This window comes from Solea solea, chromosome 6 (assembly GCF_958295425.1).
Source record: "Solea solea chromosome 6, fSolSol10.1, whole genome shotgun sequence".
In the NCBI taxonomy this organism is placed as follows: domain Eukaryota; kingdom Metazoa; phylum Chordata; class Actinopteri; order Pleuronectiformes; family Soleidae; genus Solea; species Solea solea.
The window spans coordinates 20,582,816-20,653,219 of record NC_081139.1 but is presented as its reverse complement, the minus strand read 5'-3'; the positions used below and the strand labels follow the sequence as shown (position 1 = coordinate 20,653,219).

The 70,404-nt window shown below is 39.8% G+C and overlaps 6 protein-coding genes across 12 annotated transcripts in view; 5 read left to right on the top strand and 1 right to left on the bottom strand.

The window, feature by feature from the left end:
* LOC131461255 (FYVE, RhoGEF and PH domain-containing protein 5-like) overlaps positions 1-4,619 on the top strand; it is a 24,264-nt gene extending 19,645 nt beyond the window's left edge. For 3 of the 4 annotated variants that reach the window (XM_058632363.1, XM_058632360.1, XM_058632359.1), the window contains exons 13-21: positions 1-19; positions 229-308; positions 406-502; positions 596-733; positions 937-1,039; positions 2,008-2,135; positions 2,237-2,362; positions 2,653-2,807; positions 3,612-4,619. The exon at positions 1-19 is cut by the window's left edge and continues 65 nt beyond it. In XM_058632363.1, coding sequence (XP_058488346.1) covers positions 1-19; positions 229-308; positions 406-502; positions 596-733; positions 937-1,039; positions 2,008-2,135; positions 2,237-2,362; positions 2,653-2,807; positions 3,612-3,648 — 883 coding nt within the window. In that variant the 3' untranslated portion in view covers positions 3,649-4,619. The remainder of the gene's footprint in view (positions 20-228; positions 309-405; positions 503-595; positions 734-936; positions 1,040-2,007; positions 2,136-2,236; positions 2,363-2,652; positions 2,808-3,611) is intronic. The other variant, XM_058632362.1, reaches the window with a different exon arrangement.
* A 5,436-nt stretch (positions 4,620-10,055) lies between these two features.
* On the top strand, positions 10,056-27,147 carry prkcda (protein kinase C, delta a). Of its 2 annotated transcripts, none has more exons than XM_058632383.1 (18): positions 10,056-10,342; positions 13,927-14,056; positions 14,629-14,828; positions 14,918-14,984; positions 15,892-16,048; positions 16,406-16,437; positions 16,617-16,702; positions 17,184-17,313; positions 17,403-17,503; positions 19,402-19,498; positions 19,641-19,771; positions 20,780-20,953; positions 21,047-21,138; positions 23,298-23,360; positions 24,777-24,915; positions 25,030-25,218; positions 25,907-26,035; positions 26,165-27,147. In XM_058632383.1, exons 2-18 carry the CDS (start codon positions 13,948-13,950, stop codon positions 26,321-26,323), a joined length of 2,055 nt encoding a protein of 684 aa, XP_058488366.1. In that variant the 5' UTR covers positions 10,056-10,342; positions 13,927-13,947; the 3' UTR covers positions 26,324-27,147. The 2 variants fall into 2 exon arrangements, with proteins under 2 accessions (XP_058488366.1, XP_058488365.1); XM_058632382.1 differs by having other exon boundaries at positions 10,058-10,342; positions 13,924-14,056.
* A 521-nt stretch (positions 27,148-27,668) lies between these two features.
* Positions 27,669-33,197, top strand: rft1 (RFT1 homolog). Its single transcript, XM_058632399.1, has 10 exons — positions 27,669-27,915; positions 28,024-28,109; positions 29,158-29,280; positions 29,691-29,982; positions 30,068-30,202; positions 30,309-30,569; positions 30,668-30,812; positions 30,900-31,005; positions 31,093-31,342; positions 32,738-33,197. Exons 1-10 carry the CDS (start codon positions 27,853-27,855, stop codon positions 32,900-32,902), a joined length of 1,626 nt encoding a protein of 541 aa, XP_058488382.1. The 5' UTR covers positions 27,669-27,852; the 3' UTR covers positions 32,903-33,197.
* A 142-nt stretch (positions 33,198-33,339) lies between these two features.
* On the top strand, positions 33,340-36,755 carry mustn1a (musculoskeletal, embryonic nuclear protein 1a). Its single transcript, XM_058632480.1, has 3 exons — positions 33,340-34,477; positions 34,589-34,718; positions 35,014-36,755. The coding sequence occupies exons 1-3, from the start codon at positions 34,469-34,471 to the stop codon at positions 35,109-35,111; spliced, it is 237 nt and encodes a 78-aa protein (XP_058488463.1). The 5' UTR covers positions 33,340-34,468; the 3' UTR covers positions 35,112-36,755.
* A 91-nt stretch (positions 36,756-36,846) lies between these two features.
* On the bottom strand, positions 36,847-43,024 carry ruvbl1 (RuvB-like AAA ATPase 1). The gene is made up of 11 exons (XM_058632436.1): positions 42,536-43,024; positions 41,506-41,592; positions 41,283-41,415; positions 39,731-39,882; positions 39,273-39,362; positions 38,449-38,598; positions 38,293-38,356; positions 37,767-37,965; positions 37,541-37,643; positions 37,364-37,455; positions 36,847-37,205 (listed from the first exon to the last, which is right to left on the bottom strand). Exons 1-11 carry the CDS (start codon positions 42,674-42,676, stop codon positions 37,046-37,048), a joined length of 1,371 nt encoding a protein of 456 aa, XP_058488419.1. The 5' UTR covers positions 42,677-43,024; the 3' UTR covers positions 36,847-37,045.
* A 90-nt stretch (positions 43,025-43,114) lies between these two features.
* Positions 43,115-69,500, top strand: eefsec (eukaryotic elongation factor, selenocysteine-tRNA-specific). 3 transcript variants are annotated; one of them, XM_058632394.1, is made up of 8 exons: positions 43,115-43,878; positions 46,615-46,822; positions 47,215-47,311; positions 47,827-47,991; positions 48,905-49,549; positions 51,357-51,513; positions 62,218-62,319; positions 69,263-69,500. In XM_058632394.1, exons 1-8 carry the CDS (start codon positions 43,578-43,580, stop codon positions 69,325-69,327), a joined length of 1,740 nt encoding a protein of 579 aa, XP_058488377.1. In that variant the 5' UTR covers positions 43,115-43,577; the 3' UTR covers positions 69,328-69,500. The 3 variants fall into 3 exon arrangements, 2 of the variants coding, with proteins under 2 accessions (XP_058488377.1, XP_058488376.1); XR_009240461.1 differs by lacking the exons at positions 62,218-62,319; positions 69,263-69,500 and adding exons at positions 53,531-53,809; positions 55,741-55,954 and having other exon boundaries at positions 43,118-43,878; XM_058632393.1 differs by lacking the exons at positions 62,218-62,319; positions 69,263-69,500 and adding an exon at positions 55,741-56,597 and having other exon boundaries at positions 43,122-43,878.
* The last annotated feature ends 904 nt before the right edge of the window (positions 69,501-70,404 follow it).

Below are 70,404 nucleotides of genomic sequence, written 5' to 3'. Positions count from 1 at the left end.
GCCTCTCACTGGATTAAAGGTCAGAGGTCAATAGAACGTAGAGAGAAAGTGTAGCCATGGAAGTAATAGTTTTTTTAATATAGGCTTTGTTTAATGTTATATGTTATATTGTTGATATGGTGAAATGGTTCCACCAACCCAGTTAACAGACTGTGACAAAAGAAAAAATATATTCTCTTCCTGAAATTTGATTTGTGACAATATTATTGAAAATGCTTAATTACGCAGGTCAGCAAACCCGTCATAGAGAATGTTCTGAATGCACTAAAGATCGAAGGAACCGATATCTCCATCACTTTGACTGCGAGGTGGGTCACACTGCGTGAGAAATGTCATATTTGTTGTAAAATCCATTAATCAATGTGTGATTGTTCTGATTTGTGTACGTATGTGTATAATTTACAGCTCCTTCCTTGAAAGAGAGGACTGGTTTTACACACTAAGTCGCACCGTGGCTGAACACACCCGAGGATCTGCAGCGTTCAACAGCTGCTCAGCAGAGGTGAGTTAACTCCTCCTCTTTTCATCATTGTATCCTCAACAACCACAAAGAAACTGACACTCATGTGTGTGATTGTGTTTTTGTTTCTTTCAGGCCAGAGACGGTCTACATCTCTCTCTGGGAGAGAAAGCTCCCACACTTGTCCCCATCTCACAGGTGATGATGTGTATGAACTGCACAGCAGATTTCAGCCTCACACTTCGTAGACACCACTGTCACGGCTGCGGGAGAGTGAGTCACACGCACATAAAACTCTGTTGATACTGAGATATGAGACTGTGATATCCAACCGAGACGATTAATGAAGCTGTGAAACTGTGGCTTTGACCAGAGCTCAAAGTGTGTTTTAATTGGTGCCTGTGCTTTTTTTATATATATATATATATATATATATATATATATATATATATATATATATATATATATAAATTCAGATTGTTTGTCGAAGCTGCTCCAGGAACAGATATCCACTGAAATACATGAAAGACCACATGGCCAAAGTGTGTGACCACTGTTACAATGAACTAAAGAAGAGAGGTGAGTGTGCCTTTAAATGCTAGTGTTGCTGTTGTTCTTTTAACCAGTAGAGGCAGTGTGGTGACCTCTCACAGTTAACTGCTGCATCACTTTCTTTAACCTTTATCAGTATGAAACCCAGTGATGGAAGTGAAACACAGCTCAACTTGCAATTGACTGAATTCAAGTAGAATATTCAAAAAACACAGGAAGTTCATTCATTTACAGTAGAACAAACAGTAGAAGGTCACTGGCTACTGTCATAGTGTACAACAAGCACATTGGTACCATTACTGTACTGTTTGTAGTTCAAACCAGATTGTTCGCAGGATAAAGATAATGTTTATGGTATTTTGTGTCCACACATAAATATACAGTACTGTGCTAAAGCTGCTTTGTTGTTGTTTTATGTCTGCCAAATTCTGTGATCATTGGCATTATGATTAGAACGGTGTGACTGAAAGTTGGTCAGTTGGTAACAAACTGTCAGTGAGTTTAACTCATACATGTAATGCTCAAGCTTGTCTTGAATGAACCCGGTGTAACAAACCTTTTCCACGGCAGATATTTTTCAACATGTAATAGAAGAAACAAACACTGGTTTTACCAGTAACATTAATTACGGTTCCACCCCAGTTTTAACAGAGCCAAGGTTGTAAGGGTAGGTCACACTAAATACTTGGCACTTTAACCTGTAGAAGCTGTGTTCTGTTCAAATTGCGTACATGCTTCTCATATTTTCTGGAAGTTTCAATGAAGTGAATATGAAATAATTATACTGTATGGTCCTTTTAGCATTGCTACAACACACAAATGTAATGGTGGCCCAAATCTTTTGCACAGCACTGTAATAAACCATAAAGAAAGTAAAATATGTGATGCAAAGTTGCAGTTTAGTTTCCAGCTGCTCATTTAACCTGCCATGTTCTGCAGTTGTTGCCATTGTGGGTTCTCTGCTGTGGTTGATATGAAGTTGTATGTCTCTGCAGGAGACATGTCTGCAGGTAAAAACAGCCCTGGTCCAAACCGCTCCACCCGCCCTCTCTCTGCTGTGTTCCAAAACATTCATCCGCCTAACATCTGGAGACATCGTAAAGGCACTTTGTCCTTCAACCAGGTACACCACTCCTTCTGCCCGTGGTCTGAGGCCATGTTCACCGCACAGTTCAGATTACTGATGATGTGTTATGATTGACAGCACTGTTTTTTTGTGTGCAGGTAACGGTGTCAGAGGAAGGCTCCGTTAGTGGCAGTCTGCAGCGCAGCAAGAAGAGCAAGAGGAACTGGAAGAGACTGTGGTTCCTTCTAAAAGACAAGGTGCTTTACACCTACCGAGCTAAAGAGGTGAGGGGACACATGCGCTCCCCTTCAACCTGCGCAGCTCTGATTCAAGCACTCAGACAGCACAGTGCCAATACACTATCAACACACTTTAAAAAACCTACATCCAAATCTGGATCAACACCAAAATCTATCGTTTTTGAATGCCGACCTACATTCCTAGAAAATTCTACCCAAATGTAATTTACTTTTTGAGTTATGCTGCTGACAAACAAACAGACAGACGAGCATGGTTAAAAACATAGCCTCATTACTATATATCACTTTTTTTCTGATGGAGTTTCTGTTCACAGGAGAAAGTAGCGTCAGAGAGTTTGCCTCTGCTGGGGTTCACAGTGAAGTTGCCTGACAGACAGGACGGACAGGAGGAGGCCAACGTCTTCAAGCTCTACCACAAAAACACTTTGTATTATGCCTTTAAAGCTGAGGACAACTACACAGCCCAGAGGTGAGAGACAGGGTTTTCTGATAGATAAAGAAATATACAGATATCTAATCTAAATACATTATTTAAAAAAACTTTATGGCCTCATTCAGACCGGGTGATGCCATTAAAAATGCATCCTGGATGTGTCTGCTGTGATCACATAGGATCAGATCTGGTGTCTCCATATTTTATTTAAATACACATTGATGTGATGTCTGTTTGAAAGAACAAAATATTGTTGCTAAAGAGTCTGACCATAGATGTGTGTGTCTGTGACATGAAATACAATAAGTTTTAAGTGTTGCGTTTAGTGTGAAATAAACTGATCTCTAATGTGTCCTCAATTCAAATGTGGTTTCTATGATCAGATCTGAGGATGCATTACTGTGTCAGAACGGGGGCCACTACTTTAAGAGTAGTACAGGTGGCTCTTCTCTTAATGTACGTTTTTTAAAATAGATAGTATGTAATAGAGTAGACTAGACTTAGACATAGAATTGCCATTGCACATTAGGGTACAATGAAATTGTGGACTGTGGGACATAAGGCACGTGACCAAATGTGAAAGTAAAAAGGTAAAATATATATAAAAATACAAACGTTACAACTGTACAAAATAGAAACCAAAATTTAAAAAAAATATATAAATAAACCTGCAAGATTTGTGCAATAAAACAAGCCAGGACTGGTAAAATGATAAGATGAAGTTAGTATGAACAGTAGTGTGGGTACATGTCCTGATGAGAGACATAGGACTGTCAGTTTTAGCACCATTGCAGTTGATGCTGTTTCTTTCTCCTAATGAAGACTGTGCTCCTCATACAGGTGGGCAAATGCTATGGAGGAAGCCACAGTTTTATAGGTACACTGACGCTGCCTCTCTGTGAAACCACTAAGGCTGCATAGTGAAAAGGGGGAAAAAAAAATACAATTTGATCATGTCTGAAAGTTGTCTCTCATCTGACTGGACTGAAGAAATGAAGACATTTTGTCCTTTGAGAGAGGACACATTCACCTACTTTGTCACCTGCTATAGCAGCAGGTGTGATGCTCACAGCCACGAGTGGTGATGGCCCAGATTCCGGCCAGTGTAGAACAGTACGTTCATGTTACCTGCATTTTCCCCAGAGACGGATCATCATCCTCATCATCATCATCACCCCCTCCCCAATCACTTGGAAGATCGTGGATCTTTGGAAAAAGGACATATATGTAATTCAGGACATTATGAAAAATCTGCTCAATGACATTCGCCCTCATTTTAGGGACGTGGAGAAATGACAAACAAATTCAACCTCACACAGAAAGGACTGAATCAGGAACGTTTAAAATATGTATATACAAGGCACAGGCTGAATCAAAGAATTTTATATATAGAAGTGTCATGTACTGTATTGTTGGAGTAGTTCCTGCCAGTGAATAGTTATTATGCCTTTTATTTGCACTGATATTAGGGATGAGGGCAAAACTTACTTACTTAATTTACTACACTTACTCTTTTTTTTATTGGTAAATGTGGACGTATATATATATATCTTTACTGATTTAAATACCTGTAACAAATATAAAGTCACATTTGTGTAAAAACTCCCACGTTCAGCCAAGTCTTGAACTTTGTACTGTCGTTAATGATTTATTGACTTTATTTCTAACTCTGTTATTTTACAATCAAGTAAAGGAGGTGGTTCATTATGGAAGCCGCCTGTGTCTGCGTCATCTCTCTATCCCCCTCGTGTCCTCTGGGTGACAAGTGGACTAAACATTAACACACAGCAGGCCGTCATTGACTTTCTGTCACTAGTGTGTTCATTAAAACAGTACGTTAAAAACAGAGACACCTGCATCCATGTTGCCTCTCCTGTGTGAGCGTGTGTGTGATGTCTGTGCTGGCATGTTGCACGTGTGGGGCCTGTTCTGATCAAACGCCCGGCTGACGAGTGTGTTTGAGATCACACTCTGAGCAGCTCCAGCACACACGGGATGGGGCGATACAGAGACCAACGAGCTCTGTGGCCAGAGAAAGGCCAGAACTGTTCTGCTTCTCGTCTCCCCCCCCCCGAGGCTTCCTGACCCAGAATAATATCAGGCACAAAGTTTTCTTTCTGGGGCTGCTGAAAAGTTGCAGACACGTCGTCCTATATAGAGGACAGATCATTCATCACTCTCTTCTCCATCTCTAGCCCCAGTTCTGTTTTCACCTTCTCTCTGTTGTTTTAATTAAATACCCCAGTTGTCTTTTCTTAGCTTCTGCTGCTGCTGAAGACACAGTTATGCATCAGTATATGTATATATACAGTATATTGCTCCACACTTACTCTGCCTGCTCCATCCCACTTTATCCTTTCACTGGGTTTTAACTTTGTTTTGTAGTTCACAGTAAAGGTTTCATGTTGAATTATACTCACTTAAATTAAGCGTTTTCATCGTCTGTATTTTTAGCCTTACCTTTTGTGTGTGTGTGTGTTGTGTCTGGTTTCACCTCAGCAGCACAGCACAGGAAACTGTTGACTTATGGCAACAGACAGGGCTCAAACTGCAAAGTCAAGCAACACTATAAAAGACTGTCTGTGTTTTAAATAATGAATATGAGAAAATGACAAGTACTGCAATGTAATGACAGCTGGCTGTGGGACTGATGGTGGAGCCCTTTCCTTTCTTTCTTTCTTTTTTTTACAGTGGGGCACCAACAGCGTCATAATCCAAGCCTACTTCCATTCTGCCACGGGCTGTAGCAAAGCAGAAAGCAAATAATCAATCATACACACACACACACGTGTTTGCACAGTAGTGGTAGTGAGGACACTCATAGACTTAATGCATTCCCTAGCCCCTTACCTTAACCTTAGCCATCACAACTAAATGCCTAACTCCAACCCTTACCCTAACCTTAACCTAAACCCAATTCCTCAAAAAGCCCCTTTAAGGGGTCACAGAATGTGAGGTCCTCACTTCCTGTGGTTTATAAGCATTTTGGTCCTCACAAAGATACCCATACAAGAACACACACACTCAACGTGGACACATTCAGTTCTGTGACACGTCCTCAGAAGTCATTAACAGCTGATGCCACAAAGGTGAAGCTCTACCTGAGCTGAGCATCTTTCTTTATACTTTTTCTTTTTTTACAGAGTTGTGAGATCAAATTTACTGAGCGTTTTCAGGTTTATGAAGAAAAGGAAATGCACTGATTTTGTTGATGTCATGAGCCTGGTGACGAACAAAGCCTCTGCAGTAATGTGTGGGCTGCAGATTCTCAAGAAAAGGGAAGGATTATGTTGTATTTTATTATATGGTAGCTAAAAATTTACATAGAAATAGTTTGTCCGCTTGACATTGGCTTGACAGTTCTGGGTTTGCATCTTGTTCCCCTCTGAGTCTGGGAGGGAGAAGGAGAGAAAAAAATGGACGTGGAGAGGCTGGAAGAAAAGAGGGACGGACTCTCGTGTCCCACTTTGCAAACTCTTTGCAGCCTACACTGCCAAGTCAATGTAGCACCTATTCCTCCTCCCCTAACGCTTTAAATAGCCCATTCTCCCTCAACAGGACAAAAACAGAAAAACACACAGCCTGCAGCACACGCTGCACCTCTGACTGAACATTTATTATCCCTGTTGCCTTCTGCAATGTGCTTTCCATTCTTTCTGTGCATCTAAGTATAACTCGTTCACTACCTAGAAAAGGCAAATTCTGTAAGTAAGTTGTAGAAATCGTTGCGTCTGACGCATGTTTCAGTTCATTTGTGTGATAAACTTTCTTTAAAACTTGGAAAGTATCAAATTAGTACTGAAAACTTCTGAATGGAAGTTTGAATGAAGTTTCTATGTGGGACTAGTTAATGGCCGAAAAAGTAAAAGAAGAAGAACATGTCGTGGGATTGTTCCCACTGAAAAGATTAAAAAGGCAATTATTGGTTTTAATAGTGTTTCCAGTTTTAACTGCAGGCTCCAGCTTTTGTTTTCACACAGACATGAGTATCAATTTGCTCATCTCATCTAATAAAGCAAGCAAAAATACTGTCCCACTTCTCCCCTCCTGCGTCCTTAAAGATGCCACTGTTTCTCCATCTGCCTGATGATATAGAGTTACATTGATACTTAGTTTGAATATGTTTTAATTGTGAAAAAGAGAGAAAATTGAACTGTAAAAGTTCTCATCTCTCTCCTGCCCATCCTTCTTGGCGTGTAACCCACTAATCTATGTCTTTCTAATTTTTGTTGACATTATTGGAATCAAATTCTACCAATTTTTTTTTTACATTAATTCATTTTTAAGGGGCTCAGCGTACGTCTTAAGTCAAAATACAAGAAGCTACACTCACTGGTCATTCCCTTGGGTATTTCTGTATGTGTACCCAATCAAGTGTCCTGTGTTCATCTGATAATGCTGAGGTGAAAAGCAGGAGAGTGACATGGTGTCCATGCTGAATAATGAGGGAAAACAGGAACAACAGCATGATCTTAGCGTGTTTGTGAGCTCAGAGACAAGCTTGTGATAAGCAGCTTCTTCACATGGAGCCTGTGTCATATGCCACACAAGATTGTAATTCCACCATCATATAGTTGAGGATGGTCTTACATAATTTATATTATACTGTATACACACGCACACTCACTGGCCACTTTATTGTCTTCTTTATACGTTGGTTGTAACAAGTGGTTATCTGAGTTACCGTTGCCATATACAAACATGGACTCTGCATTCTGCATGCATTCTGCGTGGCTCTTCACCATGCAGGCTCTCTTTAAGCTCTGCATGCTAAATTTACCCTCCGCCTGTTTGACGACCTATACATCCCACTGTTGGATCATGACAGTGGGTATGTGTGGATGTGTGTGTGTGTTTGCAAAGAGGGAAAGCAGAAGGAGACGTTTGCTTAAATGTGCATCTGTCGGAGTCACAGAGGAGTCGGTGAGCTTTAAAGTCTTTACTGCACAAACTCACACCTAAACTTCCGGTGTCTGCCGTGAGTCAACAATCTGCCTGTTACATAAATCCTCAGAGGAGAGAGGGAGAACACGGGCACACCTGTGCCCCGTCTGTGTCTCCTCCCTGGCAGGTTTCACTTAACTAACTAAAGCACATACAGTTGTATAAACATTTAAATCACACCTAATCATGGAATTATGACTCACCCTGTATAGGAATCTATCTGCTGCCTTTCCTATTTAGAGCTTCTTCATTTCGGCCAATATTTTACTTGTGTCATCAGGATGAGAATAGCTCAGTTGGCATAAATGAGGTTTTACCTTTGCTCATTTGTGTGCGGGCGGGTGGGGGATGAACACAAACATGCAACGCGAGGTTGTGGATAATTTGAAAGCGCTTGTGCTCAGTTTAGAAAAGAACAGATCTTCTTGGCTGCAGGAGACAAAGCTGCCACCTCTTCAGCAAAACCAAGCTCAAACCTCAAAAACGGCCCCCGCAGCCTGCCAGCCACGTGAACCCAGAAAGAAAAGAAAGAAAACCTCCCACCCCCCACACACACATATGAGACTATTTTACAGAAATCTAGGGCACTCTCTCGACAGCCATGCACATGCTTATATATGTGTACAAGAATTTGTCTTCTCAACTCAAGTGATCAACAGGTCTGCACAGAGGAACCCACTGTTGCTGCACATTATATGAGACAATAATAACAATATAATAGTACTTCAGAAAACAATGTTCCAAGTGCTTCACAGAAGAATTAGATCATAAAATACAGAGTTTGAAGAGTCAAAACTGTTTAATCATTTAAAATGATCAGAGCTGATTATCGTCATTGTCCTCAACAAACTAATTACAACTCACTCTGTTATTGTGATATAATGTAATGTAAATGTAATCTAAAACACACAGAACTCACTTTACCTTACATTTTCATCTGAAAAAACAACAAAACAACTATTATAAATCATGAGGTTGTGGGATAACTGGAAAGATGCTGGCTCCCCCTTGTGGCACCTCATAATAAATCACTGAGACTGTATGTTAGCGAGCTGGACAACATTCACAAGCTAGCCGTCATTCACAATTATCTTAATGATGGAAATTCTCCACGATCAATTTACTGTGAGTGTATTTATTGTGATGTGTGGTAGACTCCCCCTGGTGGCACTTTAAATTCAATCACTAGGACTGTATGTTGGCGTGCTAGAAATATTAACAATTCTGCCCTTTCACAATTATTAAATTGATGGAAATTCAAGTCAATTTATTGACAATTCTCTCAGAATAAACACTCAGTCATTAGTGCAAAGTGGTAATCTGAGCTAATCTGAGTGATAATCTGATCTGTTTTAAAGTCTGTCTTTTTCTCATCTTGATGAGGGTTAGGGTTTGATATCAGTATTAAAAAAAAACATATTTACTCATATTATAACCAGGCTTTAAATCCAGATCTTACAATATTATGTTATTTTGTTGATGTGACAAGGGCGTTTTTCATACCGTGCCTTACTGCTCATAGTGTTACTACTGCTAAAGAGATAAGGTGTGATGTTGCTGACTAGTTTACACTAATTGTGGTAATCTCAATATTGCCAATAAATGACCCCAGTATGTTACTATAAAGGGGTCAAACTGATATAGTGGTGGCATATATATTGGATCTTTTAACAGCAAATTACTTTTACCTGGAGTTTGGCGCATTAAATGCTTCATGCTTTTATACCAGTATGATCAATTTGACTTAATGTTTGAAGGCGATGAAACATTAAAGGCCTGACTGTCACAGGCCTCCTTCTTCATTTGGGGAAATAAAGGCCCCGGTCATTATGGTCATTACAGTCCGTACGGTCGTCAACATCGAGTGTGAGACTGCAGTCAATTTTCAAACATTTTCAAAGAACATGTGAAGTGTGGAAACATGCACTATAATAAATAATAAGATAAGATAAGACAGTCCTTTATTAGTCCTGCAGTGGGGAAATTTACATCTTCACAGCAGCAAAGACAGTAAAGATAGAGCTAATAAATAATAAACATGCATTACCAAGAAAGTATAGACAGATATTAACAATACTATAAAAAGATAAAATAGAATGTATGTTATAGATTCTATTTATTCAAAATAGGGCAGATGGGACCCCCCTCCTCCCCCCGCCCCCTTCCACTTCTCTCTCTCAACAGCAGGTGGACGTCTCTCTGTCTCTTTCTCTCCCTCTGTGTCTTGCTGTTGAACATCACATCCTGCCCTCTTTTTCATCCTCTCTCTCTTGTCTTTTCCCTCTTTTTGCTTTATGTCTTTCTCTCTCTATCTTTACAGAAGGTGAACACCACTGCCTGTCCCCTCCCTCTCTCTCTCTCTGCCAAGTGAACGCCACAGTCGGTCCCCTCTCTCTCTCTCTTTCCTTATTCTCTCTCTCTCTCTTAGTCTTTACACCAGGTGAACGTCACAGTCTCTCTCTCTCTGTGTGTGTAAGGAGGGAGAGGGAGGGGGAGAGAGAGAGAGAGAGAGAGAGAGAGAGAGAGCGCCTCACTTCCTCAATCGACGGAATCAGTGAACGAAAAAACCACGAGGAAAAGAGTAACTTTGCGTGTGTCTGCTGCGGAGGAAAAGAGCGAGCACTGAGGTGAGTGTCTGTCATTTTCCTCTTCACTCGAGCTTCTCGTGCAATTTGTGTTTTTAACGTTCGCAAAAAAGTTACAGTTACTTCTTCTTACTCTCCTCCTCCTTCTTTTTCTTCTTCTTCTTCATCAATCTCTTCTACTTCTTCTTTTACTTCTTCTTCCGTAACAGTCGGCGCCGAAGTTAGCTTAACATCAACACCATTAACAGTCAGAGAGAGTGTGTGTGTGTGTGTGTGTGTGTGTGTGTGTGTACAGTAGCAACACTCCTTCCATGACTAAGTGACAGTGACAACCGTGAGCACCGTCGAATCTTACCGACCTCTGCTCGTTTACTGGAAATGAGAAACTAGACTTTATAAAACGCCACTGGTTCCCTTTTTTATGGGCGAGTATAATTTGAGACCATGGTACGGAATCTGTGACTTGTCACAATTGCGAAAAAAAACACCACATTCATCTGTCATGTAATGGCCTAACCCACGGGGTGGTGCTCAGCTGTGGCCATGGTGTCGTTGTGGAATTCCAGTTAAGGTCACAGAATCTCACGGGTCACAGAATACGGTAGAACAAGAGGAGAAGGAGGGATGAAGGCAGGTCTGAACAGCAAAAGATATACCCCGATATACGATATATCTCGATATAAAGCTGAACAATGAGTCATTTTCAAACTGAAATCGTAATTTCAAAAATGCAGTGAAGCAAATCACAGAGGCTGCAATTAAACCTGTTCTGTTTTTGATTGTGTTTTGTTCTATGCCACTTTAAAGATCTCATCCTTGCATTAGAGTGTAGTTAATATTTTTCATATGCAGCAAAGCTAAAGAATTGCAATAGATATTTTAACCAATTGTTAAGCCCCACAAAACACAGGCTGATTCTCGTGAAAAGCTTTCTTTTTAGTATCTGTTGTACATACTTATAATTCAGTTGTTATCTTTAATTTAGGAAACAGTGAAATTGTTAGTAAACGTGGTCAGATTCAGATTCAGAGCTGTAGCAGAAACAGAAAGGCTTAAATTTGAGGTATAATTCTTAGCTGACTTTTCTTATCTCAATGTTCCATGTAAATATAATATTTGGCTAAATGCCTCAACATTAGTACTGTAACAAGTAAAGAAAACAAACAAAAAAACATAACAGATGTTATATCATGACATGACAATATCCAAAATTGTCTCAAGTCACAGTATTGATAAATGATCAATGTGTTGTCCAGCCCTGTATTCAATCGTGCTGTGGAAAGTCTGGTTTGTAACTGTGGCCAAAGACATCTGTTGTTCAGCCAACTGCTGCTCAACCACATCCTTCACAGGTAAACCTCCTACTTACTGAAAAAAAGGGAAATGCACTGACTGATTCTCCGCTACGATGAATGAATAAAATAGTTTTGAGAATAAGTCGACTGTAAGGGTTTGTATGTGACTTTCAGTGCCTATATTTAGAAATCAGGACAACTCCAATTTACTGAATTTATCTGATAACATAACAGGTTAATAACAAATAATACACAAAACAGCTTAAATGTTCAGCGTGTAAACACTTAAATGTCCAAGGTATATTGACGGAAGTTGAGTAAAAAATATATTTGTATAAGTGTTTTGTTTTTGTAGCATTAGAATAACCTTGATTTATTGATTAGGGCAGCTGGTATAGTCATTTAGCTTTTTAAACATCTCTCCTCCATTATTCAGTTATTTTAAATTACACTGTTGCGACATAGTTTTATATATGCAATTTTCTTTGCTCATTCTTGTAAAGTAATTGCTTTTCTTTATTAAATCTGCTTTAATCAATGGATTTTAAGACTTCTTTAGTCTTATTTTCTTGTTACTGAGTTTGTTAATGCATCATAATGCCATAAAACAAATTCAGATTCTTCATTTAATACCTGTATTATTGATGCTTATCCATAATACTTTTGAGATAACAAAAAAGTTTTTTAATGCACACCAAAGTATTATAACATAATGACTTGATACTTTAAATAAAATAAAATAAAAAATAAAGATGAGTAGGAAGTCAAGTGAAAGTCTGCAAGCACGCTGATGCTACTGAATGTAACAGATGGGACAAATCGAAACCTGCTCATGAACACTTTGCTAGGAAATCAATCACTGCCCCACTCACAGTCACACCGTGTGTTTGCTATTGATGAACTCCCCAACATCACAGCTCACTGCAGCAGTGAGTGTGCATTTAATCTTTCATCTGAATGTGTTTCCCTCCTTGTGTTTGTCTCTGGCCTCAGCATGGATAGTTCAGGATTGCAAAAACCAGCTCTAGTGTTGAGCGCTACATGCCTGTGTTTTGATCGGCAACATGTTGAGACTCGCTCTGCTTTTGCAGGACGGAAAAATACCTTCACTTATGCAGCTGCGGCTTTACAGAATCTGCAGAACTGAAAACACCAAAGTGTCAGGGAACCAGCAAGCAGCAGAGGCACAATTTTGACACTATGGTTGTAGGTGTAGAACCAAGAAAGAGGATGTAGAGTGACATGGGAGTGTCTGTAGTTCCTGCCAGCACATGAAGTTGATTGGAGTTACCTCTTGCATTGCATACAGTTTGTCTTGTCGAAAGAGTTGTGACATGTAAGCTCAGCAGTGCCCAGTATGTAGGGCCACATTGATCTCTCACCAATATGTCACTATTGGCATATATTCCTTCCTTCGTTACACAAAAAATGAAATAAAAAATACATCTTTAGACGGAAGTGTCTATCCTCCACACAGAAACAGGTGTGTAAAAATGTTTAGTTCTACTCCTCCATATGGGTGTGACTAAGTTTAAATATCTTACTTTCCCTATTCATACCTGACTTTAATATCTGTCTGAGCTGAGATGTCCTGATCACAACTGGATAATTACAATACATGTGTGAATGGACCCAACATGCAGTAGAGGCATTTGAGATAATATTTGGAGGTGATTGTGGAAGCATGTGGCCACATACTTCACACTGTGTGTGTCCCTGCCTACAGTCAGTGGCCTCCTACTCAGCTGACATCATCATCTGGCCTGCTACACTTCAAAATGAACTGAGAATACTTTGTTTCTGATGCCACAATATGAGCATTGACTGTCACATATGGGTTTTTCAGACATTTTGATTTTTATGACTTTTCACGTGAGTAAATCACACCTTGTTGTTGAGCTGGTGTGTTGATTCTGTCTTTCCCTCTTTGCCTCTCTCACACACAGACATACACAAGCTGTCTAAGATAAAAAGACCAACAATGCAGTTTGGAGAGAGAGATCTTAAGTGTTTTTCAATGAATGTTTATTTAAGTTAAGTTAAGCAATTTTGTGCATCATTTTTGCACTGTTTTCTAAAGATAGTCTTCAGCCAAAGAAAAAACATGTTGGTTAACCTCTACATATCATGCATGTAAATTCTGGTTATGAACAGGGTGTGAAAAGAGTGAAGGCAAAGTCATGGTTGAGCTGCAGCCAAATGTCTTACTGCTGCATAAGACAAAATGTGCAATATGACAACAGTGACCGCTTTATCTGTGTTTGTTATTAGCATTTCATTATAGATAAATACCACCAGGGTAACACTGGGTTTGCCTATCTTTGACAGCAGGTGACCCTGGCACTTGTCACCATGGCTCCTTTCTTGAGGATCACCTTTAACTCGTATGAGTTGGGCGTCCTGCCTCCACTGGAAGATGCTCCCTTCTGTGCAATCAAGATGAAGGAGGCCTTGACAACTGGTAAAAAAAAAAAATCACTGTTCTTTCTTTATCAGGAAGTGTCTTTCTAATGGTGAGATCAGACTACACATTATAACTACAATTATAGCCTGATGTGACAGACGTAGGTGTTAGGACACGTCAGCCAAAACCGAGGTGTAAGACGATTTTGCATGTTTCCATTACCTTAGTTGATGTTGAACATTGAGTGCTCTACACGTTCAAAAGTAACAAGCACTTTCAAACAAAATGGTGATGTGGAAAGAGGATTGATTAAGTTACCTAAAGTTCTTTTCTTGCAACTAAACTCAGCAAGTATCACTCGTGCTGCTTTTGCCATTGTTTGTTTACAATACTCTCTCAGTGTTGACTCTCCCAATGGTCCATCCCCTGTCAGGTGTGATGACTGGTTGGGTTTGTGTAGTCTGTCATGCCTTTGACCATAGTAATAGATCAAATTGTGTAGTTGACCTCGGCATTAAGCTTTCTCATCATTCTTATTTTCTGCACTGTAATAATAACAATATTTAAAATATTGACTGCTGACTAAACACGTTTGTCCATCATCCCTCTGTCTCTCGGCCTTCTCTAAGAACGAGGTAAGACCCTGGTTCAGAGGAAACCTACCATGTACCCAGCATGGAAGGCTAGTTTTGATGCGCACATCTACGAGGGTCGTGTGCTTGAGGTATTGCTGATGAAGACAGCAGAAGAGCCTCTGGCTGAAGTCTCTGTCGGTGTGTCTGTCCTTGCCGAGCGCTGCAAGAAAGCCAACGGACGTGCGGAATTCTGGGTATTATGTTTAAAATTTTTCCTCTGTTTTTTTCCAAACTGATGTTTTTGGTTGGCCAAGTGTAACTTTGTGTTTAACTGTGTGTTCAGGTTGATCTCCATCCTTCTGGGAAAGTAATGATGGCTGTGCAGTATTTTCTGGAGGGAGCGGATACAGGTGAATATAACTAAAATGAAAACAGTTGTTTTTTCTTTTATTTCTTTACCTTTTTGTGAATGTTTGTATGCTAATCTGTATGACTTTTTGGAGCTGTTGCTCTGTGTACTTCACTGCTTTAATACTTATTACATATACAGTATATATTTTTACTCACTAGGGGGTCACTTAATCAAAACAGTACAAAAAGACGTATTCTTAGGAAGTTTTCTTCTTGTTTGGTTACCTGTGTGCGTTTTCACTTTACAGTGAAAGCTTTAGCGGCAAAACACGCTGCAAATAACAATTAGTCATGATCCATTAGTGACAGTTACAAACTACAGACTACTACTGGTCAACTAGTAGTACCATTACCTTGAGTAAAAATACAGATTTCTATAGATTTAAAAACTACTGAAAACATTATGACTAATGTAAGTAAACTGCTCAACAGTATTTGTAAGATTAGCCCTTTCATTTTTAGATATTTTAATACAGAAATGTTACACATTATATATGTAGGTATTAAAGCAGTCTATGATTTCAACTCTTTAACAGTGTTCAATTTTTTTTACGGCTGCTATACCGATGCTGCCCATACAAAATAAAAGTATCATAAAAAAATAATAATTCTGTCTTGTAACTTAAGAGTTAATCAAATACTGTATTGATTGAGCACCGTCTGTAGTGCCCCAACCAGTTTGACTAATTTATATTCTGAAGTTTTCATGCTTGTCATTCCTGTCATTCTAGTTCAATGATCCAACCGTGGTGTTTTTGGGACAGAAAAACACTCCTTTTAGTTTATTTTCATCAACCCATAGCTTATCATTAAGGCTAATAATTTGTGACATCCTGTTGAAAAAAATTGCTTTGTTTTTCCAGTATTTAGAGTATTATGATCTGTGTTTCTCTGTGTATCTCGAAGAGAGGAAACAGGACGCAAAAGAGGAAGAGGCACCTACTCTGAACCGCAGACGAGGGGCAATCAAACAAGCCAAGATCCACTTCATAAAGAACCATGAGTTCATTGCCACGTTCTTCAGACAGCCCACTTTCTGCTCCGTCTGCAGAGAGTTTGTTTGGTAAGTGAGGCCTACTTTTTAGCCTCATGTAAACAAAACTTAAAACTGTAAGGCATCTGAACTCACAACCACTGATTTACTCTCTTTGATAACCTTTTTGCAAAAATCAATGAGGTCAACTTTCCCATTAAGTTGCAACAAAGAAATATCAGATAATGTCATCTGCTGAGAGGATCTCCAGTAATCTGCTTTCAAGCCCATCCTGGTCTCATCACAAAGGAAGCTTGCTTGAAAAATGAAACTGTGATAAACAAATCTGCTTGGGTGTCCTCCAGCTGTTCATTATTACCAGGATTAATCAGTAAACTGTTAACGTGATCAAAGAATGATTCCTCTCTCTGCTTCTGTCTCCTACAGGGGGCTCAACAAACAAGGCTATAAATGCAGACGTAAGTGCACAATACATGAAAAAAATTCACACTTCTTTGAATAATACTTGAAGAAGCAGTTCAGAGCATGAATTATGTGTGTAATACATTTTAATTTTGTCACTGTTGCCAGTTTGCAAGATAAGATGTTCACATACAGAATCAGAGTATACTGATATTTCTTTATTTTTTTTAATCAGAATGCAATGCAGCCATCCACAAGAAATGCATAGACAAGATTATTGGCAGATGCACCGGTACTGCTGCTAACAGTCGGGATACTATGGCAAGTAACACACATTTCTGTAGTACACCATGTACTGTGAGCCATCTCCATATGTCACTCTAATGGGGACAGTTCTCACTCCAGATTGTGCTTTTGTGAAGTGTCTTTCCTCAACAATGTAAACAATGGTGCTTATTTAATTGAATTAATGGGTCAGAGTTTAAATAGATACCGTCTAGGGTCCACATCTCTTTTCAGTGATCATCAGCATTGGTCAATAAAGACATCGAAGACTAAATGACACAGATAACCGCAACATGTGATCATGAACAAACACCCACACAATGGGAGAGGCATTTTAAATAGTGAGGAAAGACCTGGGGTGAGGAACATGTAACATTATATTCTGGAGCGTGGTCACAGTGGAGACCCAGAAATGATCAGGTGCAGAAGGGCTGTAAGGCGTCCCAGGCCATGTGTGTGGATTCCTTCACCAGTTACACCTGGAGATGTTGATGATGAACCATTTTTGTTCACACAGTTCCAAAAGGAGCGCTTTAAGATTGACATGCCGCACCGCTTCAAGACCCACAACTACATGAGTCCCACCTTCTGCGACCACTGTGGAAGTCTGCTGTGGGGTATTGTCAAACAAGGCCTGAAGTGTGAAGGTACAGTGCATACAGTGTTTGACTAAATGATTGCTGAGCTCAAAGTGTTTTCCTTTAACATTATTTTCTTTCTTTTATTATGTTTGTAGATTGTACCATGAATGTTCATCACAAGTGTCAGGATAAAGTCGCCAACCTTTGTGGTATCAACCAGAAGCTACTTGCTGAAGCACTGACACAAGTCAGCCAGGTGAGTTCATAGAGACATTAGTTTCAGTCCTTTTAGTGCATTTTCAGATCAATTGTCTTTTTAAGTGTTCAAGTCAGTATAAAGTCATAGAATTGCCTTACTTGGTGTTAGGTGCTAAATGAATGAGCTCAGCAGCAAAAACAGGCAAGAGGAATAATTCCAAGGGACTTAGGTCTGGGTCATACTTTCCAAATTCCATGAGCTGCTTGGTATCTCTGCATGGCTGCGGTTTGGTTCATACTGAAATAGGGGCCTGTGTCAGTCTAACATTCTCCTCTTATGTACTTAATTTCATTAAAAGTAGTGGCTCTTTCTTAACAGGAGTTTGCATAGGTACTTGCAAATGTCCTCGCATAATCTCAAGCAAGTGTCCATGGTTTCATCTTGTTTGTTGTCTCTTTTGACTAAAACAAGAGTGCACCACCAACTGGACTGGGAAGTGTTGTGCTACAGGGAGCATGCACAGTTGGTGTGTATGGAATGCATAGTCTCAAACTGTAGGTGTTCTTGCGTTTGTTTGTCCCATAGGATCTTTGTAGACACATGGACGCAGAGACTATGACACAACCCTTTTCGTAACAGGTTTTGTTGATGAATATAACACCAAAGATGACGAGGTTAGGGGTGTGCAGAAGGGAGGGATGAGGCTTCAAGGCAGGTAGACATGTAGATGAAGGAGAGGCTTGTGAGGACAGTGATCATTTTCATCTGTGGACTGTCACACACACAGAGACGGAAAAGCAGCTCCAAGCAGTTGACTACAGGGCAGCAGTAACATTATTATTGGTATACTATTCAGTGGAAAATACTCTATCTTACTTTTGAAAAGGGTTAGCACTTAATATGTTTGAATGCCTTTCCCACATGGGTTTATATTACACTAATGTATGCAATATACTAAGATGTCTGGAGGATGGTGTGGAGTGTGTTTGTTCAAACAAGAGTGTGTTACAGAAGCACTATGTTAGCAAAAATACAAGACACAACTATTTAATTTACAGTGATTCATGTAGAAAGGCTCGAACATATTTGATGTACAATTAAACCATTCTGATGTAGATACATTATATATTATGATCTTTCAAAAGACTGTGAATTATTACCATTATTTCCCTTTCCACTGGTCAGATTCATCTGACAATCTCACAATTTCACAAATCCCAGGTATAAAATGTAAGAGGCTCTTGTTTGGAATTCAATTCTCAAACAAATACAGTATGAGGGAGATGTTTTTTGTCAACTCTAAAAGTCCTTTTGAGACAGCCATGCAAATATCTAGATGTTGAAACAAACAACAGGTTATGATGTCACCACTGAACCTCACCATAATTTCATATCACCATCACAGCTGCTGAAACCTCAAGTCCATTTTAGCCCTAAACCCAGTTTTTATATGAGGCTGTTTGTAACATTAATCCCAACACATAGACAAGTCCAAACACAAACACAGCATACAGGATATCTGTTGAGACCTTCCTTGCGGTATCATGACTACACTCAGTCACTGATGTATTATTATCACTTGATTGATTAAGCCGATGATTAACAATAGACTACCTCTGTAGTGTAACCATCAGACTGAGTGTCACATTTATCCACCCACACTGTGACACCTAACCGGACCTCAACGGTAACCCGAGCCTCCTGTCCTGGTGTGTTTAAGGACAGACCTGTTGTGGAACTCCCAGTTCTCTACCCCTCTTTTACATGCCATGTTTACAAACACATGTATATTGTTTGAGGGAGAGATGGGTCATACAGTACATACAGACTTACAAACGTTGCTAAAAGGAAGGATCTGACATGTGCTTTCATTACTTGAACGTAACCATTTCTGGGAAACTGTTCATGTGGCTGTTTCATGCTTCATTTTCGGTTTTTTTTCTTTATTCCCTCAGAAATCGTCCACCCGCCGTTCAGATCCAAACCTGCCTAATTTGCAAGATATTGGAATCTATGACGAAGTTAATAAACTTGCTGGACTGGAAATCAATGGTCAGTGAGTATTTCTGTGCATGTGAATATGAACAGCTTCAGTTGTGATTACACTTGCAAAAACATTATCATGATGCTGAGTGAATTTGAAAAAAAGTATTTTTGAAGTCACTTATACTTTTCATGCGTGTTTGGCTGTTAGATGGATCTGCCTATGGCAGACTGTGGGAGGGATCCAGTCCTCGGCCTCAGTCGCGTATTACCCATCTGACCCGCATCAATGTGGACAACTTCATCCTCCACAAGGTTTTGGGGAAAGGCAGCTTTGGCAAGGTACGATGCAACCACGTCAGTGTGAATTTAACTGTGTGACCAAGTTCAAAGTTCAGACTTCATGGGTGTGAACCTCACTCCCAACATTTCTTGATTTTGTCATCTATTACCTCCAGTTATAAAACAACAAAACAAAACAGTCTGTAAGCAAAAAATACAATATACAAAATTTGAATGGGGATATTGTGGATGTCGTTTAATTTCAATCTAGGATAATTTTCAGGATAAAGTGTGACATACAATATTTTGTATTTAGGAATGAGAAACTCTTAGTGAAATCCACATATCCTCCCACATAACTACACTGGAATACAAATGTGGTAACATGGAAAACACAATAGCCACCAAATAGAACTAATCAACTCTAATTTAAATGAAATATACAGAAAATTCAAATGTGACTTATGTGTTTACATTTCTTAATTGTTTTGAGAAACATTGTTTTTCAATTAAAACACAGGGGTGAAAATGTATAGACTTTATATTTAATTTTATATTTTAGATGATTTGATATGACAACAGTGAGGTTGAGATTGTTTGATGTGTGAAGTAAATGTCCATATTTTCAGTTTTGTCTTTTTGCTTAGTTGATGTGGGTTGTATATATATTAAAAAAAATCACATTTTAACATAACAACAACAACACTCCAGTCAACACAGCTGTCATAACCATGACTGAAAGGTAGGTGTTTGATCAAACAGAGCTGCAGGCACTCACACAGACCCACACCTCCACCTTCCTGAACCCAATTGACTGAACCCAGTAATTACACTCAATCCAAAATTCAGTGCCCCTGAATGGACCATTAACTCAATTCAATTTGACATGTATTCTTAATCTCTGATGACATATCATGGTCTTTTTATGACTTATTATAATAAATTTCTTACATATAGCCCCTTTTACAGCAATAAAACCAACACTGTGATTGTTGTATCAATGAAAAATGACCTACGCTGGAAAGAGCAATAACATCATAGCAAAACAACTTCCCTCTCCTTCCACAGGTTCTTCTAGCAGAGCTGAAAGGTCACGACGAGTACTTTGCTGTGAAGGCACTGAAGAAAGACGTAGTGCTGATGGATGATGACGTGGAGTGCACTATGGTAGAGAAGAGAGTCTTGGCTTTAGCCTGGGAAAATCCCTTTCTCACACACCTTTACTCCACCTTCCAGACCAAGGTAGTCCCCCTTCCTCCCACAGCCACATGTTTCTGCATGCTACATAATTAGCTTGGAGTATATCCTTAATACTGAAGTAAAACTTGTTTACAGGAGCATCTGTTCTTTGTGATGGAGTATCTGAACGGAGGAGACTTGATGTTTCACATTCAAGAGAAAGGGCGCTTTGAACTCTATAGAACCACGTGAGTTTTTCCTGACCCATGGACATAAATATCACACAACACAAAACCTGACATTGTTACTGAACGCTCATATTTGTGTAGCTGCACAGAAACTCTCACATAAACAATCAATGAGCTGATGTAAAGCAGAGACTCATAAAGAGCAGCCTATGTGTACTCTCTCCCTTTGTCACTCACTTTGTCTCTCTCCCAATATGTTTTTTTTTTTTTTTTCACATTATATATTATATATATGAACCCTGATGGACTAGGGCTGGAATGGCATCCATTAGCTGCTGCTCACTAACCAGATGACCTTGTAAGGAGTGAGCAGCTCTTAGTGTACACATTGTAAGCATAAGTATCAGTTACTTCCACCCACCACACCACTCATTGTTCTGTGGGAACACCTCCAAAAAAAGTGCAGTAACTCTAGTAACATTATGTTTTCTAAAGTCCAAATCTTTGTGGTTATTGTGTAAGATTTTTAATAGTCTCACATTTACAAACATGGAGATGGATCGCTGGAGAAACCTTTTGAAATCATTATTGAAATCTGTGCTTTGAAGCAAATATGCAAAACTCATGTTATGCAAATTTTTCCTTGGTCAAGATCTGTAGTATTTTGATGGTCTTTTACTTTGATATGTGCATGTATTTTACTTATTCAGAGCAGAAATGCATTCCTTGGTTTGACTGCAAGTAGCAGATCAGTAATAATAAAATGAATTACCACGAGTGCTATGTAAGGTTAAGAAAATGAATTGGACTGAATGCATTTATTCAGTTCCCTGGTTTGTGTGCTACGTTTTGAGTGTGAACAAATGGTGGTTGTGCACCGATGTTGTGCAGTCTGCATGTACATCTCCTGTAGTTAAACTCGTGTCTGCCTCCTCTCGATGTGTGAGATGACAGGAGTTATTCTCGACTTGGCAAACACAGACACCTGATCTTGTGTTGGCATCCACATAAATCCTCCTCACTAGGTGACTTTAGGATGGGTGGATTGATAGATTACCCCACATTGAGTGAGACAGAAACAGGGCTGCTTCATCATCTCAGAGAGTTTGCACGTTTGTTTGCATATATGTTTAAATGTAATAAATGAGGTTTTTGTGCTGCTGCACAAGCTGTCACAGTGGAGTTAAAAGAATCTCCTGGATTTAGTTATGTAATGTTTTTCCTTAGCCAGTGACTGGACTGCAGAGTTACTGTTAGCTAAAAGTCTCAGCTCCTCTAGTAGCTCCTGCTACACCAGTGTTGTAAAGATTTCCATCAGACCACCATCTGTCTTCATCACATACTGAAGCAGGACCAAGTTACGTTTTCCTTCTTTAAACCATACATGCATAGACTTAGTTTTACATTGTAGTGTTTTAGGGTGGTTTAGATGTGAATGTGTTCACTTTATGACTCATTCTGTGAAAGTTAGGTAAGTAAAAGATTGAGTAAAAGGTTTTCTTAAGAATAGGTCAATTGTGTAGTAATTAGTGATATCTAATAGTGAGACTGCAGAATGCAACAAATGAGGACTCATCCTTTTCCATTCACTTATGCAGGCAGAGCTGGTTCTTCCATGTTGACATAATAAGCTTTTCCTGCTGTAGAAACACGTCAGCTCAAGATGGGGGCCTCCTTAAATCAAGCTCATCGACCAAAGTACATAGAAGGCTTGGTTTAAAGGCTACATAACCAAATTGTTTTTATTTCAGAGCGATTATACACTTACAGACATATTCATATGGGTAGTTTATATCATTTCTGACAATAAACCACTCTAAATGTTACACACTGGATCTTTAAGTCCTCATAAGTTGGTAATACAGAGAACAACCTGCTACTGGGTTAGAGCAGAGGTTACTCTTACCCTTTGGACTCAGTAGTTTCACCTGAGACAGATGACAGGAGAAGCAGGTTGGAGGGATAGGCTAATCTTTCAGCGCTGAGCAGTTCTCAGGTTTCACACTATGAAAGTGTTATTCACCTGTCTCCTGCTACGTACAAATGTCCCCCTTAATAATTCAGCTCTACACTGAAATAAGTTTGCAGTGGCAACAATGTCTAGTGGCCAGCTCAGTAGTGAGCAGATTTGTAGGGTTCCACCAGAGATAAGTAGTGAATATAGTAGTGAATATAAACAGTACTGATGTCTACCGTCTCCTCTGTCTTTGTCTTTCCAGGTTCTACTCGGCTGAGATCATTTGTGGTCTTCAGTTTTTACATTCCAAAGGGATCATCTACAGGTCAGAGCAAACTGCTTAATTACATTTAAACAGACAAATCATACAACACACGTAGGACCATACTTTTTTTATTTCTCTACACCAAAAACTATATCCCCCCCCTTGATTTCAGTTTAGCTGCAAGTGTCATGTGAAAATAGAGTTTCTAAACTTGCTTGGTTAGATAATCCCACGCATTCTGACACCTCTTCTTCTCTGAAAGTTTCATTGTGACTGTGTGGTAGTGCTGCGGTGGTGAGAGGGGACTGTTAAGAAAACTGTCCTTGTGGCTTCATTCCAGATATCATTGAAACATGTATTCTGTGGAGGGAAGTGTGATTATATCTGTTTATTGTTGAAAAAAAACTTATGAAAAGTGCAACTGTTGCATAATCACATGAGAACGTACTGAATGTTTTCTAATACTTTTTATCCACTGTTTATCAACACAGTCAGTGGACTAAATTTTCACTATAATGAATTCCCAGATTACACAATTCATTCTATGTGAGAGTAGCCTGGCCATCTTTGGATTTTTAACTGTTTTTCAGACTAAACAAAACATGACATTTGACAATATAACCTTGCGCTTGCTCAGAAAAATAATGCAATAACATTGTCTCATTGTTTTCTGTTTTCTGTGTTTATAGAGACCAATGATTAGTTAGATAAGGGACCTATATTCCTAAGATTATATAAATTAGAACCCACACACTTACAAAACAGAGGGAAAAAACCACTACATTTGAATTATATTTATTATTTTTCATTGTATTCATTGCAGAGCCAGTAAAAGAGTAGAGCCATTAAACAATGAGAAATGCAATCAACAAACAATGAACTATACTGAATCCAGTACAGTGAAGGGAATCTAAGCATTCCGGCTTTTGATTCAAACTCGAGACTGTATTTAATTTTGAGAAATGCTCCTCTCCCTGATTCTTCATCATTACTTTAATCTTTCTTTATAAAAAAGAATCAGCAGTGGAATTAAGCTGGCCTACTACAGGTCTACACAATCTCTTATTTTGTTTTACCAAAAAAAACCTTTTTCATCTGTATTTTAATATAAAAATTATCACACAGTCCAAAGGGTGTTCCTTTGGAGCTCTGGCACTCCCCAGTGGGGCCTGTCCCCCTCTATGCATTTGTGAACCTCTGGAATAAGTGATTATAAATGTCAGTTGTAGTACTTATCTCAGGCAAACCTCAGTTCGATACCACATTTTGATTTTCAAATTGCAGGAACAATTATGTAACCAGCGTCTGACTGGAAGTCAAAATCTCAACTTGAGTAAATTAGATAAACTATGCCTCTAAAAAGATTGTAAGTTATGAGTCATTAGGGTCACAAAGAGTTCATCAAAACTTACTGTATATGCATTAGGTGGCATTCCGAAGTGATAAACACTAAACAGTACATTGTTTTATTTCCAGAGATCTTAAGTTAGACAATGTGATGTTGGATCATGAGGGACACATAAAGATCGCCGACTTCGGGATGTGTAAGGAGAACGTGTTTGGAGAGAATCGTGCCACAACATTCTGCGGCACTCCTGACTACATCGCTCCTGAGGTGAAGTGCTTCACACTTGGAGATGCTCTCCTGCTCTGATATGTTGAAATATCAAACAGATTAATGTTTATCATCTTGCATGTAATTAATAAAAAATTTTTATAATGAATCCAGATCCTGCTGGGACAGAAATACTCTTTCTCAGTTGACTGGTGGTCATTTGGAGTGTTGCTATATGAGATGCTGGTTGGACAGTCGCCTTTCCATGGAGATGATGAGGATGAGCTGTTTGAGTCAATCCGCATGGATACTCCTCACTATCCTCGCTGGATCAACAAAGAGGCCAAGGACCTGATGGAGAAGGTCTGCACTTTACTCCCTATACTAATACATCTTGTCTTATGATGCCATTTCTCCTTATTGGAGTGTGTTTTATACAAGGATGACTTCAAAAAGTTCTCACCTACAAAACTTGACAGGAGAAAATTCTTACATTATTTTTCAACATTGCCTCCTTTAACGTCATTTTACTTGGTCCACTGATGGTCAAACTTTGCTATTTCCTCTTGGAAAAAGGTCACATCTTAAGCCTCCATATTCTGCTCAACAGCAGGGATGACACCATCATCAGTCTGAAAATGGCAACCCTACAGATGGGGTTTGGGTAGAGAAACGGGCAGAAGTTAGAAAGTGCAGGTTTGGCTGAGTATAAGGTTTACAATTTAAAGCCACTGCTTCTGCCATTTTCTTGTCCATTGTTTTGTTTTCCTCTCACCCACTAAATTTAAAATTGTGACTTGTAAAGAAGTGACTACAAATATGTGAGTTTTTATGGACAGTGATACAAGGTATTCTAGCCCAAACAATTCTGCCCCAAAACGTGTCATGGCTCTTGTTTCCGGTTGAGGCTGAGACCTTTTTGAAGTACCCTTGCATCTGTTTGATTATTTTTATAGCTCTATTTCTATCGCACAATTCATTCAATCCCTGTCGGACAGTGACAGTGCTGTGTTTTATGTTCTAATGTTGCACATTACTTTGTTTCTTGCAGTTGTTTGAGAGAGACCCCACTTGCAGGCTAGGAATCGTGGGTAATATTCGTTTACACCCCTTCTTCAAAGCCATTAACTGGCAGGCCTTGGAGAGGAGGGAGGTTGAACCCCCCTTCAAACCGAAAGTGGTATGTCTCACACACAAAAACAATTCAGGGATTGCTCAGATAATATAACAGTTATGGTTGTGGTGTCATACAGCTGTAATCATTTTATGGCTTGTTTTATTATATAAGCTGACATATTTTTAATTGCAGAAAGCACCGAACGATTGCAGCAACTTTGATCGGGAGTTCCTCAGTGAGAAGCCTCGGCTCTCTTACAGCGACAAGAACTTCATAGACTCCATGGACCAGTCAGCTTTTGCTGGTTTTTCATTCATCAACCCAAAGATGGAGCACATTTTAGAAAAGTAACTGTTCTTATAACAATCAGACTCGGGTCACATCTCTACTGTTTATGGGATAGTTCACTTACGCTGTCACAGAGAAGTGAGCTGATCCACATCCAGTATTTGTGTGAACTTATCTCAAGCACAAACTATTCTTCATGGGTACATTTAGAAAAAATAAGAGTAGAAATAAGTCCTTGTACGGTACATGTTAATTTTATTGTATTTGTGTGCATGCTAATTATTTGTTTAGGTTGTAAAGGCCTGTATGAATAATAATTTTATGGCTGGAGGCTGAAAAGCTTTTACTGTAGCCATTCCGCATCTCTTTTTGGTCAGTTCTGTCAGTTCAACTCAAGTGGTATTGAATACTTATGAACAGGGAAAGAAACAGAAGAATAAATTGTACTGTACACTTCAAATGTAGATTGTGTTAATGAGGTGACAGCATGTAAAGAAAGAAACCCCATCTATGTTAGTTGTTGCTTAATTGTGAATGTTGTATGATTTCTTGCCTTTGATTGGATGAATGTCTTGCAGAAAAAGAACTTGTGGTTGTCTGGTTGACTGAACAGTGCCATGTAAAGATCAAATGTAAACAGAGCTACAGCTGTTTGTAAATGTACGACAGGGTCAGGGATGGATTGTGTGCAGTCAGGGCTGCAAAAATTTTAGTAATGGTACGCGACTGTAAACAATACGCAGGAAGTCACTAAAATGCTGTGTAGATAATATGCATATGTACAGTATGTTGATGTAACATGTTTATTGGTTCACTCAGGATGTACCTTTTGCTTTTTTTATTTTTACTCCATCTTTTACATCTGATTAAAAAACATCAACTCTCAAGGCTGATGTTTATTGTTTTAAGACTGCTGCTGTCGCTTCTAGATTTATATCTTTATCCCACAGAAAATTAAGTTCCTAAACATGGACGACTATTATGGGGTCACATGGTTCATTGTTGATGTCCTGTCTCCGTTTCTCTTCTCATATGAAAGTTAAAATCGACGAGTTAACACATGGTAATTTACAGCGTGTGTAATATCTACATTTCCTGGCCTTCTCGTACCGTAAAGACTGGAGGAGTTGCGCCCGTTGAAATATAAATGCTCCCTCAAAACGTGGCAGTTATCAATGATTTATGGAAATGGAGTCCGGACCGGAGTACTACAGGTAGCTCTAATATAATGTCTTGGTAGTACTACTATTTATGGTAGTACAATATGGTAGTACTACAATACGGCAGTATTACAAAATGGTACGGCCATGGTACTACCGGTTTGGTGACTGGTTTAGATTATTAGAAGGATTATATCGCCCTCTAGCGACAACACGTTTGGACGCAACGCTCTATGACGTCAGCGCGTAAAGTGCAGCCGTAACGTTGTGTACGGAAGTGCTATCCGCTTTCACTGCTGTCAGACAGTTGTTGCCTTTACACTTGTATCACAGCGTGTCTGTGTAATGGTTTTCCTCTGTAGAAAGCAGCGGGTTGCTGTTCAGTTTCTCGCTTGATGTAAACTCATAGTGGGTGAGAGGAGGAAGTCCACAATGAGCTCCGAGGATGTGCTGAAGAGCGCGTCCACACTAGCGTCCTACAATGTGCTGTTACAGGTACGTGGACACACACAGTCAGACAGAAAGACAGACGGGTAAACTACCACGCTACTCTGTCATAGTTTTGACTTGACTGACTTTTGCTTGTGTCTTTTTTTGTTTCAGGTGATGTTTCGTGTGCTCACCTTTTTGCTGAACGCATTCACACTGCGGTTTGTGTCCAAAGAGCTGATTGGTGTCGTTAATGTCAGGTAAAGATGGCAGATGTTGTGATGGCAGCCAGGACTGCAACTAATGAGTATTTTCCAGTGGTCCATATTTGTCAGTCCTGGTGAGAACTTATGGACATTTTGCTAATGTGTGATATTTAACTTAAAATATCTCTAAAAAGTAAAAATGTCAGATTTCCAGTATCATAGTAGTCTATGGAGTAGTAGTATGGACATTTTTGTTTTCATTGCGTCTCAAAGTTGCAAATAGTTTTGATTAAAAAGTGCCAAAAAGTAGTTTGACTAACTGTCAAACTACACTTTGTTTGGTCTCTGAAACTTATAGCGGTGAGGATTTTCATTATTTTTCCCATTCAAAGATGTGCTTCAAACGTGCACTCAAACAGAGATACAGTTCTCTATGGTTTAATTTTGAAAAGCGGATATTGATATCCTTACAAATCAGCTTGATTTATTGGTTCACAGGCTTTTTACTGTAAAGGCTTTGGTAAGGAGTCCGTTAAAATTCAGCGTCTGATAGTTTGACCATGGAGAAATTGATTGCTGACCGCATTGGAAACTACAGGTGCAAATGACCACATTAATGATGGCTGTGTTCCATTTGGCTTCCTCAGGTACATGCTGCTTCTCTGTCACACTGTTCTAACTTACATGAACTGAGCAGTATTAATGTCATCCGGTTCCTGTCCCACTAAAACATGTCATATTGTGTACTGTGCAAAGGGTCCATTACTTGATCTCTTGCTTATTTTCTTGATTAGTTGTTTGGTCCATAGAATGCAGTTTTCTAAAACTCAACATGACCAATAACCAAAGATAGTCAGTTCACTATCATAAGTTATTATTTCTTACACTGGTGAGCTGGTTGTCAACGTAGTTGTCTATAAGTATAGTTATTTATATTTATATACTCTTTAACTCTTTACTCTTTTATGTTTTATGTTTTGTTTTAGTTTTTTCCCTTTTCTTTCTCTTTTACTGGACTTTATGTCTGTAATAAAATTAATTGAACTGAATTTATTGTCCATCATCAATGATTAACCATTTAATTTGTGTGTGTGTTGTGCAGGCTTACACTACTCTACACCACATTGGTGTTTTTGTCCAGAGAGGCTTTCCGCAGAGCGTGTCTGAGTGGGGGATCTGGGACAAACCACAGCTGGAGACAAGTTATCAACCTGCTGTGGCTGACGTGAGTTGAATTCACAACAGAACTTCATTTAACGATGTTCATGGGTCTTGTGTCAGGTTGGGTACCACTCACATGTATGATGTTGCGCCAAGAAAGGATTGATTGTCAGAAACAGAGTTCCATTTGTGCTAAATAATTGTAAAGGCAATCTAGTTAAGAAGAAGGAAGATTATAAAATATAGATATAACTTGAATATAAAAAAAAATCTAATACTAGGAACAATGTGGGGAAAAAAGAGTAAACACATAATTCAATAATTTGACACAAGGCAGTTCTTTACAGTGTTCAAGTGCTCATGATAGAAAATAGTTTTTGGCCTGTTAGACTGGCACAATCACATTGAAAGTACAGAGTTTGGTACCCAGCCCCAGTCCTGTGTAATATTTACCTGCATGTCTTCACCTGTCAGGCTGCCTCTCGGTGTGTTATGGGCGGCTCTGCTGGTGTGTGTGTGGCTGTGGCTCTTGGAGATCCCAGATCCTCAGACTGTCCCGTACTATGGCCCTGCTGTGGTGTTGTTTGGCTTGTCTGGAGTGCAGGAGCTCCTGGCTGAGCCTCTCTGGGTCCTGGCTCAAGCTCACATGTTTGTCCGCCTGAAGGTGGTCGCTGAGAGTTTAGCTATGATCGCAAAGTGCAGTATAACTGTGGTGCTGGTGGTGTCCGCTCGTGAATGGGGCCTCTACATCTTCTCTGCTGCTCATGTAAGAAATCAGCTGAAGTCTCTCTGTCATTATATCTGTAAATATCTCTTTCCTACTGTAATTAATCACTTTAATCTCTTCTTAGTTGGTGTACACAGGAGTCCTGGTGCTGTGTTATGCTGCTTACTTTATTCGTTTCCTGGGCTCTGAACAAGCTTACAAGAAGAGTTTTCCTGTGCACCATGTTGGGGAGCTCTTACCCTGTAGAGTGGATGGAGAGGTAGTCGAGCTGTCACACACACACACACACAGAATATCCACAAATGAAACCTGATGAATTTGAGATGTTTGTCATAAAAACTGTGAATCATCATCTGTTTTTGCAGCCACTGGTTGACTGGACTCTAGCTCGGCTCACGTGGAGCTTCTTCAAACAGTCCTTTCTGAAGCAGATCCTGACAGAGGGTGAGCGTTACATCATGACCTTCCTGAACGTCCTCAGCTTTGGAGACCAGGGCATTTATGACATCGTCAACAACCTGGGCTCCATGGTGGCGCGCTTCATCTTCTTGCCCATCGAGGAAAGCTTCTACATCTTCTTTGCCAAAGTGCTGGAGAGAGGACATGATGTCAAAAAACAGAAACAGGTTTAAATATTTAAAAAAACAAAAACAAAGCACACACTGCTTCATGAATGTTTTATTTGAAAGCTAGACGCTGATTTTACTTCCTTTCATGACGGCAGGAAGATGTTGCTATAGCAGCAGATGTCCTGGAGTGCCTGCTAAAACTGGTTTTAGTGATCGGTCTGATCATCACAGTGTTTGGCTACGCCTTCTCTCACTTGGCTCTGGACATTTACGGCGGCTCTCTGCTGAGCAGTGGAGCAGGTGAGTGAGCTGTGGTGACGCCAAGATGAAGACTCATGACATATAAGAATCTGTTTTGTCAGACATATAATAATTTATTTTTCAAAGGTCCCATGTTGCTGCGATGCTACAGCTGCTACGTCGTCCTCCTCGCTGTAAACGGTGTAACCGAGTGTTTTGTGTTTGCTGCCATGAGCCAAAGAGAGGTTGACAAGTAAGGAAGTAAAAATATGTAAATGTTGTCACACGTCATATGATGGTTAATGTCAGTTAACACTTTTTTATTTTGTTTTGTCCTCAGCTACAATCTGGTGATGTTGGCTCTGTCTGTGTCCTTCCTCGTCTTGTCCTACGTGCTGACGTGGTGGGCTGGTGGTGTCGGCTTCATACTTGCAAACTGCCTCAACATGGGCCTGCGCATCGTCCACAGCCTGCTTTACATACACCGCTACTTCCAGTTCACTGCGTGGAAACCACTGCGAGGCCTCCGGCCCTCCCCGCTCCTCCTACTGGCCCTTGCTGTCAGTGGAGTCATCACAGCAGTTTCAGAGGTACAAGACAGACATTCCTCCTTATTCTTAACAACAACTGAGTTCTCTGTTTACAAATGTGGGTTATGTCAGTTAAAGGTACTCACAGATACTTAGAATCCAGTAGATTGGTTCGACCAGCAGCTGCAACATGACGACAGTGACCACAACATGGCTGTTCAAATATTATACAAATGCTTTGTATGTTTGTTTTTTTGCTTGTCTAGCTTCTCCATCTCTGGGGGTCACCACAGCAAATAATTCACATATTTGATTTGGCAGATACTTTCATTCCTGACACAACCCTCCTGTGTATCCAGGCTTGGGAACGGCACAAGGAGTACACTGGATGTGGCTGGAGTCAATTAAGAGTATTTAATATTAGCAATTACCAGCTGTTTCTCTTTGAAATGTTTGTCATATTTGACCCAGGCACTTCTCAAAATGCATTTAATAGAATGCAAAAGAACTATCAGTGCTGTCAAACCTATCAGTGCTGCATTAACGGTCAGTACTACTATAGGAATCTATGTAGTAATCTTTGAGGGGCAGTTAAACGTGTTTGTCTCAGTGTTTCTGTGTGGCTGGGCCACTAAGAGGTTGCTCCTGGGGCAACTGCTACACTCTATATCTACATCGTGTCAACTATAAGTGCTTGTTTTCACCAATAAATGGTTCAAATTGTTATTGTAAGAGTCTTAAAGAGACAACATTACAAAAGAGACAACATTACAGAAGCACTAGTGTCACTCAGCTCTCACTCAGATCCCGCTCTGAAGCAGAATACAGCGTTAAATACTGTCTAGGCATTGTTGAAGGACACAACCACCAGTATCAGGCATCAACAGGTTCCACCTTTGACCACATATTTTCCAGAACTTCACATCCTTGCAGTGGCGAATGATCTGGTGTGAGCTTGTCAACGGTGTAGTCCAGCTCAAACAAATCGGGGCAGCCATCAATATCATATTGTTGTCCCTGTCAGCTACATATACCCTGCAACATCTCTCAAGCCTCATGGCAATTCAGAGCAAGCCTTGGGCGAGAGTTAATTGACTGCAGTGCTTCAGTAATGATGTCAGACTCTTACAAAGCCAATTTCAGCAATGTATTGGTGAAGACCAGCACTTTTAGTGGACATAATGTAAATGTTGCAGTTGCCCCACAGGATTACATTGTGGCAATGTTGTGGCAGCCGACTGAACCAATCATCTGGACCCATTCTTAAAGTTAATGTCAGCACTATTTTAATGACACACCCACAAGTAAACATAAAGCCCAGGTTGAAAAATCCCAGTATTTGTATTTAATTCTGATTGTCCTGTAAAACCTAATCCAGAGATGTTTAATGAAGCACAGCAGATTGATATTATCGTTGTAATCCGTGTTCACGTTCTATTGTTATTCAATTTTCAGAGTGTTTTCTGCTGTGACAGCGGCTGGTTACTGAGGCTGGTCCATATTGGCGTGGGAGCAGTGAGTCTACTTGGTGTGCTCGTAGTTGTTCTCCTCACAGAGACGAGGCTCATACAGTTTGTGAGGACTCGGCTGTTGCCTCAGTATGGAAAAAAACACACATAAATTTGACCAAAAATGGAAGAAAAATGCACAATCAGTAGCTAAAATGCTACTAAATGATGGTTACGGTCTGTGTGAAAGCAACGAGGGAACAACATTTTGAAACTTGACCTCTGTGTGTTTGTTTTGTGTGTGTGTGTGTGATGTTTTTACTGTAACATTCCTGCATCGGTAATGATGCCATGATCCGTTTCAGGATGTAATTATGGGTGAAAAAACTGAAGAATGCATTTAAAGATGAAAATGACTTTGTTACTGGGCCAGGTTGTTTAACACAAATAAAATTAGGTCATTTCTATTCATATTTGTGGTGTTATAATCAACATATATGAAATTCTGTTGTGTAAAATGACCAAAAGACAGCTTTTGCAATATTTGTCTTTCTCTTTTTGGAAGGTCCCAATTGATATTTGGTCTATTTTAGATTTAATATCACAGTAAATAAATAAAAAAATGTGTAAATAATGGACATTTTTAAAGCAGATACATTTGGGGGTTTATAGAGTTGTATTTTCTTCATAAGAATCTGTTTTTGAAGGATTTCACTAGTGATGCACTTTGTGTCTGATCTCATGTTGATCAAAAGCCAAAAACCACTGCACATTGAAATGATGACTTGATTTGGTTCATGAGTGAAAGAACATTTGTGAGGTTCACTTTAGTAATTTAAAAAAAAATTGATTCTGAAGTATAATGAAGTACTGAAGTATTGATTTTGTGATTGGTCACATGATCGGCTGTTAATCTCACCTAAACATACTTTGGGCTGAGGAAGCCACAAGAGGAAAACGTTATTCACTCATAAATAAAATCAAATCAAGTTGTTTTTTGACTTTTGATATTGACATTTTTGTTCTTGTGACCACTGATAACCAGCACCTGATTGTTTATGTTGTCGGTGCAGAAAGAGTCTTCATTTCATAAGCTTAAGGTCTGTCTACTTAGACTTTTGTACGTTCAAGTGTGAATACACACTAGGTTCTTGTTACAGTTTGTGTCTTTTACTTGTTCTCTCTTAGTGCCTGAATAGTATGAGAGTGACCCAATTGTTGACATGTTGCTGGGTGGACTTTTCCTCTTTACTTATCACTGCTGTCCCTAATTATGTAAAAAAAAAAAAGAGCCGGAAATCCTGGGAATGCAGTGTGATTCTCTGTTCTTTATGCTCTTCTAGAAACATGCCATAAAGTTCCTCCAGGAAGTAAAAGTCATAACCCTTGACCTTGAGTCCACATTTCTTCGCCCACTCGTTACCAGTGTTGGTTGAGAGAGGTAGAGCACAGAGTATTATCTTGGGGGAACGTATTGCCACCAGTTGTAGCAGTGAGCTCATCAGTTTTTACTGAAGCAGCAGAGAAGATGGCAGACCATGAGAACATCCAGAGGCAGAGACAGAAGAGGAGGAGCCCGCACACTCATTACGTCATGTGTTTGTCTTTGAAACACATTTATTGACCACTAGAGAATCTTGCTCGGTTGTGTAATTTGTGAGTGTGTTGAGGTGAACGCACAGGAGAAGCAGACCAGCAGTTGACAGAGGAGGAGGATATTTTCACCTACTGAACCACAATGTCTCAAGTGAGTGCACTTTTTGAGTTTCCAAAATGGTGCATGCCAGAAATGGGTGGGCAGGAGGTTGCTCCTCTTTAATGTTGTTTGACTTGTGCCTTTCCTGTGCCTGATCTCCAGCCAGGACAGGAAGAAGGTGAACACATGCAGCGTCCTGAAGTGAGTGAAGAGGATCTGACTGAAACAAAGGGCAAACTGGGCACTGGTGGGCCACCAAAGAGCAAGACCTTTGAAGTCATGGAGGAGTGTGGTAAGCGCACGCACACACACACCCACACCCACACACAATATTACACTGAGGAGATGGAAAGAAATGCATTTTTTAGATTATTAAATCAGATTCAGTCAGTGGGTGTGTATGCAGCATTTCCCATGATGCTGAAGTTTCCACTCCATATACAGAGAGGGGGGGTTGTAATGATGGGAGATTCCCCTCTCTCTCTCTGTTTCACCCACTCGGATGAGGGGAAATCAGTGCATGTGTTTATGAAGAGCATACCACACTTGTGATAGTTACTTCTCGCTCTCTTTTCCTCCTTTTGCAGAGAAAACGGGTAAAGTTGCTCCGTCTGTGTTCAGTCGAGCTAAGTCTGGAGCAGAGACCGCGCTCAACACACGCTCAGGTCGTCCAGTCAGAAAGTAGCAGACCTCCCGACCATGACTGGACAACACTTTAGGGGTTTGGTTGCAGTTGTTTTCCAGCTGAATATCCATCCATTTAAAAAAAGAAATCAGCATAAAAAGCCACCTTTATATTTTTTTTGTGGCGTTGTCCTGTTCATCCAAGTTTTGCTTGTGTTTTTGCACTAAGTTTAATTGTAGCACGTAGTTGCATTTATAGTATTATAGTGAACAGATATACAGGTTCCTAATACATTTCTATTTACATAAATGGTATCTCAAATAGATAATTTGTTTAATTTAGTCTCTGTTGTGGTTTCCTTTCACTGGCATTTATCTACTGTTTAATGATGCAAGTTAATGACTTGATTTCTTGATTTAAGTCATGAGGTCTTTTATTTGAATGATCATGACTCATTCACTTGTTGAAATACATGTAAATGCTCATTATAACTAATGACCATCTGACTTGATTCCATTAAGAGGTTAATTTAGACAGATTTTAGCCCACTCAGTCCTTTTTACCCATTTATTTGCCTGTTAAAGTTAGTGTGTAAGAATTGGTGACATCTAATGGTGAAACGGCAGAATGCAACAACGGGACTTCTCTGCTCAGCCCTTTCTTTGTTATAGTGGCCTGAGCAGCTTCAAAGAGAGCTTTGAGTCATCCATTAGCTGATGAGGTTCACATAGATCCAGATGTTTAAAAGTGTTATTCAGTCGTTGTCATGTTAGATAGCCAGCAGTTCTTTTTATTTACGTTGGAAGCTTCTACTTCAAAGTAATAAAACTGTAGAAACATGGTAACATGAGGTGGCAGCCTCAATAAAGCAAGGCCTGTGATTATATGCTTAAAACAATTCTTATTGGTAGTTTAGTCTATTTCTGTCAGTAAACCCTCCCAAATGTTACACACTGGACCTTTGAGGGCTATTGCAATTTAAATGACTTGCTGTGATGTCAACACCTACTTTGTGACTAAAATGCAATTTGTCCAACCAAATTATTTGATTTCAACTGTAAAGGGCTAATGCAAGCAGTTCAGTTTCTTACTTGCAAAAATGAACGTCTGGTTCAACGACCCTTATCCTTAGACAGTTTGATTAATTCATTCATCTTCTACTGCTTTATCCTCCACATGAGGGTCGCTGGTGCTAGTTCCAGCGACAACCATTCACAGTCAACTTAGAGTGTTTAATTTGCTTGATCCCCAAATCTGCATGTTTGTTTGGACTGTGGGAGAAAACCCACGCACACACACGAGAACATAATTACATGCAGAAAGACCCTTTTTCCAACTAGGTCACAAAACTGGGTCTTCTTGCTGCAAAGGAAAGAGTGCTAACCACTACACCACCACACCATGTGGCTGACAGTCAGGTTGTTTTTCTTAAAATTACTTAATTTCATTCAGTTCTATTGGATTAAGGGCCAGTATAAACTGTAAAATGCAGTGATTATAGGCAATACTGCTGAGTGACTGAATGGGTGTTTCTGATTTAAAAAGTATTATGTTTGACAGATTATAGTTTGTTAATTATTTTACCTGCTGAAATGGCAGTAAAGGGCCAATGTGGTTAAATGTGTTTTTTCTCTTGCCAAAATTTGATTATAGCCTGCATCCTGTAGCTTAAGTTTGTTTCTAATAAAAAACTTTTGCTGTCAAGTAATTTGAACATTTGAATATGTGAAATAACATCCGCTGTGTTTTTAAAGAAAGAAATGTAGAGAAAATATTAAAGATAACTCAAGTCAAATTGTTTTTTTTTTTCCACTTTTATTCAAAAAGTTATTTCCATTAACAAACGGAATGAATAAAACAAAACTAAAGTAATTGCTGCAGGAGAACAAAATGAGCGATGGTGAAAGTGACGATGGGAAAAACGCAGAGGATTGAAGTGAACGATGTAACACGCCCTGGTGACACTATATTCTGTGAAAGAAAGAACTCCAGTTTTACTTCATAAACTTATGATGTTGATCTTGCAGGATTTTAGCCGAGGACTTGGCGTCGTAGAACAGCTCGTTGATTTCCTCGACCTGCTCTCTCTCCACGCTCTCTTTTCCTTGAACACGGCCCAGCAGATTGGCCGGTGTCAGCAGCTGCACAGCATATCTGCAAACAAACAGGTCACCAGTTTATAAAGATGCAGATAAAAATGACTCATTTTTTTAAATCACTGATCCACAGTGTGGTGTCATGTGATCAAATAAACCTGGAACACTTAATGTAAAGCTGCTCAGATGTCCCTGACATTCAGTGACAGTCTTTACCTGAGGGTGGTCTTTGTGCCGATCTCTGCCAGGTGTGACAAGGCTTCTTCGCTGATATTGATCCCCTCAGTCTGAGCACGGATCTTGATGATCTACAAAATCACAGGCACGTCAGTGAGTCATGCCTCGCTCGCTGTCTCTCATCACACGTGGAGACACTTTGACTGTCAGACTCACCTGCTTCATCTCCTGCGGTGTGTAGAGCATGGTGCGGATTATCATGACTCTGTCCAGCAGGTCCAGAGGAATCCCATGTGGAGAGCTGATGTCCTCCGTCCCCCTGGTGAACGACAGGTAAGAGTTACATCTACAAATCTTTATCTTAGCAGGAAAATGTCTCTGGTCTGTTTCCTTTTTAGGATTGTGCTTCTTGCTCTAGAAAACAAATTTTAACACCTCTCACCTAATTAAACAGTTTCCCCTGTTGGACGCGAATACGACGATGGGCGCGATGGAGCTCTCGAGTGCTCGGTGAAGGTAGGTGAAGCATTCGATGTCGAGCATGTGCACCTCGTCCACGAACAGCACACCGGGTACAAGCTCAGCTACGCCCTGGTCGATGTAGCGATTCACCACCTTGTTAATCTCAGCTCGGAGTTTATCTACAAAAGACCAAGGATTAAATAAGGACTGACTGAAAATTGAAAAACAACTTCTGGCATGAGACTCTTTCACACTACAATTTGCAAATATAACTAGGATAATTTAAGTCACATGAACTGAACACATTCAGTTCAGTGGTCGTTAGCCCTATGTTTTTTTCAATCCTGTATCCTGCTTATTAAGTGTGATGTTATAAATGTGTGTGTAAGAATGTCAAACACATTCCCACTGGTCAAAATCCTTTTTAAACCCAGGATTAATTAGTTTTTTTGACCAGTGGGAATGAGGCATTTAACAGAAGGTAGTAGCTGTAAATCATTTCCTACCTGTGATTTCTGTCTTTTTTGGTTTCATCAGTTGTCCCATCATGGAAAGAATGTCCTGTCCTCCCTAGGATTGAATCATGAATTGATGATTGATTAGTTTTAAAAATATAAAAGGGATAAACTCGGTAAGACTGAAGAACATTAGCAGTAACGTACTTGGGGTCTGGCATTTGCAATATCCAGGTCATGCAACGTGACATCTTGCACGATCTCCTTCTTTTTGTGGACATCACCTTTGGGCAGTGGGACGTACTCTTCTGCCTCCAGGTCAAACTCTGTTGCAAATGTGTCACAGCGACCTTGTCTCTGCAAGTACAATAGCAAAGAATGTGAATCATTTTTGCAAAAAAGCAAACTAATTAATTAACCACCCACTGGTTTGACTGAAGTGAGTGTCTCTGGACGACAGAGAAACAAAGACAGTACACGAGAGGAGGCCGAGCAGGTGTATGATTGAACCTAGTGCCAGGCCCAACAGAGAGAGCAGGCTGAGAGATGAAAGGGTTTGAGGAGGCAGGTCATGAGATGCTGTCAACAGCAACAAATGTGTCGCCCAGCCCGTTCTCTTCGGCCTCTGACAAGAGCCGACCTGCGCCCTCAGCCCACCTGTACCGATTAAAGGAACCGTCATCAGAGCCTGTCAACACAGGCCACAAGCACCGCTGCTGGAAAAGAGGCACTATAGGAGATGGTGAGATAGATGAAGAGCGGAGAGCTGCAGGAATGAGAGACAGACTCATTCCAGTGAACAGCAGAAATGCAGCTGAGCTTTCAAGCAGAACAGAGGGAGATGAAAGTACATAACCATGAAGGACAGAAGAGGACAGGCAAGACAAAAATCACTCAACCTTGGCCTACACAGGATTCTCTTTTTAAGTTTGAACTTTCAATATTTAATCTGTGAAATAAAACAATCAGGTGAATTACAATCTTTGACAGGCCAATCAAAGCAGGGACACACGATAGTGATATGATGATACCTTGACAGCTCCACTGTTTGCTTCAATGTAGATGACGTCTCCCACTTCCACACGCTCCTTTTGAAGACTCTCATAAATACTAGGATCCAGCTAAAGAAACAAGACAAGAGATTTTAACGCACACTCGTTACGTCGATAGTCTGTTTGTGAGCAGCATAACTCAAAAAGTGAAGGATGTAGGTTATGAGCCAAGGAAGAGATTTTGGTGATGACACTGATTTAGGATGTTGTTGTTGCAAAAAACAGTTGTTGCAAGACAGAGGAGTTTACTGATGTATCTATAGTTGTTTTCTTGAATAATTTTAAGTTAAGTTTAAAAAATTACACAGCAAAGAGACTATTTTTTAAATACCTGATAAAAAACAATACAGACAACACTGATAAAAGTATAGTATTAAATGGCAGTAGGTCGAGTTCAAAATAAAGTGGATAAAGCATAATGTAGCTCCCAATCTGACCTTGAGCTGCTTTGTGCCTTTGGCCGTCTTGAGACCGATGATGACGTGGCTGATGGTTTTGCCGTAGCCTCCCATGGGATTCTCAGTCTCACAGGGGGTCAGCTCTGTTACCTCCCCTTCATACACCTCCTTGGTCTCTTTGATACGCAGTCCTGAAGGCAGGCGACATCAGTCACACACACACAAACACATCAGGCCTTTATATTCCTGTATCAACTAACCCGCCACATCCCTCTGACTGCTGAACAATGCGTTTATTACACAGAGAGAGACACGTGTGCGCGTGCCCATGAAATTACTGGGCATCATTACTGTGTAACATGATCACATTCTATCCGAGTACGAGCAGCACACAGGTGGAAGGTCCTTAGTGGTGCGGGTCAGACAGCAGGGACTGTCTGTCGACAAGTTGATGACAACCTTCAAATAAAGCCCACTCCTCCAGTGGATCTTGTTCTAGGGGAGGAGCGAAGGTGCTGACGACCAGCTCTCCCTCTGCCTAAGCTCCATTTCCTCCCCTGCGACAGGTGCCATCACCACTCAGACAAATGCCTTTTTCCCCTCTAAAGCCTTCCTTCCTTCTAAAATCCACTGTAGAATGTTGACTTTCAGCTCATAAGAATGATGCCATGTGAATCCTCAGTGGAAAACTGAGCTGGAATCACATTTAGCCATTTACATCAAATAAAGCATAGGACTAAATTAATTCAGTGTGTTACTGTACCTCAAGAACCAAAAAGGCTCAGTTCAGCAAATTTGTTTTTCAAATCGACAGTTTTGGTGCTTAAACAAATGCTGAAGGGAGGGAGTTAGCTTGGTTTTGAATTTTTCTGTGTTGTTGCTTGCTATAATTCCTGCTGTTTCTGCCAACACTCTTCATCAAGATATATGGATGTGACTTTTGCCCCTCTTGCTGCTACTTTGGTTCTGTGTTGTTGACTAAGACCCTGTCCAGACCTGGTATTAATATCTAAAGTGTCCTCAGTGACCCAATTGCATAAACAGCCCTGCAAGTAGCCCTAAGCAAGACTGTTTAAAACCTGGCATGTGTCTCCTATGATCACATGACATCGGATGTAGCTTTACCACACCTTTAAGTAAAAATACACAGTCCTGTTATGTCTTTTCGCGAGAATAAAATTATGCTGATTGTATGAATGTAAAGATATGTCTGATGTCAACATCTTGCGAGTGTGTCTGTGCAAGTGACAGAGTAGAGAGAGCAACAAGAGATTAGTAAAGCAATGTATGGGCAATGAGAAGTGTAAAAACCCCCAAAAAACTGTAGGTCAAAATGTCAGCTGAGAGGCATGTGCATCTTCAAACCCTCTCCAAAACCTGTACTCTGATCTGGGCATGATCAGATAACTCAGAACAGATGTTATCAACAGGTCTGAACAGGCTCTAAGAAATGTGAAAATTGAATTCATGCTTAGCTTATTATCAATATCACAACAGGTTAGAGCCTTCCAAAACACATCAACCTAAGTCACTGTGATTTGTGTGGGTATTACGAACCAAAGTTTGATACAAAGCTAACTATTTAACTCACCAATGGCCCTCCTGAAATTTTCCATCAGTACTTCTGTTTTTTTAATTTCAGATGAGTAGACCTCACTGCCGACCATCGGGCAGAAAGGCACCTTGTTTCCCAGCTCCTGTGCTACTGCCAAGGCAAGGGCCGTCTAAATGAAGGAGAGGTAAACAAGGGGTTTTAGGGGGAAGATACTCTGCAACATCAAGAGTCTCCTACTAAATGTATGCTGAAAACTTACCTTCCCTGTACCAGGTGGCCCTGCCAATAACACTGCCCTGCCTGCCATCTTCTTCGAGCGAATGAGCTCGACAATGATGCCACAAGCCTAGACAGCGACACAAACAATATACATTGAAGTGACTTCAAAGCATATTTTTAAACCTTTATTGTTCATTATTAACCATGTATGTGTTAGATTACTGTGAAGCACAAACAAACATGCTATAGTCTACATCTGTCTACTACAAATGTAGTCATGATTGTGCCTAAACTAACACAATTCAAATTGTGCAGATCTACAATCTGTAGATAGATTAATGAATTAAAATATTGTTTTATATTTACAGGCTTTGTGTGCCTCCTTTATCTGGAAGACAGCTTATTCAAAAATTGGTTAAATGTTTGCATTCGTTTATATATTTTTTTTAGATAAATAAATAAATAAATGTAAGAAAAGAATAATGTAATGCAAATATATTAAATGCCAGAACAAAAAGGATTTGCTTTTGGGAGCTCGCATGTAGATCAGTGTACTTCCGGGTCAGGTTCACCCATGGAAACCGAAAACAAACAACAATGGAGGTAACACACTCGTGCTAGGTTTAGAATTGTGTTTTATTTTGAGGTTGGCCTCAAATATAAAGACCAACGACAAAATAAAAAAACAAAAAACATTGTACATTTTTTGTATTTGTTTTGAAAATTCTCGCTATGGTACATTTATAAATTGTTTTTCAACCCTCAACGCTATTACTTCCAGGTCATTTCATGTGTTCGTACATGCTGTCATTATACAGTCTGGTTAAAATGTTACAAATATGATGTTTATTAGAGTGAAAAACAATAATGAATTACTTGTGATGATGGACTTTCCCTTTAACATCCGTATGAAACAGCGACACCACTATGCTAACTAAGCTAGCTGAGTGTACCGCCTACAGTGGACAACACGTTCCTCATAAACACTTATGATATATATGAGACATTTATCCTAAACGTGATAACAATACCAGTAATAGCGCAGGTGCAGTGAAACATGATTTTTTTACCTCTCTCGCAGCCTCCTGGCCGACTAGACCACATGCGCTCTGCTTAGCATTCCCGGCCTCGTCTAGCCCGAGTCCTTTTACATGACTGTGGGAGGCAATCCTCTGTGTCTTCGTGGTGCTTTTTACCTCCTCGATTTTCATTGTTGAGATATATTTGATGCACGAGCTGCAAACCGATGTTCAGGTAGATACAAAAGTATACGCTTCAGGTAATTCCTTACCGCCGTAACCGGCGCCGAAACTCAAAACACTGCGGGATCTTCTTCTAAAGTGTTGGCTTTGGCAGACTAGACCTAACAACGGCGTTTTGCTGCCCTCTACTGTTTATCAGTCTTTGCCAGTTGTTTTAGTTGTTTATAAAGTCCAATAATTTGCCGATATCGGAACAATGACTATTTATGTATGTCCACAGTGAGTAAAGTACGCAACTTCTCTCAAAGTCTCTGGACAGTTTCCTCCTTTGAACATCAAGGGAAATCGGTTTCCATGTGGGTTACTATGGAAAAGGGATAAGCGGATGCTCCGCCCACTTAGACCATTCATGTGAACTCATTCATTGGCTAAAATGTGCATCACTCATACAGAGAAACCCCCGCCCCCCAAGAGTTCTAACTTCCGTTTGTGTTGCAGTGCAATTGTCGTAGTAGAAACAACATCAGAAAGTTTGTGGTGAGTACACGAGACTTGCAAATGAATGCAGGGTTGTATAAGACATGGCTCCCCTGACAATTTAAGAAGGTTAACAATCAAGATTTAATTTAAGAAAACTCGTTGTGGCAGACCCGTTTCCCCTCTCCTCTCTAAAACTTTTGCTAGCTACCGCTTTAGCATGCTGTCCTGTAACTGACATACTACATATAGTTCAGTTTTGCCAAAAACTAAATAAGACAGCTTGTAGCGTTGTGTGTTTCAGTTTTAATTAACGCAAGGGAGACAGTTTGTTGAAGCGCCTGCTGTTTCCGTGTGGAGCTGAGTTCAAGGTCCAGGTTAGAGGAAAGAAAACACACGACCCCATTTTATAGCACATCAGACTAGGGTCAAAATGTCTGAGTGTGGTGGAGTCAACCACACTAAAACGTTAAACTTCAACATTGGAGTGCTCGGACATGTCGACAGCGGGAAGACGTCGCTGGCCAGGTCGTTGAGCAGCACCGCCTCCACGGCTGCCTTCGACAAGAACCCGCAGTCCCGTGAGAGAGGCATCACGCTGGACCTGGGCTTCTCCTCCTTCACGGTGGATTTACCCGATCAGCTGCGAGACGAAGAGCAGCAGTATGACAGCCTTCAGTTCACTCTGGTGGACTGTCCAGGACACGCCTCGCTGATCCGAACCATCATTGGGGGTGAGCTCTTTGAGTTCTCTGCATGTTTTTATGCCAAATGTCACTTTGACAGCAGATCAGAATCTTACATCCATCATAGGATGCCTGGCATAGGCATGGTATTATGACTGTAAGGCTCCAGTAATGAATTGATTGTTAATCAAATACCAAATGAAATGCTATCTATCTTTTTTCTATTGAAACATGTTTTTTTTATTATTATTCTGACATGTGATTCTGATTCATTTGCTCAACTCTGACAAAAAGCTCAAACACTACATTTGATGAGTTTTGGGAAATACTGACCAACATGTTTCAAGTATTTCTGACATTTTATGGACCAATTAACTCACTGATTTGTTAATAAAATAATCAACAGATGAGAAGTTGACTGCAGCAAGCAGTCTTAACCCTCAATGTAACAATATATAAGTTACATATTGTTTAGCACAACAGCCCTAAAATATGTTTGAGCTTTTATGATTGTGTAATGATATAATGTTAAATCTACAGTATGCCAATTTTAGATATAAACAAATGTCTGTTACATTAGTCAGATGAGTTAATTCAATCCTGATTAAGCCTATCAGTGCCACGTGACCCTCTGTGTTCCTCAGTATTGAGTGTTTAGATTGCTCTACAGATGTGATTTGTTTTATGTCAAAACTGACATGAGGTAAGAGCAACATTATACTAGTTAAATGAGACCGCTGCAAACAGGTTGGAGTAGGACTGGAAAACCAAATAAGTGTCCCCGAAAAGTTTCAAAAGTGAATTGTACTGCTCTAAAAACTGTGTTGTTCAGCAGGCTGACAGAATAACACTTCTTGCTCCCTGACCAAAGCAAATAATGTCTTTCAGAAACTGCACATTACTCTCTCATTGTCCTCCTTTTCCTCACATATACTTCACAAGCTGGTGGAGTGAAATTACGATGAGCGATGATAAGGTGACTAATTATTTGAAAAAGAAATAAAAACTCTGGTCACATACCCTGTATTTTTAATTTTCCCTCAAGTACCACCAGAAGAGGCTCGCATATCACTGGTGGTACATGTACCACAGTTTGAGAACCATGGTTCATCCAGAGCTCACATATAAGTAGAAACACGATTGGATAGAGACCAGAATCTTGATTGAAGCACTGAACATGATGATTTTCAGAATGAGCAACATAACAGACTGATGGAGGATCTCAACACCACAATATTTACACAGATTGTCATCAGACACTTCTGTGTAGTCCGACTTCCTAAATACATAATATTGCTCTTCAAAAAACTTGACGTCGGTGTGTATTTGAATAAAGGGCGGAGGAAGCCCAGATCGGATCATATGTAATGGTAACAGGAGACACATTTTAACGGCAGGTGTGGACAGTCATAATTAAGGCTGTCTCCATGTGATCTGATCAGTGAAGACGGATGTTACCAGGTCTGAACGAGGCCAACATGTGGTGGAGAACCCACCCAGTATGGCTGCTCTCAGCTAAAAAAAGATGCTAAACTAAAATTGAACAAACCAGAAACGAAACCCAGAAGTGATAGAATGAGCCACAATATCTCTCTTACTGTATGTGCAAATAAGACAAAGTCTCCAGCAGGGGGCACATTCTCTCTGTCACAATCTAAGTTGAGATGTAGAAATAGAGAGAATGAATTGCAGGTGTAGGTTTTTCTAAACCAGATGATTACTTACTGTCATTTAGACCTTGTCTGACAGATGCATTAAAAAACGCCAAACAAAACAGGATCTCACTTTTAAAACTCAAAGATTGTAATAAGGACAGACAGTGACAGGAGTAAACTTTAAAAGCCTCACTCCTCTTACAACACAAACTTGACCAGAAAAGAAGCAAAATGAATCTGTAGTGGAGATGCATTTGAATATAGAAGCAGAGTTATCTGAAGGCAGATATGTTGGTGTGCATGGGTAAATGTTTAATGTTTTAACAGTCAGTTATTGTAACCTTGTCATCTTCTGATGCTCTAAAGGAGACACACTTTCACCTTCAATCTCCACCTGTTGCTGACATGTGGAAATAAACCAAATAAGTTATACTGTATGTGCAGCATATGCTTTTATGTTTTGGAAAACCTTCTGTGGGTGGCATCCCGGATGCTCCAATGTTTTGAGTTGGGACTGAGTTAACTGTTTTAAATGCTTAAGGTTGCAAATAGACATATTTTACATGTATCCCCGGGAAAGCAGACAAAGAGGTGCTCAAACACTGAATGTTTATACCTATGAGCCCGTGAGGTGAGGTGGCACATGCTGTAGATTAGGGAGGAAGGAAAGTGTGGGAATTGGTGTATGTATTAAACTTCACCTCCTGTCTCAAGTGGGGAGAGCACAGGAAGGAGAGAGAGCCAAATGGAGGGAGAGAAAAGAGGGGAGCACAGGAAAGAGAGACTGCCAAAGTCAGGAAAAGGAACGAGGGGAAGGAAAGACAACCAAGTGAGCTCCAGCTCTAGTTTCAACCCTCTAGCCTTTTAGTCTCTTTGCCTCTATGCACCCCACTTCTAATTTCTCTTCTTGTTCAACTGTTCAACTTAAGTTGTCTGTGTCCGTTCCTGTTAGTGTTGCAGTTGGCAAATTCATACTCACTTCATAGGCTTTATGAAGAGTTTTTGCTCTTTTTTACAGAAGCACAACAGAGATTTGGAAAGATCTCTTAAAAAGCAAATAACTGTGTTTTTCTCCCTTGTCAAGTATTATTGGTTAATTGTTGGTTGCATTATTTGTTGCTTTCTCCAGGTGCCCAGATCATTGACTTGATGATGCTGGTGGTGGATGTGGTGAAGGGGATACAGACTCAAACTGCAGAGTGTCTGCTGATAGGACAGCTGACCTGCCCTCGCATGGTGGTCGTCCTGAACAAGATAGACCTCCTGCCACCCAACAAGAGACAGAGTGCCATCGAGAAGATGACCAAGAGAATGCACAAAACACTGGAGACCACCAGGTTGGCATTAATTAGTAAACTATAAATGCATTTTGGCATACAGCGCTTTATATATAAGGCTTTTGTGAGACATTAATCACTTATACACAAGTGCACTCGGAGAATTTGTTGTTCTTGCTCGAGGACATTTTAAAATGCAAACTTTAGGAGCCAAGGATCAAACCATTGACCTTTTGATTAGTGGATGACCCACTCTACCCCTTGAGTCACTGCTGCCTATTCCTTCCAAATGTCTCATTCAGTGTGTCTAGATTAATACATCTCTTTAGCTGTCTGTATGTCAGGCCCAGTTAAAGAAAATCTGTTTATTTAAGCAAATGAAATCATTATTTCAACATCAAAGCATGAAGTAATTGGTGGATAACTTTTTTTTTTTCTTTTCTGTGGGCCAGATTTAAGGAATGTCCAGTGATTGCTGTGGCAGCGAAACCTGGCGGCCCAGAGGCTCCGGACACAGAGGAACCACAGGGAGTGCCAGACTTAATTGAGGTAAAGTCTGGAAACACACTGGTGCCCTCTACATTACTACTAATATTGCTCAAAGAAACTCATGTTGCTATGTAATAAGATTCAATGAACATGTTAATTCCAATTAAAAACAAGACATTTGCAATCATTCTGCTGAATGCATTATGTGACTGCTTTTAACTCTCTGGCATTTTTCATGTCAATAATCAACAATTGGCTGATGTCAGTATTTGGATTTATTTATTGAAAATTGAGAACAGACTGAAAACCCAAAGTAGACGTATAGTACTTTATATTCATTTTTTTTTTTTAATAAAATGTATCTTGACTCATGTACTGGGCTTAGATCAGTGTGAGTATTATGAGGTACAGTGTTTGACAATCCACCTTAAACTCAGACTTAGCTTTTGCTTGATATGCATAAATCTGGTTTTATAGTAATTTGAGTCAATTTGGCTTTGCAATGTGATGATGTTTTGTTATGTTGTGTTTTTGTGTGCAAATGTGTTACTCTCTCTTTTTTGTGTCTGTCTCAGCTTTTGAAGAAACAGACATACCTCCCTCAGAGAAACCCTGCAGGTGACCTCCTGATGGCTGTAGACCATTGCTTCTCCATCCGTGGTCAGGGAACCGTCATGACCGGCACCATCCTGCAAGGGTCGCTGGCCATTAATGACACCGTGGAAATCCCTACACTGAAGGTATGATCCAGACAGGCAGGAATTCAGAATCTTTGATGTGTACAGGAAAGTGGCATTCTTGAGAGCTGGTAAGGCTTTTGTACAAACCACAGAGGTTCAGAAGTTCAGTCGACTGGAAGTGGGCAGACAGAGGCAGAGATGGCTGAGTGGGTTCAGAGGATGTGTCAGTTTAATGTAAGAGAAAGATGAGGGGACTGGGGGTGGACTGGCTGAACAAGAATTTGGTAATACAGAACAGATGCAAACTTCCAGCTCCGCTCAGCACTTTTGTCTGCAATTATCACATTCACCTCTTGGTGGCAGCAAATGGCTAAATTAACAGTCCTTGTAGGGCTTCCTCCTGGTTGATTTCTCCTGATATGGTGATTGTGTGGTAGAGGACAACCACAGATGCGATGACTAACCCTAACCCACTATTGTACAAAGATAGGTAGACAAATCATTTGTTTGTGTGTTTTGTGTTTTTTCTGAAAATGATCAATTTATTGGAACAATAGACTAACATCAATGCTACTGAAAAAACAGTATTTTTAACCAGTGCTGTATTTTAATTAGATAAAGTTCAAATGTAAAAAATCCCCAAGAAAGCGGTATAACTATTTTTCCCTTTGGAATAGATTGGCCTCACTAAAAATAGCATTCCTGTAGTGTGGAGTTAATAACTAAGATAATGTTTTTGTGTATTTCATTTCATGCTTTATATATTTATCCATGTATATTTTCGAGTTTTTAAATATTAAATAGAACGTGACTCATGGAAATGTCATATTTAATCATAAAATCAATCTATATCGCTTATTTTGGAAAAAGATAACAGCTATGAATTTGAATTAAGTTGATGTCAGACATGTATGTTTGAGTCAAACCCTGTTTACTCTGATACTTTTTTGTGTTCTATGCTCTCTGATATCAGGTGACAAAGAAGATAAAATCGGTGCAGATGTTTCGGAAGCCAGTAACAGGGGCCATGCAGGGGGATCGTGTGGGAGTGTGTGTGACACAGTTTGATCCTAAACTATTAGAGCGGGGTGTGGTGTGCACCCCAGGATCCCTGCGCACCCTCTACGCAGCTGTCATCTCTGTCAAGAAGATAGGCTACTTCAAGGGCTCTCTTGCCACTCGTGCCAAGTTTCACATCACTGTGGGTCATGAAACAGTCATGGCGAAGGTTACCTTCTTTGGTCTGCCTCCTGTGGGATCCTCCGAGGCCGTCTGTGACTCTAGAACACCTCCATCACTACCCTGTTCCTTGGAAAAACCCTTCACCTTCGACAGGGAGTACTTCTACCAGGATGAATATGTCACAGGACAGGGAGAGGCGAGTTCAGGACCTGACCCAGAGCAGTGGGCCTTGCTAGAGTTTGAGCGGCCTGTCACATGTCCCTCACTCTGCCTCGTGATTGGCTCCAAGCTGGACAGTGACATCCACGCCAATGCATGCCGGTTGGCCTTCCAAGGCCGTCTTTTACAGGGGTTTGAAGATAAAAGCTATGCCGAGACTGCACTGTCTAATCTGCGCATCTACAAGACCAAACATAAGGAGGGACAAGTGGAGAGGGTAAGTGGATATTCAGTAGTTATTAAAAGTATTCTTTTGCATGACTTGATTGTTGTCCCTGCTCCTTTGCCCTCTCCACCTCCTTGTTCCTCTGCTTCTGGTTGCTTTGGATTTTTCTCTATGCTGATGGCACTGGAGCATGCTTCTCAGACAGAGCCCCTATTGTATATTCATAAACAGACACGTACACACAAACAAGCATGTATATGCAGCCCTGATGAGCAGCGTTTGAGGCATGGCTGCAGACGCATGCCTTAGCATGTGCTGAGGCACAGAGGTGTGTGTGGGTGGCCGCCTGACGCCACTAGCCCTGTCTAGCTGTCAGAGGCTGGCGCTATTTGGACACACCTGAGTGGCACAGGAATACCAACATATCTGTGTGTTAACCTGACTCTACCTTTTCTTCTCTCTGCCTCAGCATTATCTCTCTCTTCCTCTCTCTCTCACACACACACACACACACACACACACACATACCATCTTGATTTTAGTTTGTGTTATTGCTGTTACATTCTGTCCTAATTTCAAGCTTAAATTCAGACTGATCTGTATCTCATTTTATCTAATTCTTCAACATCTTATTTGACAATCTTTAGAAAAGCACCCTCCTTGACTTCTTGCAGTTTGCATTTTTATTTGTCTGCACCGCAGCACACTGTAGGTATCATGCAGCGTTAGAGTTAGGTCAGGGGTCAAGTGTGTGAACCATTTTCCTGCTGTTCACACCTCAGGCTGTTGACAGCTTTAGTCATTGCCTGAGGATCAGAACAGTGTGTGCGAGAGGTCAGACCGTGGCCATGTGACGTTGTATTTGTCGCCCAGAAAAAGGCAGTGAAGTTTCAGGGCTGAAGAATTCCCTTTGGTAAGAGAAGACATTTTCTGGAATTTCTGAGAAACGACGACCTCATGTAGTCACAATTCCTATGGTCTGTCTCATGTGTATAGCGACTGTAATTTAGAAAAAAAAAAAAAAAAAATTATCAGAGCATCACTCACGCTTGAGGGAACGTCAGGGTCAAATGTTCAATCATGAATAAGGGTTAGTAATAAGAGAAAGGAAGAGCTGGCGTTGGAGAGAGAGCAGGAGACAGAGTGGTGCCCTCTTCTTATCACATTAGTGGTAGGTCAGATTGACTTAGTGATGGATGATAAGCAAGGAATACAAACAAATATAGCATAAAATCTTCAGGAGGATGAAAGAGAGGCTCCTAGACAAGTAGACGGCGGGCCATCGAATAACGTGGCTGACGACGGGGATTAAGGTTCCTGTAATGAGAGGACAAGTCACAGATTGTCGACCCTTCCCCGCCGTGCTGCTACAATGAACAAGTGGTAAAACCATAACAACCTATAAGATATATCAGTGGCAGCAGATGAAGGAAAAGGAAGAACAAAATAAAATCATAATCGGATCACACACATGCAAATTATGTAAAACCATGTGAATAAGTTTTAAATATAAACAAATATCAAGCTATTGTCAAGTGAGTTCATCCATTGTTGATTATTTTTATGTCAAGACAGATGTAGGCAACAGTAACATTGTGCTAGTAAAGCCAGACGTCTGCAAACAGTTTGGAGTTTAACTGGAAACGCAAAGATGTGCCCACAAAGAGTTTTAGAAGTGAATGCTGCTGTTTGAAAAAAATCTTGTTCCTTGGATAAATAATCCAGAATAATATCATCATCATCAACAAAAATCTCTAAGTTAAGCACTAGGGCTTTCAATGCCGAGCATCACATCTTCCATTGTGTCTGTCATTAATCTTCTAGCTCACAAGGCTCTTTCTCTCTCTCTCTGGTTTAGGTGAGCGATGATTACACTGTGATTGGTCGCAACCTGTTCAAGAAGGAGACCAACCTCCAGCTCTTCGTGGGGTTGAAGGTCACACTGTCGACGGGTGAGAGTGGCGTGATCGAGGGTGGGTTTGGACAGAGCGGGAAGTTCAAAATTCGCATACCAGGTAAGACGTTTAACATGTGTCTCAGCAGATATTAATGGGACTTTCACACTGCCTTGCATAAAGAAGTATCCCTGTCCATCAGTACACATATCCAGAGCACTTTCTCAATCCTTCCTTTGCTTTTGGGGTTCTACAAGTAGTTTTCAGGATGTGGTAATCCTGGACCACATTCCCAGGATTCCGCTGGGGATTGCCCGTGTTCCGGTGGAAGTCTGTTCTCTGTTTATTTTACCTTCTGTTGCTCCAAACCCACGGCTCCACACCAGGAGGGAAGAGAAAACAAAAACATTTAGAAAGGAGAACCTCACCTATAGTACATCCTCTTCTCTGCCTCACACTTGCATACACAGAAATCACAGACATACTGACACTCACATCTTCTGGCAGGAGCATAAAGCAGACATTCAGTGGTGTTCATATGAGACTCCCCACGGGCATTAGAGCAGAGATGGTACTATTCTGCTGATTAGGATATAGGTCAAATAACTGATGTAGAGATATAAATGACACATGAACTATCTTATTGATATACTTCATTAATGCATTCATATACATAAAAAAGTGTTATGATAGTTTTATATGAGTAATAAACTAGTTTTATGTCATGCTTCACCATAGACACAATAAACAGGTCATTCAATATTAATAAGCACTTAATGAGTAATTTTCCTACTTTTTAACCATTCATTAAAGATGTAACAGACATCTTTGGTGTCCCTTGAGGTTCCTGTGAGGTCATTGTCGTTAAGAGTCAGTGGGAGCAAGATGCTGGTAAGGACACCGGTAGTTTTCATCAAAGCAGGTGTCATGATGAGCTCCCTTTCTGTGTGTAAAACACAGTAAATCCTATTCTCTATAACCGTTATTAAATGTTGCCTTCTATAAGGCATTTCAATACAAATACTTTATTGTCTTTTTTCTCATATGGATATATTCAACCGAATTGTTTCACGTTGTATCAAACAAATATATATATAAAATAAAACCCCTGCCACAGACGGGCAGAGAAGGAGTGTCGGTATATAGTGGTAAATGTTGCTGTGGGATCACAAATTAATCAGAGTGAAGGCAGCGCTGCAAACATTTATAAAGCATTAATCAGAGAGCGTTGAGTACTTTATTTAGAATGTAGTTTATGCACTTAATTGATTATTAAGAAAGTTGCTGATTCATTTTATGTCAATCGACTAATTAAGTCTTTATCACTTCTTTGCTAATTATGTGCAGCCGCTTTTATTTGTCAGTGTATCCTCTATATATGTCACCACTGAGCAACAGTCACTGTTGGTATTTGATTCACTCACAGTGAATGTATTGCAGTTTTCCTGCGGGTGCAGGGAGCAGGTAGATTAGCATTCCTACACGCTCTTATCTCCTCTAACCAATAAAAACACAGCGGTGTAAGTCTGCTTTTATGCGTAACCCCCGAAAATAAATGTGCTGACCCCATTTTTATTTGCCAATTCCATTCTGTTTGCTGTTAAATTTGGACCTTGTATGATAAATGCTGCCCGATGAGTAGGTCACTAGTCAAATCACGAGTGCACGCTTCACTTGCACTTATCTCGACACAAATACTTCAGTGATAGTCCCATTCCATTAAGCCTCTGCAGTGTTTTTTTATTATACAGTAGATGTGGTAAAGGATTTTATGTGTTTTCAAAGATAAATTCCTATAAACATTTGAAGAAAAATATGCAGCTCCTTTGTGTCCCTTGTATGTGAACACAAAACATTTTAGTTTGGGTGTACGAGTGTTTTATGTGGTGGTAAATGGACGTTTTCAGCTGATCATAGATAACAAGAAGAGATTTCTGGCTGCTCTGCAACCATAACAACCCTCACATTGGCATAGAGATAACGAGAATAATGCTGGCGCCGTTGTACGTGAGGTCAGACAGGCAGCATGTAAAGCAGTGAACCCAAAACATTTCTTACCTTCCGTGTGCAAAACAGCAAACAAGCAGCCAGTTATGTTTTGTTTTGTTTTTTTAATTCTCAAAATATACACACACAGAAAGACGGAGGAGCAGATCTGGTGCCAGTGAAGAATTTGTTGTGCATGCATGAAGAGGAATGAACAGAAGCATTCACAGGAAGCTGTTTAGGCTGAGAATGAAGCCCGAGTGCAGGGGGAGCGATGAGTGAGCGTAGGCCGATAGAGGACACCATAATATCAGGGTCTATCTTGTGTCAAAATGAGGCGGAGGAAGAACCATAAGACCGAGACTCCAGGAGCAGCGCAGACATTTTGATCAGTTACATCAGGAGGATGAAGACATCGGTTGATCTCGAGGTCAGCTCACTAAACAGGCTTCAGCACTGATACAGCACCTACTGTACACATAACAGGAAAGATCTCTATCACTCATCAGATATATGTGTTCACTGAAATGATTACTTTGACCTAAGTGCTGCACATAACACTGTATTCCAGATTTCTTACACAACGTATCTATTCATGCAATAGATTTTTCTGTACTGCTATAATGAGGATACGTTATAATTGTTTCTCAATCACTTTATTATAACACATGCAACATACCTTTTCCAACTGTTCCTACAGAACATGTATGTACTTCTACAGGTGAAAGTGACAAGTACTTAGTGTGACCTAAAATTTAACAATAGCATGAGCCTGGTTCTCTTAAAACTGGATTGGAACCCTAATTAATGTTACTGGTAAAACCTTTGTCCTATGTCATGTTGGAAAATATCTGCTGTGGAAAAGACATGCTTGAGCATTACATACACATGATATATGAGTTAAGCATTGGCAGGTGCTAATTTCACAGACATAAACAAACCCAAACCACCTTTTGCACAGTACTGTTTATTTATTTATTTATTTATTTATTATAATTTATTCATTTATTTATTTCTAATTTAAAGTGTGTGTAAAATAGAGGATATTTATTTGACACTTTATTTGTCACCCCAAAGGAAAATGTGTTACAAAGCACCCAGTCAAATTTGAGTGAGTAAAAATTTAAAGTTAAGTTAAAACTTACATGGTTTAGTGGGGACCAAAGAAGCTGAACGTTATGTTCATCAGTGTTTTTTTTTTTTTTTTTTTTTTATGTAAATGCTCTAGTATCAAATTCCTGTTCAACAAACGGAATGTAAAGAAATGTAAAGAGGAGACATTGGCCATGTACGCCTGACTCCACCTCCATAGGTGGCGCTGTATCTCTCTATAAACTATTGGAACAGTTTCCTGTTGACCTTAGATCACAGAAAAACATTGAACAGTGAGATGGACCGTGCTGTGGTTCTCTATGTTTCATGCCTGCTGTACGTCAGTCCAAACGTGGGTCTTCTCCGTAACTTTCGCTCTCGCCGACGCCATCGCCTTGTTTGTTATTTTCCAGGAAACAGTACTGTAGTTTATACGTCATCTCTTACTTCTGGGAGAGATGGGAATTTTTTTGTAAGTGTAAAGTGTATACATGCAGGAGTAATCGGACTATTCAATTCAATACAATTTTATTTGTATAGCGCCAAATCATAACATACATTATCTCAAGGCACTGTACATAGACAACATCAAGGAGTGCAGAGGAACCCAGCAGTTCACACAATGAGCAGGCACTAGGCATCAGTGGAGAGAGAGAAAAAACTCCCTCTTAACAGGAAGACATTTCTGACAGAACCAGGCTCAGAGATGCCTCGACCGGTTGGGGTGAAAGGCAGATGGATGTTAATCCAACTAAGACTAGCTTGATTTTAGTCATGTTTACATGACATTATTGTCTTAGTCCGACTAAAATCAGATTTCTAACTTGCATGTAAACACACTGACACGTACCTGCAGCCTCACAGCAGGGGTCTGGTCTTCTTTCTGTTCTTCTATACTTAATTTTAAAATTTTTAGGAAGTTTAAATGCTTTAAAAGCTTTTCTGCATGTGTAGCATCGAGGGAAGATATATCGTCTTAGGCAGTAGTGTAGGAGCAGGTGCCGTTACTCACAAGTGAACAGGTAAATCACTGGTAAAGCGCACTGAGGGTTTTTATATTTGGTACAGCAATTGAGGAGGAGTTATGGTAACTATCCAATGCGTCATTGAGCCATATTTCTAGACACACTTAAAAGACTGGAGAGAAGCTGTTTTCAGTCTTTATGCCATAATACTTTTCTCCACAGTTGTAATGTGTGAAGAGGAGAAACACTCACTTAAAGATATTTATCCCCCTTGGCTTGACCTGTCTGTTTATCTTTCCCTCAGAGGGTCTTGGCCCAGAAACCAAGCAGTTGTTATCTGCCACCACTAAGAAGAGAGGGAAGGGTGGAAACAAAGGTGGACCAGGAAATGAAGAGGAGCCCAAAGCAGACTCTCAGCCTGTTGGCATTCACTTGCATTTTAAACGCTATGTTTTTGATCCACATAAGAAGATGGTCCAGTCCTGACCTCTGTTGCACACACTTACCGTGTGATACTGTGTCACAGTGCTGGAGACATGACGAGGTCATGCAGAGGTGAGGGGAATACCAGCCTCTGTATCAGGGCAGGAGCGTGTGTAACTTTCTTCTGTTGGCTTATTTTTTTTGGGTTTGGAGACAGTCTGATGAAATGTAATGATTGTGGAATGTCGAACGCATTTGAAACAGTGGTCGTCTTATCTTGCTTTATGGAGATGGACTTAATCCAGTTTGCTCCATCACAAGGATGGAGACTGCACAGTTTGTACCTGATGCTTTTGATTTGTCTTATAAAATCACTTCCTTTCCTCCTCTTTGTGGACAAAGTCTGCATCAATTCGTTTGATCAGCACTAAAATCTTTCAGTTTTCAGATCAGCTGAGCCCGTTCTGGCATGAACACACTGAAATCCTGAAGTTGCAGATTTTTTTCTTCACATTTATTTACTCACTGACTGTGCCTGTGTCTCCAGCTGAGCCAAAGGTCATGTCATGCTTTGGGTTTGTATTCGTTGGCTCCTGCTGTGTGATTTCAAGATGTTTTCCCCCTTTTTTTTAACGGCATTTTTGACCCGAATAGCAATGATATGAGAAGTTGCACATACATTGAATTGGATACTAATCTTTGACAAATAAAGGCAGACCTCTCTGTGCTAATACTCCACTTCTGACTGCTACTTTCTGTGTGACCTGGGATGGCTGACACTGTTTTAGCTGTGAGACTGCTGTAGTTAGTAAAGATTGAGAGAAAATGATGCAGCACGTGTTGTGATAATCAGGAAAAACGTAAAATTGTGAAGACTGTGTAGTAAAACGTTAATAATATGAAGTTTTGAACTGCTTTACTGAGAAAACTATACATTTGATGACTTCACCTCCTTTTAAAATGGCAGACCAAACAAATGATCACCTAATTAAAAATAAATAAATACAGATTGATTGATTGATTATGAATGTACTGCTGCAGTTATTGGCCTGAAAAGCCACACTCGACATCCTTACCTTTGTCACAGTTTCTGCATGTGATGCTGAACCCTAACTGTGGGTTTATGTGGTTTGTTTGTTATGCTGTCATTCATGCTTCAGGGCAGAATGGACAGTTTATCTTGATGTCACTGTGGGAAACCTATTATAATATATATTAAACCTGGAATCCTTGCAATAACATTCCTATAAAAAAATTGTATATACGGTATCATATAGAGGCGGGAGCTGCATTTCATATTGCGTTGTCATGCAAAGGAGTTGTTGTTAAATTGCTGTGTTCAAGTTACAAATACTATGTTTTAAAAAGCATTTTCAAATTATTGTGATACAATTTTAAAGCCTTTAAAAAAAAAAGAAAGAAAAGATGATAGGCTGTATAAAAAGGGAGATTTGCAAGCCAAAAGTGAACCTGGATTAGCGGTAGAGATCTGCAGCCTCACTATATTGGTTGACTGATTTATGAGTCACCAGGAGCCACAGTCATAATATCATTTTCAGATTCCCAAAATGCAGATCATTATCTGGATCCACATCAGATTTTACGTGTTTGGTACTATTTTTACATGATGTCTCTGCATCGTTTCTTGAGAAATGTACTGAAAACACAACAACACCCAACGAGATTTCCAAGAAATTCCTTGCTCATAAACAAACTGACGCCCAGGCTGAAAAACTGATGTCTGTATGAGGTCAATCAAACAAACTTTATATCACTTTTCATACACACAAAAAAAACTGACAGACTCCTTGACCACGCACAGGCAAACACATTTAATTTGTTCATACAAGGGCTAGAGGAGATCAAATAAATATTAAAAACACAAAAAAGGAGTGAATGAAGAAAAAAACAGAGGCAGAATTGTAAATTAAAGGATCTACAAATCTACATTTAAAATGATACATAATAAGCATTAAAATGGAAAAAGTAAAATAGGAGTTGATATAAATAGAATAAAATGATGTAAAATACCCAGGAAGCAAAATAAAGGGACACCAATTAATGTAAAGCCATACTTAAAAGGTTGCTCTTGAAACTATGAACACCTCTGTGATGTTTTTGTTTTTGTTTCATGTGTAACTGTCACAGACGTGTGTTGTAAGGCGGTGCAGCGAGAGTGCAGGACACTCAGTGTGTAGCAGATGATGTCAGCAAACTGTCCCTGTGAACAGCAGCTCTATCTCAGCAGGAATCTGTGGAAATTGGAGAGAGAGGGAGGGAGGGAGGAGCAGCAGGAGTAAGAGGGGACACTGGAGGGATTGTTCCTCTGAGTGACAGTCCTTTTAGTCTTATCTCCTCTTGTTCCTCTTATAGAAAACCAGACGAAAAAAAAAAATCTGTCGCTTTTTTACTCTCCAGTCTCTCCAGTTTCTCTTTCTCGCTCCACCTTCTCTTTCATTCTCCCTCCATTCTAGTTTTTTTTTTTTTTTTTTTTAATTGAAAACATTTTTCTCGTTATTGCGCGCGTCATAAGGGAATAATGAAAATTATCTTTTAGGTTCCTAAATATTTCCCATAATGTCATAATCACACTGGCCACTCATATGCGAGTCATTGCCGTGCTATAGTCTGAGATGCATGTCAGGTTTTTTGTATATTTAATCTACATTTATACATATCTTATTGTAGAAATCATAGCAACAGATACAGAATAGAATGTTTTTTTTTAAGCCACTGTTCCATCATATTTAAATAAATAAAATGCATTGTGTGTCATATGATAGAGGAGTGTGGCTGCAGCATGGTTCACCTATGTTTTTAAGATGCGTGTTAATCCTGTTGTGTGTGTGTGTGGGTGTGTGGGAGACAGAGACACACACACACACACACATACTACAGTCCCCTCTGAGCTTAGGTGCAGAGGTCAGGGTGGACTCAGCTCAATAATCTGCTTTTAGGGCAGTAGCCGATTGTGGACAGGGAGACTGTGAGACTGCAGCCACGAGTGTGTTCTCACCTCTGCTCATCACACACACACACACACATATTTAAACACACAATTAGCAATGTGCACAGGTTGCAATTTAATTAGCCTATTTGTATTCTGTTCTATGAAAATTAGAAAATATAACTCATATCTGTTGGAAACAGTTCATATATTTAAGTTTTTATCCTTGCATGTTCATGTGTTGATGTGTCATGTGCTAATGCTTCATCACATTTTAAATTTGTTTTCTGCTCTGTTCATTAACTATTTATTGTTAAATTACATTATCTGAATAATATAAATACATAAAAGTTAAAATTCCCCCCAGCTGATTATCAGTTTTTATTTAGTGGCCCCAAAATGATTGTGCATTTCTCTTTTTAAAAAAAAATTGTAGTCCATGCATTTTAAATATAAACAAATGTCTGCTATAGATGACTTAAGAGTGTCCGATTTTCCTAATCCCCAAATCTGCATGTGTTAGCAATGTGGGAGGAAACTGGGGAACCTGGGGAAAACCCACACACACACGGCGAGAACATGCAAACTCCATGCAGGACGGCCCTTGTATCAACCGAGTCCTGAACACAGTGCTCCAATTATCTATTCTAAGAATAACATGTTCCCTATTATTGACCAATTATTTATTGGTATAGTTTCAAATCTGTTACACAGTGAAGTTTGAACTATGAACTCAAAAAGACAATTCTCATAATTAGAATCCCCCCCCCCCCTAAACTCGTTCAGGCCTCACTCACACAAACACACACATTTTCATGGATTCATGACAAGGACGAGATCCCTGACATGGGAAAGTGCTCCCAGTGACTGCTCTTCCTGAGACTTTCGGCCTGTTAATGCGGCCTCATGCTCATATTCTTCACCACTAAATCATCCTCCTTTTTTAAATCTCGACCATAGAGATAAGACACATGATAATTTCCCTTCAGTCTCTTCTTTTTGCTCGTGACCTCCAGGTCAGTCAGTAGTTGAGGGTCAGCGTCTGAGCTCCTGGTTGTTTAAAGGCTGGGAATCGGTCACTGATGAGCGGAGATAACAGGCGAGAGAGAGAGAGGGAGAGAGAGAGAGAGGCAGGAAACACAGAGGGGAAGAATATATGGTGGGAGGATTATTGACAAAGCAAAGGAGGAGGGCAAGAACGGAGTTTAAAATGTGGTTCAAAGCAGAGGAGATAGAAAAGACTAATTAGCAGCCATTTGACTGATAAATGGCTGCAACATTAATTAACAGTTTACCCAGTGGGGAGGTGTTCAGGCTGCTAATGTGCTCTCTTGTGCTGAAATATATTCATAGCTTACTCCAGACTGTCATACCCCTTTATAATTGTTTGACGGCACATTTCATTAGCTGAAAGCAGCTCTATTTGTGTGAATTTTTCCTTTTTTTTTTGGTCACAATGTGATACCCAAGCTGCTCCGTTTTGGATTTTGTGTGTTTTTTTTTGTTTTTTTAACTACAACAACCTGTCGTAAAGTCACAGTTTGAAGAGTATCAGCCTCCTCTGACAGAGACGATGCTCATCGCTGATTACTCTGTGACAGAAGCCGTATGTCACCATCACACAGCTCCACTGAGCTAATGAGCACAGGCACAGATACAATCACCCTCAGCTCCCCAATCCTCTCCAACCACGCCTGCAAATATAATTAGTTATGATTAAAATGGGCACTGTTTAATTAATACCGCCGCAGCCTCTTTCATTTGACTTCTCCATTTCTGGGAAAGCCTCTCCCTCGTCTCTCATCAGCTCTGGACGTCTTTTTTGTTGTTTTTGACTTATGTCTTTGTAAACTGTGGACATTGTTGTTTGGTTAATATTAATTTCTCTGCTCCTCCAACAGTAGCTTGGCATATTTATATATATATATTAAATATCAGAATGTCTTCATTTCATACATTGATAGAGTGGTATTTATTACAATATTATTTAAATGAGAATATATAGGGTATATATATTTAAATGTAAGTCAAGGTTGTGTTAAACACAAACTTGTGGTGGTGAGACTCTGAATCTGCAGAAATGCATTGTATTATTGTTTGTGTACAAAAAGTAATCATCTGCAAAGTAACTAGGGATTTAAAGGTTTCAGTCAGTTTGACATGACTTCATTTTAGAATATACTGCATCAGTTTAACAGCAAAACAACTTATTCTCAGTTTTTGTGTTGCATCATGCACTGATAACGCATTATTAAAACCATCTGCTTGATAATGTGTAGGTCTTCTTCCAGACCTGTGACAGTGTCCTCCTCCATCCTTTAAAGCAGAACTTTTAAAACCAATGTAACAGTTTCGTAGTCATTGTGATGGTAAATGTCTTGTTGCAGAGAGACTGGGAGCTGCCCCCCCCCCCCCAACTGTTAGCAGGAAAACCTGCCTTGCCCGGAGTCTTCAGAATCAGGAGGTCTTGCAAAGTCTCAGCATGGACATGACTCCACGACTTGGGTTGACCCGCTCAATTTTAAGCAAATGCACGTAGACAGCAGAGTGAAAGGGAGTTGGGAACGTCAGTGTTGAGTTTTCTTTACAAAAGTGAGAATAAAGTGATAGATAATGGATGGACGGATGTTTACGGTTGTGTCAACTGTAGGGGGAAAGAAAAAGTCCAAAAAGTGAAGTTGGGCCTCTGTGGGTTCATTGTTTTTCTAGCACATCCCACAGCTGGTGGATCATATTGATGGTTTGGGACTTTGGAGGCCAAGTCAGCAACTTTTTTTCAACAAATCACCACTGAAGGATTTTATTCTGTGTGCCAGCTTTTGCCACTATAGGACAAATACTATGTGTAACATGTATGTAATATATTATGTGATGACAACAGGATGTTTTTTTGTTTTTTTCATTTTATTGTTGAAAAAAAAAGGCATTTACTGTATCTAACATTTTTGTGTCACGCCAAATACTGAGCCCCTTATATTTTTTTATTTTTTATTTTATTTAAAGATCAGAAATCTCATAATTAGCTACAAAAGCTTAAATCTTAAGTTCCTTCCTCAAGCATCAGCTGATCAAGATCAAAGAGTTTTACACAGGTAAATCCTGAAGAAATGCAAGCTCACGTCTTTTGCATGTCCATTCCTGTCTAATTTACACAGAAACACACACAAACATGCAAATTAGTTTTGGCACCTCAACAAAGCAACCTACTGATATACTGTACTATTTCCATATTCTCACACTCATGCACACAAACACACACAGCACAAATAACTGTCTGTTTTTTTTGCTGCTGCTCTTCTCTCTCTCTCTCTCTCGCCTCAGGACGAGTGGACAGTGAATGAGAGGAAGAGGCTGATGGTTGAAGAATAACAGGCAGTCACTTTAACTTTCTTGTGTCCTCCATTTTCACAGCAAGGCAACATATCATCACTGTCTTATTTCGGGGGCCAAAGTGGCATTCAGTATGGATCCAAGGCCAAGTTCTGCTCACAGCGCCCTCTGCTGGACATCAAGGTAATTGCTTCAGACACGCCGATGCGCTTAGAGGCTGTATATTTAGAAATCAACCTAGTTTTTAAGCTTTGAGTCTCCCATTTAAACGGATATCTGGGATAAAAAGTGGCGGCTTTATTGTCCGTTTGGGCTGCTAGAGAAAGTTTGCAGTGCAAGATGGCGGCCTGTGTTAAGCAAGGCCCATAAAAAAGGCTGATGCTAAGGCTACAAAAACGTTATACACTAATGCAAACACAGGGTAGTGTCTTTAATTTATTCCAGTAAACCACTGCAGCTGCATTCATTTAAATGAATCAAAATGCATTTTTGTTCCCCATTTTTCCGATTAACCCTAAGTTCTTCTTCATGATTTTTATGTCAAGGTAGCCCTCGTGATATCACGATACCACTGTTATACCCTTGACTTATTGCGGAGACTTAACTGTTATTAAACTAAAGGATTTTGGTCGAAGGTTCTGTGTAAACACAAAGAAGTTCCCAATAATTATGTTAAAACAACACAGTAATGAATTTGAAGGAAAAGCCTGGAGCTGTTCCCTTCTGAGCGTTGTGTTACTGCCAAGGAGACGTAAAGCTTCAGGGAGGAGGGTTAAAAAACTGGGGGTTCATTTCAGCGGCTAACGTTGCTGCTGTTGGGGGTCATGTGATGCGTGGGGGTCATGTGAAAACTCATTTCCACTCGGGATAACCCATTTATATATCCGTCCATAGGATAACTTTGTCAAAGATGTCAAAGAAATGTCATCTATTCTTGGATTTTCATGCTTGTTTGACAATATAATGAAACGTCTTAGAGGGAGGGCCTTGGGGAAGCCTCGTGTCCTGCTGCAACGCAGAGGTAGACGTTAGTTTTCTGATTTTATTCACCACACACGATGGTCCTAAACAAATGCACTACAGTCCTCACTCACTCCTCATGTATCTCACAGCATCTCCACATTTCTGTTGTACCATGCACTCTCTCTAATGTCTCTCTATTGTTGTCTTGTCTATTATAAAACCCTGTTGTATTATGGATTCACGGGAAAACAGAAAAAGCCAATGACATACAGGTAGAGTGTTTATTTTCATGATTTAAATAATGATATAGGCAAGGCAGATTTATTTCAAACTGTATCATCAAAGTCAAGTAAAAGCAATGCAATGAAAAATGTTACTTCAACATACAAGTACTATTAACAGAACCTGCTGATAGGTATTGGAAGTAAATGTACTCTGTGAGGAGAGAGTGATGCACTGGTGCAGCTTCTAAGAGGAGCACAGAAAATACTGGCTCATCCATCACATGCCTGACCACAAGCTTTTACCACCTAGAAAAATGAAAACAAATTATTTTTTAAAAACTAATTCTGTGCCGTCAGGATTTTAAATAAGGTTTTGCTACAGACGTAGAGATCTGTCCGTGTAATCCATGCTGTTCAATTCTGTGCATTATTGAGATAATAATGTAATATGTGGTCATTTGCAATTGTGTCAGCTGGATAAATAGGTTAATGTTATTATGTCTCTATTATAGTGTTTTTCTCTTCTCTTTCTATTATTTTTTTGTTTTTCAAATGTTAACTTTGATATGTGTAGCTTTTATTAATTGATTGTGAGGTATGCAGGATCCCGTAGCCCAAAACTAATTTCCCCTTGGGGACAATAACATGTATTGTATATCTTAATTTCCTCAGTTTTTACACACTGTTCATAGTTTATATTTTAGGCCAGTGGTCCAAAACTGGCCCGCCAGCATCAGTATCTGGCCCGGAAGATAATTTAACAAATCTGATATGAAATTACTTGCTTATGTTCACAAAAAAAAAAGATATTTTATTCTGAAAAAATATGAACTGATTCAAATAGATTGTGTTGCTAGAATTGACAGTTAGGCAAACTGAATAAAAACACTGCTGTTGTCATGGAGACAGCCAGGTTTGGGAAGTAAATGTGCGTAAAATAACTACTTGCATATGTTTGGCTCAAAGAATAAGCAGTAATTCTCAAAATTGAAATGCTGCACAATAAATATTAACAGTACGAGTACGTATCTCACACACATTTGTCTTCATAAAAAGCCGGTGATGAAAGACAACGTCCACATTATTGCTAGTTTAAGGCAGCAAACGTGAGTTTTTGTTTCTGACTGAAGACGTTTTAAGACACTTTGTCTGATGAAGATTTGATGTTTTAGCCCAAATATTCAATTGCTGATCCCTGTTTTAGGAAATAATATATTTCGAGTTTTAAGTGACAATCAAGCAAATATAGAGTAAAGAAATCTGAACATGTTGTGGAATTATACAGTAGGATGAAATGGAAATAATCTACTAATCTCTTCTTGCACTGTTGCACGTAACAGCTCGAAAGTTTGGTAGAACCTGTTAATGCTATTGAACCTTACGACAGAAATCCCGTGCATGTGAGCCAAGTCAAAGAAGTGCGGCCTGTTAACAATGAACTAAAATACTCGACGAGTGTTTTGCAACAACTCCATTCACATAGAAAATTGATAGAACAAAAATATTGACTTTACTGCATGGTCTGCATACTGGCTTTTATTGCTATGACTATCGATAGATGTCTTTAAATCTCAACCAAAGGAAACCACAAATGGTTCCTGAAGTTTAAGTGAAAACGGATTACAGGTCCAGAACCTCTTCGTAGTATAATCCACTAACATTTTAAACCCACAAAAGCCTCTGAATAACTGTTTTTAAAGCAAGCACAAGACTATCAGATGAAAGGATATTTTGTGTGCCCCGAGGTCTGTGCTGTGTGTTCTGTAATGGACCAGTGTGTATACACAGTTAATCCTGGACTGACAGGCAGGGACAATGGGGTTCTGATGGGCCAGTGAGCTCTGAGTCTGCAGGGGAACCCAAACCAGCTCTGGTTCTGTCTGGGACTCATCTGAAAGGCCGGCACTGTCAGTCTGGCCCAAACACTGCCTGATGGGGCTTTTAGAAGAGCGGAGTGAGTGACGGAGGTTTAGAGGAGATCTGACACTGCAGCCTGTGGTGCTGCTGTTTATGTATGTATGCTAGCCCTTCCAAAAACTGTGTTTATGAAAACAGTGGAGCGATGCCCATCAGATAGGAGCTGGAGGGCTGGGACAGGGACAGATCCTCTGAGAGAACTAAGAGGAGAAGGAAAGATAGACAAAGACGGAGAGAAACTGACAAGGAGGGAAAAAAAAGAAGCACAGCAAGACAAATGGAACACATGAAAACTGGGTTCATTTCATGCAAATGTGATCTGAAATAACCAAATTAGTTCTGGCAAATGTCTTTCTAACTCTTTACTCTTTGTTTACCAGTTTGTCTTGTCCTCTTTCCCCAAATGTTTGAGCTAAACTCCAGCAAAAGTCGAGAGAACTTTGGCTCTTCCACTAATCCCCGCGTGCCTTTAATTTGATTTCTCCCCTGTCTTGCCCCTTTGGTTGTCTTCCTCCTTAATTAGCTCATATCCCTCTGGTTTGCCAGATTGAGGGTGCAGACATGCACACGGCACAGCCCCAAATCAAATATGTAAAGAGCCAACCACTAACAACGCGCACACACACACACACACACACACACACGCCCGCCCCTCTCTCTCTTCCGTCTGTTTGTTCAAGGAGAATAAATAACATTTTTCTGTGCCCCTTGTAATTGGTGCTTTCCCAACGGTTGCTGCCATTAGCTGTTGTTTCCTGTTTAAAGTGTTGTTTGCAAAGTGAAGGAAACACAGTTTATTTCCATTTATAACCCACTTTGCAAGAATGCACATTTATATTTCCTTTACTTCTGCACCATATATATGCATCATGTTAAAATACAGTATATATACAGTATATGTACACAGTCATTTGTACTTTTCCCAGTTGTTGTTTCTCACACTCTTTTGTTCTTGCAAGTTTATTCCACATCTTCCCGATTGTTGTAATTTTATCACAGAAAAGTGGAGGCAAAAACTACTTCTCAAAGTTCACATTTCAAATATATATATTTTTTTAAATTGTTTTATGCAGCTTTCATTTTTTTCTTTTTTTTTCTAATAATCCCCTGAGGCGGCTGGAAGACTGTTTACTGTCTTTGATTTGCAGTCCTGTAGCTTCCACTCCGAGCGTTAATTAACCTTCAAATGGAGAAATTACAGCAAGCACACAAGTGTGTGTGTGTGTGTGTGTGTGTGTGTGTGTGTGCACGTCTGACAACCACACACACACACACACACACACACACACACACACACACTCACACTCACTCAACAATGGAAGTATATTTTCTGCTTTTCTGAGATCTTCCTCCTGCGTTTCTCTTTCCCTGCCTCTCTCCCTCACACACACTCACACACTCACACACTCACACACACACACACACACACACACACACACACACACACACCAGACTTAAAACATGCAAGTCGACATTTATTCTCTCTGTCTCGTACCCGCTCCTTTTGTGCACCAAAGTCTAACTCCATCGGTCTCCAGATTCTTTGAACTTCTGTCGGCGCAGAAATAACATTACAGGTTCAAAGACAACAGATATCTGTTTTCTGCTCAGAACCAGTTAATCTCCCCGCCTTTTTTTTTTTAAACCGCGTTTGTCTCTCTCTTTCTCTCTCTTCAGCTCTTTTTCCCTCTTATATGTCATCCTTGTGTTTTTTTGTTCACTTTGCACATAGCTGGTAAAACATTCTATTATTTTGATATAGGCTCTCATTAGCCGTTTCGGTTTAATTAAAAGCGCTCATTCATATGAAAATGAGCGGCTGATAGTGATTTCCTCCCTTAGCAACAATCGCTAACCTTGCACAGCAACTCTTAATTAGAAAGCAGCTTGACTGACGCCGACTCTCCTACACACACACGCAGAAGGAATCACCTGCAGTTCAAGAAATTTAGTGCCGTAAACTTGAAAAATCCAGTTTATGAAAAGTTGTGCCGCTCTTTCTCTTTGTATTATCTGCTTGGACTGTTCTGTGACAGAATACTCTTTTACCTCTCACCCCGTCTTTATTTGTTTTCTGCTCCTGCCTCATGTTGTCAGCTCGCTGATTAATTCGTGCAGGGTTGACTGTCCTGAAAAGATTCCCATCAGGCCTTTCTCCCCTCTGTTTTTGTTCCATCTCCTGCCTCTGCCTTCACGGCCTCGTCGCCGCATATTCACTGTCAGGTGTGTGTACATAACATCATTGCGTGGAGGCACACATGCAGCACAGAGACAACAGAGGAGCACAGAGCGTTGGAGGGTGACACAGTCAATGGCAGATCCCACCACTGATATAGCCGGAAAAATACATGTCCCCTCTTCTTTTTTTACCCGCTTTTTCCATCTGATGTCACATCTGCATTTTAAAGCTTCAAATGACAGCTGTGGTTTTTTTTTTTAACCTTTATTTTACGGAATCAAATTGAGATGAATATCTCTTTTCCAATGACACCTATAGTCAAGACAGGATTCAGGACATTTCCCTGCTCATCAGTATACAAATGTTAACATACTGGTAGATTTGATCAGCACTTTAATATACTACATACTGAAGCCACCTGCTTTTTTTTCTTTTTTCTTTTTAATTAATTAAACTAACTAAACCTAAACCTTTTCTCTAAATCCTTTCATTTATTTATGATTTATAGCACTTAAATAAGGACATTTCTATGTGTTGATGTATTTAATATTCAGTAAGTGAGACACAGAGCCTTACATTTTTGTTTTTACTCCCATAGCAGAGATTTAAACTACACCTTTCATTAGTAGATCAAGTTTTTCACGGAGAACCATAAAAACTATGTAGGAATAGATTTATAAAATAAATATAACACATTTAGCTTCACTCATAAATTGGCCAAAGTGACCAGAGTTAGTTATTGTATATTTTAAGTTATAGGTAAATGTTATGGTCATAAATAAATAACAAGAAACTGCAGAACACAAATGTTGATGTAATTACCATAGTTATGGTTAGATAATGATCAATATCTATCTTGGTTGCAATAAAAAAAGACTCTTAAATGGTTCCTGTCAAAATTCGGTACTTCATGGATTTGTGCTTGTTACGATTGTCTGATATTTTATTCTATTTTTTTTTTTCAAACTCTCCAAAATATGTAGCATCGGTTTCAAATATCCAGTGGTTGGACTGTGTGAATGAACAAATAACACCATATAATAATAATCAGTGCCTATACATTTATAACAGAGACAGTAAAATTCAGTTAAGAGCTATGTTTTTAAAAAGCATGTCACATTTTATGTGTTTGTTTCACGTATCACTCACAACATCGAGCTCACCATCTGCACATGTAGAGATATTCTGTATGATGAAGTCATGTAAACTTATCTAAAGTCATCTATTAATCACAGAACTTGTAACATTATTATCAATAGTGTCAAGTGCTTTTATTTATTTTCACTAGGTTAGGTTTAAAATGCGTCATTTTAAGCCAGAGATGTGAGATATGCAGTGAAATATTGTTTCATATTTGTAGTTTCAGTTGTAATCAGTGAACAACCTAAAGAATTCCCGATTGTAGTTTGTGCCAGAAAATTCACCTTTCACTAATCAACCATTTATTATTATTATTATTATTTATCTGCAATTTTTGACTTATTTGACAAAGTCATTGTGTATAAAATCATAGTTGTTTCCCCACTGACACAAACACAAACAAATAAGCAGTGATGAATTCCGCCTGTTTGCTGCCGCTACAGCAGGTCTGACTGTTTGCCTGCTCTCTGCAGACGAGGACCAAACTGAAAAATCTGATTAGACATACTCCGTGCTCTTGTTCCTGCACAGAGTGCGGGTGGATGGTAAAAATGTAATGGAGGGATGGGGGTTGAGGGGTTGTCTCCTTACTGATGTCGGGCCCAAGGCTTAAGGGTAGTGTCCCACGGAAATGAGCCATTAAAATTGAAGATTTATTTATTTTTCTCTTTTTCCCTTCTCTGCATTTGGCATGGGGGCGCAGACGTCAGGGAGACTGTGAAATGGGGGCCAGGACAGACGGCCCCTGTGGTACGGCCCCATCTGTGAGCAAGATTTCATAAATGGAAACGTTGCTTCGATTATTATGACTGTATTATTTAATCAGTAATATCTGGAAGGGGGTTGGGTGTCTTGAATGCTTCCGATTTGCCCAGACAGTAGTTGAAGCGTGTAACTGGATCTCTTCTTGTCAGACATCCCAGTAAAGTTACTCAACTTACTGCTCTTTTTCTGCTGTGATTTTTGTGTGTGTTTTGTTTGTGCAATTCTTTTATCTTATTTACCTAGAAAATAAATCCCCACCTAACGAGTACAGACGAGTGTCAAGCAGATAGTGGGTAATAGCAAAAGTGAGGGATGTGGTGGTAGAAGTTCTGGATGACGTGTTGCTTTATCGGGATTGTTGTGTTGGGCAGACCTTTGATGTGAGCTGTGATCCAGACAGCGAGGAGGTGAGCTATCACACAGCGAGCGTGATGGGCGATGAAAGGATGCAGATGAGCAACAAAGAGACACTAAAACAAGCCACAGACCACAACAAGCAAATCAACCACATCGCACACACACAATCTAAAGAGATTGTCTAAGAGACACACACACACACAGTATTCTCCTGCTCTTGTTTTTTCAAATTGATGAATTGTATTTTGTTAAATTTCTGCCCTTTTGTTATTTATTTATTTTTTCATAAATACATATTTTTTACACGGTAGACATCTGAAGTCATTTATCACAAATGCTGCACAGGGCTAAAAATAATCTGCTTTTGTATTATATAAAACTGAATATATTTGGGTTGTACATGATTTTATATATGTATATATATTATATATGTATATATATATTTATGAAGAAATTCTACTCAATATCCCCCCCACAAATCACTAATAATAATAATAATAATTGCCATAACAGCCCTATTAAGCCTAAATAAATTATGTTATTTACTGACTAGTGACTTTCCAGGGCACAATCTGTGCAGTGAATCTGCAGCCTTTATTTGTCTCTCAACAGTGTCCACACATTTTGTTACTGTCTGTTTTCTGTAAACACCAGCGATGACACTGAAGCACGTCCCTCGTGCGACAACTTAGAGATTAGACGTCAACATATTTATGTTTAGCC

Coding starts and splice junctions, on each gene's coding strand:
- mustn1a (XM_058632480.1), top strand. Junction 34,719..35,013: donor TGAAGTCATGGAGGAGTGTG/GTAAGCGCACGC, acceptor CTCCTTTTGCAG/AGAAAACGGGTAAAGTTGCT.
- eefsec (XM_058632393.1), top strand. CDS start 43,578: ATGTCTGAGTGTGGTGGAGTCAACCACACTAAAACGTTAAACTTCAAC. Junction 43,879..46,614: donor GATCCGAACCATCATTGGGG/GTGAGCTCTTTG, acceptor TGCTTTCTCCAG/GTGCCCAGATCATTGACTTG. Junction 47,992..48,904: donor TGGAAATCCCTACACTGAAG/GTATGATCCAGA, acceptor CTCTGATATCAG/GTGACAAAGAAGATAAAATC.
- ruvbl1 (XM_058632436.1), bottom strand. CDS start 42,676: ATGAAAATCGAGGAGGTAAAAAGCACCACGAAGACACAGAGGATTGCC. Junction 39,363..39,730: donor AAGGCACAAAGCAGCTCAAG/GTCAGATTGGGA, acceptor TTGTTTCTTTAG/CTGGATCCTAGTATTTATGA. Junction 38,357..38,448: donor TTGCAAATGCCAGACCCCAA/GTACGTTACTGC, acceptor ATTCAATCCTAG/GGAGGACAGGACATTCTTTC.
- prkcda (XM_058632383.1), top strand. CDS start 13,948: ATGGCTCCTTTCTTGAGGATCACCTTTAACTCGTATGAGTTGGGCGTC. Junction 17,314..17,402: donor ACAAGGCCTGAAGTGTGAAG/GTACAGTGCATA, acceptor TTATGTTTGTAG/ATTGTACCATGAATGTTCAT. Junction 19,772..20,779: donor GGAAAGGCAGCTTTGGCAAG/GTACGATGCAAC, acceptor CTCCTTCCACAG/GTTCTTCTAGCAGAGCTGAA.
- rft1 (XM_058632399.1), top strand. CDS start 27,853: ATGAGCTCCGAGGATGTGCTGAAGAGCGCGTCCACACTAGCGTCCTAC. Junction 27,916..28,023: donor CCTACAATGTGCTGTTACAG/GTACGTGGACAC, acceptor TTTTTGTTTCAG/GTGATGTTTCGTGTGCTCAC. Junction 29,281..29,690: donor ATCAACCTGCTGTGGCTGAC/GTGAGTTGAATT, acceptor TTCACCTGTCAG/GCTGCCTCTCGGTGTGTTAT.